The sequence below is a fragment of the Mytilus californianus genome, unplaced genomic scaffold, assembly GCF_021869535.1.
Source record: "Mytilus californianus isolate M0D057914Y unplaced genomic scaffold, xbMytCali1.0.p SCAF_9, whole genome shotgun sequence".
NCBI classification, from domain to species: Eukaryota; Metazoa; Mollusca; class Bivalvia; order Mytilida; family Mytilidae; genus Mytilus; species Mytilus californianus.
Genome location: NW_026262745.1, coordinates 11,475,423 through 11,547,511, shown reverse-complemented (window position 1 = coordinate 11,547,511; position 72,089 = coordinate 11,475,423). Strand labels below are relative to the sequence as shown.

Genomic DNA, 72,089 nt, shown 5'->3' with positions numbered 1-72,089 from the left:
AGGGGTATAGCCGTACAACGTAAGAACAAACTATAAAAATAAATTAGAAAAGGATTGACATCCGGATCAATGCTTGGAGGTAGGAAAAATCCTTTTGTCTTGCGACTTTTATATGATTGTAACTGAGTGTTGTGCACGTTTTGAAACATGTTTTCTTCGAGATCATGACATTTTCTATGCCCTTAATTTGTTCTACTGTAAGTCACTACTTGATAAAGAATATAAATTATATACTGTACTTGTAAATTATGTAAATCTACGGATTTAAGACTATAGTTGATATAGTTGTATCAGTTGCAATCACCTCTCCTTAATTTTTATAATGTAATGTTTGAATCTATTTCAACATTCATCATAAATAGATAGTGAAACAGTTTGACTTGTACATATTATATTATTGTGCAAGATTCTTTTAGCCAAGTAAATAATCATTTAATTTGAACGTACCAACATATTGCTCCAATATTTCGTGCATGCAAGTTTGTACTGTTATTATGATATAGTAATTATTTTATTACCTTTTAAACTTGCCCCTTGCAAGGTATTATCACATTAAATAGAATGATCACGATCTTAGGTTTTTAAAGATTAAGGTAAAATATTAGTCGAGTGACATTAACCATAAAATTTCCCTTTTAATTCACCCACCTAACATACTGTTAAATTATATACCATTCGAAAGCATATCATCTGTACGAATGTTTTTACCCAAATATTCGTACTGTGCAATTTCTGTCAAATCACGATGAAAGGTCAAGAACGGATAATTTACAAGGCGTCAGCATTTATGCGTATTTTTGTCTTATAGATAATGACAATTTGTATGAAAATATAAAAAAAAACTTTTAGAATAGAGACTTTTAATCAATTATTAAGCGTACTTTAAAATATAAAGGTTGCCTTTTTCTGAACGTCTAGTGAAAATGATGAAAATGAGTGAAAACCAAAATTTTTACTATGATTCAATTGTTAATCACCATAATACCAAATAAATGATGTCATTTAATTTTAAGGATGTTTTTGACATCATCAAATTACTGCAATCACGCTTCTTGCTAACTACAAACTTTAAGATAATCGACAAAATACTTTTTCAATTTGGAAAAGAAAAAATGGGCAGAACAAATTATGGCAACGTGTAAAAAAAAAAAAAAAGTAAAATCACAAAAATACTGAACTCCGAGGAAAATTCAAAAAGGAAAGTCCTTAATCAAATGGCAAAATCAAAAGCTCAAACACATCAAACGAATGGATACATGTAACAACTGTCATATTCCTGACTTGGTACAGGCATTTTCTTATGTAGAAAATGGTGGATTGAACCTGGTTTTATAGCTAGCTAAACCTCTCACTTGTATGACAGTCGCATCAAATTCCATTATATTGACAACGATACGTGAACAAAACAAACAGACACAATAGGTAAAAATGTCAAAAATAGGGGTACAGCAGTCAACATAGTGTTATCATCTTAATCACTATAAAAACAAACAAATGTAACGAAGAAACACAAAAAGGCATACATCAAATTAAACTGTGAGTATAAATTTGACATTGAGACGATCTTGAATGAACAAGTAAAATAGTATACTAAACATTTTGCCGCGGAAGGCTGGGACAAAACAGCCGGTGAAAAACTTTGTCGGTTCATAATGAATAAGGTAAGTATAGAAGACAAAGAAATGTTAGATAGTAGAAAAAGTACTTAAATTACTTAAACAGATCAAATCACCTGTCGAAGATGGTATTATGTCAGAATTTTATATTTTATACTGGGACATAATAAGAGACGGTTTCTTTACTTTACTACAATAAATCTTTAAATACACTTTATTGAGTAATTCTCAACATAAGGGGGTCTCACCCTTACTACATAAAGGAGGAGAAAGGGAAAATATAAAAGATTATAGACCGCTTACTTTATTTAATTATGATTATAAAATTATTGCAAAGGTTTTATCTGAAAGGCTACAAATAGTATTACACAAAATTATTCATACAGATTCAAAAGGGTTTGTTAAAGGTAGAAATATAATAGAGGCTAACCTAATGATTCAGGACCTTATAGAATATATTGACATTGACAGTGAAGATGAAAATGGAATTATTTTATTTTTGGATCAACAAAAAGCGTTTGATAGGGTAGGATGGGAATGGATTGATTGTGTATTGGAGTATTTCGAATTTTGAGTGAAATTTAGAGCGTGGATCAAAATGCTATTATATAATGCTACTTCGTGTATCAAAACCAATCGATTTATATCAAGATACTTTTCGATTTCTCGCTTAGCAAGGCAAGGATGTCTACATTAATAGCGCATCTTTTGTATATCATACAGACTGAACCCATGGCATATGCAATTAGGGGTAACATTGAAATAGAAGGTTTAAACTTACCAGAAGAGGGGGAAACTTTATAGAAATTGAACTATACATGTTTGCAGATGACACCAAGGTATTTAATAAGAGCGAAAAATCTATAGAAAATGTATTCAAATGTTTTCCTAATATGAAAAAGCTTCGGGCTCTAGAATAAATTATGACAAAACGAAAGACTTTCTTTAAGGGGCTCCTGAAAGAAAAAGACCTAAATTTGATAAAATCAAATGGATCACATATAATTTTTAAAACATTAGGTGTGTGCCATGATTATGAAATAGATGACGATGATATCTGAAGAAAAATAAGTGATAAAGTTAACAATTGTATACACATAAGGAAACGTAGGAAGCTTTACAGGTAAACACTTATAGTTAAAAATATGATACTCTCTGTCTGTTCTTACGAGATTGAAATATGATAAATTCTGGATAAATATACTAAACAGCTAAAGAATATAATTTGGAATTTTATATAGGACGGAAATGTTAACCAGGTAGACAGAAAGGTCGGCTGCTTGCATGAAATAGAATGAGGGATGGGTATGGTAAGTATAGATATGTTCATTAAAATTAAACAAATAACACTTTTATATCGCTTACTACAGGAACCATTGGAAAGCTGGAATGCGATTGATAAGTATTGGGTACGGAAATTTAATGAAAAATATAATGATACTTTCATTTTGTATGTAAATGTTCAAATTTGCATGGTTTAGATATGAACGAAATAATAAAATTTTATCAAAAAATTATAAATACTTAGTCCGGTTTCATAAAAAAATATTTATATTTCATTCCATAAAAGAGATGTTTCAAATACGAGAATATTTAGGAACATTTCTATTTTGTTCAGAAATAAATCATTTTCAATAAGCGATATCAAAATTATCAAGGATATTTGAAATTCAGAAACTACTGATTCTATTAGCTGCAATGAAATTTAAAGAAAACTGATAGTCTATTATGTGTGTAGTGTTGAATGCACATGTTGTGTGTAGGTATCTTATTAACTACTTACTTAAAATGTCCTGTACCAAGTCAGGAATATGGCAGTTGTTATCAGACAGTCCGTTTCTATGTATTTTGGCGTTTGCTTTTGTTGTAGTTCAGTGTTTCTGTTGTTCCGTTGTTTTCCTCTCGTTTTTTATATAGATTAGACCGTTGGTTTTCCTGTTTGAATGGTTAAACACTAGTCATGTTTGGGCCCTTTATAGCTTGCTGTTCGGTGTGAGCCAATGCTCCGTGTTGAAGGCCTACTTTGACCTACAATGCTTTACTTTTACAAATTGTGACTTGGATGGAGAGTTGTCTCATAGGCACTCATACCACGTCTTCTTATATCTATTAACTACCTTCAGCCGGTGATGATTCAAGTGGCTCAAGATGGGTAATCAATCTTCCACAGTGTCAATTTTCAGTTATATTTGATAAACCAACTAATATAGTAACTATGCCATAATGTGCTAACATAAAAAAAAGACGGATGTGTGGTTGTAAAGCGCGTTATGCAAACAGTATTCATTCGAATATGGAACGAGAATAAACTTCTTAACATGTCTTCTACTTTCAACATCGAAAATACATAAACATATTTTTTATTGTATATACCTTGTATATTCCTAAAGCACGTTTATCATTATCCAATTTTTTAAATATGGCAAATTATTTTCTCTTGATATTGACAACAATCGATGTGTTATCTAAACAATAAAAAGCAAAACAATCAGTATTTGCAGATGATGGTATTTTGGGCGTTTTCAAAAGCTTCATTAAAAGGCTGATTCCTGACTCATATCATATAAATCGCAGTTTATAATGACGAAAACAAAGTCCTTTCACCTATAAACGATAAATCTATTTTGGACATTGCGAATCAAAATCTACTTATATATTGGTCATTAATGGCTATACTTTTGTCGTTTTCGTTTATAAGGTTTTGGATTTTTTAAGTACTTTGTCCTCGATCATCACCGTAGAGTCAGACATTAATTGACGAAATACTCATTTGGTGCAGTAAAATTGGTACCAATAAATGTCATTATCTCAATTCGAGGTTAAATGTGAACGACGGCTTCCGGATTATTCTATACGTTAAAAGAAGCAAAAGGTTTTAATTCATCTAAATAAAAACATGATTGCATTAATTGGTTCGTTAGAAGGATACGCTCCAGTAGATGCAAACGTTGCAGACAGTAATAGTTTTATTTGATGGTTTAAAACATGTTTGATTACGATCGTAAACATACTTTTACAACACATGCACTTGCCCTCTTAAATTTCCAGTGAAATAGCGAATTAATCAAACTGAATTCTTACTTTTTTTTATTATATATTGCAAAACTGATTGATTGATATCTGAACAATACATATTTTACAGTTGTTTAAATAGTATTTAAATGTGACCAGTATTTATTGTTTTAATTGTCTGTAAAATGTATTTGATCTTCCTACAGGTTTCATGCTTTTCTAATTAAAATCGTGAGTGGTTGCATGTTTTATCCTACTTTGTTCTATTTGTGCAGTTGTAAATAATTCGCAACATTTTCAATAATTAGAACAGGAAATAGAACATGCACATTACACCCATACAAGTCACGTGTAGTATACTGGTATTAAAAATCACTGCAGTTATAAACGATTCACATATCAGCAGTTACAATGTAACGAATAATTGTAAAACGACTAAAATTGATAAATATGTTAGAATTAAAAGATTGGTTGATTTATTTATTAAATGACGGATACTTACATGTATGTCTTGTGTCACCAAGCGGCAAATTCAACATGCATATTGATGACGATACCATGTTAATATGAAGTGAATTTACACTGTCTTGTTCTCTATTGACAGGACTTGACAATCCACAAGACGACATTTTACTCTACTCTACTTCCAACTGACCAATCTGACACACAGTGCTCTTACTAAAAATATGCAGCATATTTTTATTTAAATCATTTGTTCCCCCCCCCCCCCCCCCCCCCCCCCCCCCACCACCACCACTAGATTTCCTCGACAGCATGGGTTGACCTCCCACACAGGAAGTGAGCACGTTACCACGAAGCGATTTAATATTGAAAAAGCACAAAATTCGGCTCTATAAATAACACCTTGGTTCGTATGGTTACATATAAGAACAACGTACTTTCAAAGTTAAATTATTGTATTGTTATAATTAAACGATACTTATTAATTAGAATTAACCCATTTCTCTAACGTCAGTCTATTGTTCTGACTGTAGATTATTTTTCAAGATTCCACTGACCACAGCATTAACTTAAGATAACTTATATTATAACTTTACACTTTTAACTTACGATCTTTTATCCTCTCAAAAACGAGTGGCATGTGTAGGATTCGAACCCGCGCGTATGTTCTTCGTAATCAATACAGTCTTCAGTCTATGCATGATACCACTAGATCACGATGGCTGACGTCAATCATCATATGAATAGTACTCTTAAAGCGCTTACTTGTCATTTAACTGTATATCTGTCTCATTGATAATTCGCTTTTGTAATCTAATGAAATATATATATCTTGGTGTGTTCATGTTTATTGAATTTGTTTTATTTTGGGTGTTATTTTTTTTTTTAAGAAATGGGTTAAAACTACTTCTTTGCCAATAAAAACAGAAACAAAATCATCGCCATTATATGAAAATGAAATATATGATACTTCTACATGTTCTAGAATTAAAAAAATCTTTTGGTCCAGAAAAAAAAATTACAATGAAAAAAATTCATTCCGGGTACAAGGTTCGAACTTTGCACTGTTAATATCACCGTTATGACATTCGTTACCAACGACTAGACGATCACGGCTATGAACAGCTTAATGGTAAATTTATGAAATCAACATAATTATTCATTGTACTTCCGTAGCAATTGTACTTCCGTAGCAAGAGCAATTCTGATGTGGATTCAGAATGCGTACCACAGATAAAACTATTTTACTGACCGGTGAACGATATATGCCAAATGTAATAACGTTAAAATAATCTTAACTTAATGAAACGGAAACAGTTTAAACAAAATTTAAATATAATTGTTCAATTTAAATCGTAAGCACATAATTGTGAATACTTTAAAAAGCAACATGAATTATGAAATGGCAGATTTATGGCATATACGCTAATAATATTTAATTGACTAAGAACGACATAACAGTGTTATGATTTCATTATACCAAATCACGTTGCTAAATATTATATATATAAATTTTGAAGATTCTAAATTTTGGTAATTAAAATTTTTTAACTTTTCAAAACAAGATGAATAAATTCTGTATATCAATATATGTCTTTTTAAATAAATTAAATATACCAAAATCTATTTAATTTAAATAATTTGTAATGATTAAACATTAAATGAAATATGTATATATAAAAATAAAATCTGGTGTTAAAAAGGGGAGCTAACACCCCATTTAAGTTATATTAAACTTATGTTAACTTGTCAAAAGTCTAAATATAGATGCAAACCGTGTGGATATAATCATTTCCAGCTATTATAGAATAAAAAAGACAAAATACAAAACTTTTTTTATGAAATATCGTTGATTCATTGTCAAAACGTAAAACAGACAGTCGTTTTACTAGAAATGGGTTAAGCTAGAGAATTGATAAAAAGTAGTGGATTCGGAAACGATAATCAACTTGCGACTAAAGTCGCTCGTTGATTATCGTTTATGAATCCACTACTTCTTATCAATTCTCTACTACTGAGTCGGACAACCACAACACAAAATAAACAAAAACAAATATCCCGAATTTACAAGTACAGTCTTCAACAAAGGACAAGCTCTCAAACGTTGTATAAATGAAAATAATATTTGATAAATTCGGTGTGTCCGGAACGTCTTTTAGTTTTTACCGTCATCTGCCACGCTTAATACCAAAAATTTGAAAACTTAAGATGTATAAATACTTGATGAGATGTTTGACCAAAAGGAGTATAAACTGAATAGGCTACACCATCTGAGACCAACTTGGCCTGAGATAGTTGGAACCTTAGTGTCTTAATAACTTCTTAATTTATCAAATTGAGCTCTAGTTTGGACACGTGTTGAATCCATAGAGATGTCCATTGATCTGGTATCAAATATCAAACTCGTAATTGAAGGAATAAGACGTTACAAATTATTAATCTAATATAAGAGAATGTCAAATTAAATGCATATAATGAAAATTATTGAAGGTCACCATCAGCGCCGAATACTGGTTTCATGGGAATTTATAAGGACGCATGCAGCTGGTAGGTCCAATCAACACCAGATGACATAATTGGGCTAACTGATGTACAAGACTATTTATAAGTCTGTACATGTACAAAACAAATTCATATCAATTTGATACTCAACGGATTGGCAAGATCTTTGTTCACGTTCGGAATACAGAATGTCGTTAAAAAAAAATAAGACATATATATATATGAAATACGTTTTTTAAAATGTAAGGTAAAAATTTAATATAGTCTATTCGCAAAGCATTATTTTGATCAAAAGTAATACAAAAATTGTATCACTCATGCTTTGTTGTAAAACAAAATTATATAACGATGTTAATATTGAACGGTCTATATTTTTAGTCACTTGTAACGTATTTGCGTATGTGATTTCAGAACGCTGTCGTCCGTCCGTGTGTTTCCTTCCGCAACTCAAATGTATGACTATTAAGTTCAACTACTAGATTCAATCTTCGTTAAACTTTACAAATTGCTTAGTTACAAATGTATTGTAAATTACCATTCAATTTTCCTTGAACAACATCTAATATTTAATCAAGAGACAGCTTGAATCAAACCAAATATTGCGAGGTCAGTTGCAGGTAACAATATGACCTAAACATTTATAGCACATAACTTGCAGGCGCCACAGAGCTTCAATATATTAACCAATCTTAATCAAAGATTGTCCATTATTTGGCTATTCTTTATCATTATAATACCAAAGATCAAATGTATAAGTCGTGGATAGCACAGCAAAATTTTAAAAAAATGAAAAGCAAATTATTTCGGATTTTAAATAACGGTTGTCATCACAAAACCCTTGTTGAATTAATTTTTAAAGAAATAGTTATATTTTACGTTCAACATCGCTCGGTAGCGAAGGTTTACAGCCTTATTAAATATCTATCCATTTTTTATATTATCTATTTCTCATTAACAAAGATAACAATAAGTGAAATGTTTCTGTGTGATCACCGACTGATGAACCTAAAACGTTACTTATTTTATTGATTTCATTAGATGCACTTATTATTAATAGTTTGAGGAATTAATAAAAGACGGCATACGTCATGTGTTATTATTTAGCAAAGCAGCCTTGTTAATCAAAGATATACTATAACATCCACACGTGAAGCAACTTAGTGTGCAGCAGTTATGCATTTTAAGTATATTTCATATATAAAGACGATATGAATGTAGCAGAAACGCTACCTTTTTGTGATCTTTAATTCAATTTAATAGTTGGCAAAATAAGGTCACATACAAAATATTAAAATAAGATACTCTTTCTTGGATACGTACATGTACTAACTGTTATATCATATGAGTTGTAAATAGAAATTGAGTGTAAGTAACAGGTTTTAACCGTAGCGTGTTTCTCATTCTCTTCAACAATTGTATTTTCTATAGATTAAACAATTACAGTTGTGGAATGAATATAATGTCAAGATGTGCAATTATAGCTACCAGTATCTTTTTTTTAAACCTGAACATGACTTCGTAACTCACTGTAGATTATATGCTCGACAATTGTTAGCGTGTAGATCAGGATTGCTGTATCCTTCACAAGGAATGTTTTTTTTATTTCATTGATTACAATATAAACGGTAACAATTTTACCGCACCAGATTCGACAATTAATATCTCTTCAGTTATGCTCGAGGCCAAAATACTTTAAACTTCAAAACCTAAATCAAACGTTGAAAAGCTGCTCAACCAAAAGGACCTAAAGTATAGCCAAAGTCGGACAAGGAGTCAGAGCTTTGCACGAGGGAGATATATTCCTTAATTTAAAATGATTTCTAAAATTTTATTACAGTAAATTTCAATCAAAACAATATTCATATTATCATGTCAGTACCGCAGTACTGTCTACTAGGCTCGGAACTAACAGTTTACCAGGACAGGTCTCGATCCATTGTTAGTAATAATATAAACGGTACTAATTTTACTGCACCAGATACGCATTTCGACAATCCATCTCTCTTCAGTGATGCTCGAAGCCAAACTATTTGAAAATCCAAAACCTAATACAAACGTTGAAGAGCTGAACAACCAAAAGGACATAAAGTATAGCCAAAACCGGACAAAGCATATCATGAGTATTGCATAAGGGAGATATATTCCGTGATTTCTAAAATGTTAAAACAGTAATTTTCAATCACAACAATAGCAGTTTACGTTTGAATTAACTGGTTATTGGTAGATATTGTAAAGTGTCCGTTTAATTGTTTCACAGAATTTAGTATTTTATCAAATGAAATGTAAAACGGTTTTCACGTTTACTGCTCAAAATTCTAAAGATATATTCACTCTTGAAACTTGTTTTCTCTATTGCAGTCATTATTTGTTTGCCTTTGGTTTTATAACAGTCAAGTTCTATTTCAAAGGGTAAGAGGTAGTTTGTTGTTTTTCCTCTTTTTATTCTTATTTAACGATGTTTATGTTAATGTTTTGTTGTATATGATTTTGTTAGTTGTCCGACTGTTTTTTATTATGAATGTTCAGAACTTTTGTCAGCAAGTCCGATAGGTTTAATGACGTTTATGCACAATAAGGGTGGAAGAACATTATACGAGTCTAGAGATTGTGCAACGATAGCAGAATCAGAACTGCAAATATTATAAACTTTTAATTTCTTGGGATATGATTAAATTGTTATATTCTTCTCTCTCAACATACATGTATTCCCTCGCCTGTGTTGAAGGTGCAATAGTGAACCGAGAAATAATAAATAAATTATACACCAAGACATCACATAGCATGTATATGCAGACATTAACATTTTGACACGATACAATGAATGCAATATAAATTTGAATGGCATTTGCTGTTCATCCTTGTATTTTATTCTGTTGCTTTTGCATGATAATATTTAGACTTTTTATTTTTGTATGTTCGAACTCATTTACAATATCATTTAAATCAAAGACTTTATTTTCACATTTAGTAGTACAAAGTTAATGTACAAATTATTATTTGTATAATGATTCACTATCATAGATCCACAATTTCAATTTTAAAGGGATCTGACCACACACATGTTATGGGAGTGTGATATAAAATGCATATATGCAGTTGCCTATAGTTACTAACTTCCAAGTCATTTGGTCTGTGGTGGAGATTTGTCTCATTGGCAATCATACCACACTTCCTTATTTTAATATTAGTTTAAAGTTTATATCTGAATCGAATTGTTTGTTAACCGACATTGGACACTTGTTATAATCTTGTTGAAAGTAATTACTGTACTAAAAATGGGGAGAAAACACTAAGAGAACAATCAAAAGCCATCAGTCTAGCAAATACAACGCAAGTGCCATAAGAAAAAGATAAACAGACAAAAAAAAAAAAACACAACAAAAAAGACAACACAGACACCCAAGTATTCAGAAACACAACCACACAAAAACTAGGGTATAGGTCATGCACTCCAAAAGAGAGAAACAGTTCTGATTTCACTCATGACATCCGTCTCGTTGTTTTTGTTAAAATCCTGATTGGTGTTTGTATTGATATGTGACATTGCAAAATTTATAAGTCATCAAGACAAGTGAATACTCTAAGATTTTAAACACTGCGGAAAGTGAAGGTTTGAAATAACTAACAGTTTCTTTGGGGGGAAAGGATAGAAAGAGCATAAAAATTGCAACGCAACATAAAAACTGAAAACAAACTATTAAAAAATATAACAGAAAAAAAGACAGAAAAGCAAGAAAGAAAAACATCATGTATCTTACATAAAAAAAACCTTGGGTTACTAGATTGAGTTGGTCAGTTGAAGTATAAGCAAAGCTTGCACCACTAATATGACCCTGTAGTTATGTTCATGGTATATAACAGTAAGGTGATACATTGCATTCAGTGGTGTCTCCCATATAACCAAAAAATATTAGAACGTATGTTTTGTGACTAAGAAAATTGGAACATAGCTGTGTTCATCTTTGACACGATTTTCCATAACACTGAACTAAATCTTAACTAGCGATAAACTTTCGATAAAAATATCAAACAATTTTTAATGAGACAGATATGTTATTTTATGTCTCACAGTCACTGTCATAATCTATTGCCAGCGTATATGACTTATTCGAATTCCCGGATTTTATCAACAGATAGGTGTAGAAAGTAAAATTACAAAAATACCGAACTCCAAGGAAAATTTAAAACGGGAAGTCCCTTATCAAATAGCAAAAACGAAAGCTCAAACACATCAAACGAATGGAAAACAACCGTCATATTCCTGACAGACATTTCCTTATGTAGAAAATGGTAGATTAAATCTGGTTTTATAGCTAGCTAAACCTCTCACTTGTATGACGGTTGCATAGAATTCCATTAGGTGGTAATTTGATTATACATACTTAAAAGTAAAATATACGAATATAGTAATATGTAGACCCAATTCAATTCGTACTACTACGACGCTACTGAAGAGATGCAGTTCTGCATTGCCGATAAACAACCAGAGGTATTAAATTAAACAAAACAAAACAAACGCTAGAAACATTTCAATTTGTTTCCAATTAAGATATTCAGAGTCACCAAATCTTTGGAACAGTCGAAGATTTATAAAACACTTTAAGCTACACATACATGCACAAAACTTATCTTTAATGTTACGCCACGTAAGTTCTGTTATTTTCAAATGTTAACAATTACCGTAAGTACAAATATTTAAGTTAAGCAAAAAAATGTTATGATAAATACAAATAAACACACACACATAACAGCTTTATTTCACGAAAAAATCCCGCATAAGATGTGACATCAATCATACAAAGTCACGGGTTTACCTAACAATACCAAGCTATAAAGGTTCATGTTTTATTAAAATAGTGTGTAATTAACTATGTAAATAACACATTATTACGATTACCCTATATAAAGACATTAGATTATTGAAAATGATTTCAAAGATAACACCATTTTCAAAGCTAAATTACGCATGACAATAGAAATGAGTAAACAGTAGTAAATTATAAGTTAAATGGATTGCTCCTGAACCCATACGGATCCAAAGAGGGTTAATAAAATCCATAGCGGGTGAAACCAAACGAATGCCTCACCCCTTATGGATTTTACTTACCCTCTATGGATCAGTAGTGAACCGTATAACGAATTTATCGTACACGGGACTTTTCATGCAAAGTCACTGTCGCAATGTTTTGCCAGCTTATACGAATAATTCAATTCCGGGATATGATCAGATAGACAGTTAATAGTTGCATAAATTAAACATACATAAAAGTAACTTATGCAAATAGAGCAATATGTTGATCCAATACAGCTAGTAGATTTTACCTTTTGATATAGTTTTTTTTCAAATACAAAATTGCAATGTACATTAATGGAAATCATTAAAACATGAATCGTACCTGTAATGTAAAGTATACTGAGATAATACTTATAACACATATTAAAACACACACACACACACACACAATACAAGCAATTCAAAAAACGGTTGCTTAAAAACTATGACCTTGATTTAAACAAAATTAACACTATTAATAAATAGACGAGCTGCAAAAATGTCAAATTATATTTAAGAGGCCATGACTTCCAAATTGTTGGCGCTGCTGAGGAGATAAAGTTCTACATCGGCGATTAACAGCAAGAGCTATGTACATGTACATGATTGTAGTAAATAAACAAAACAAATACAAGAATTGTTACAATTTTAGTCTACTTTAGTTAGACAAATTTTAATATCCAGAGCCAAACCTTTGGAAAAGTTAGAGATGTAAAAATACAAGTCATGAAAAGCTATATGCAAGTTACAAAAATTAGCTTTAATGAAACGGCACGTTAGTTCTTATTTTCGAAATATTACCAATGCTCGTAAATACAAAAGATCATGGTCAGATAAAAATATCTCACGAAAAACAAAGCACACACAAATACACATAGCAACATCTACTAATCAAGACAATATCAAAAAGCCCATATGATACCTATTATCATGAAACGCATGAATTTACAATAACTTTCATAAGTTCGTTCGATATCTGTTGTGTTGACAGACCTACATGTAGATAAATATATTTGACAGGACCAAACTCGCCATGACCGTCTTAACTGTCTAAAGATCATTTTTTGCAGAGGAATTGTAGCGACTGTCTCAGTTTTGTGTAGATCAATAGGCTATTTATGAATTGGAACTTTACAGGAAAAAATGTACCATCTAAATCGGAGACTGATTGTCCTTATGTAGTGGTCCCACACAGTGGTAGTAAGTAGCAGTTGTTTCCGCTTTAATTGAATTTTTGCCAATAAAAACATTCATGTAAGATAGCAAAATATCATATGTGTAATCAAATATATCGACTTATAAAGGCCTTTTTAATGAAATGCTTATACATGATATCCCCACATTCAAAACTAAATAAGAGGTGAAAGATACTCAATCGAAACTCATTAGTCAAACAGAGACCGACAAAACCAAGATACAAACAAAAAACGACGAAAAGAGGAACAACATTCGACAAACCACTACATAGGAAATTAAAGACTAAGCAACACAGACACAACCAATAACCGGTGTGATCTCAGGTACTCCGGAATGGTAAGCCGATCCTGTTCCCCGTGATAACCGTTTACAATAAAATTGATTAAAATTGAATATGAAAATTTATTGTTTCTACTATTAAATTTTATTATACAAATTCTGGAAATGCGACGTTAACGTCATTAAGGCTAGAACTTGACTTTTAACTGCGTACAGATGCAAAGAACGCATTTCCATCTCTAAATCGCCTTTTAAAAATATAGACAAGGTGTGTTACAAATCAAATTATTGAATCATAGTTTGATTAATATTCTAACAATATCTTAGTTACCTTAATTTATTAATTTATCATCATCTCGGATTAGACGTGATTTTTAGAAATTGTCTGCATTATTTTATTAATAATATAGTAAGAGATAATTTGATAGGATTATGACAGCCAATGCCTTGTTAAAGTTATTATTCCAGTGGGTGTATTTTATTGACTATTGCCTTTCTGGCTAAACTCCGCAACTAAAAACAGAAAACCAATAGAAATTTAGATGACCCGTGTTTGTAATTAACAAGTAGAAATGTACATCTGTATGTGACATAGACCATCATTTATAAATTGTTGGTATTTTACAGTCGATGTTTGAATCATATGTCAACAGTGATATGACAAGCCGAACTAGTTTGATTACATATCAGGAGAACTATTTGATAAATACATCATAACTGTTTATTAATTTTTAGAGATGAAACAAATTTATTGAATGCAGGTTTAATGCGCATTTGCGCCTCATTGACATTCAAAAGATTTGAAATGTTCTATGAATTTTACGATAGAGATATTATAAATACCTGATTGATTCTAATTTACAGTTACAATTAATCTGGATGATACTAGTCTTAATTGCGTACAGCTCATAATGGAGAGATATGATAGATTGTTTTGAGGAAAAATACTATAAAGAAAATAATCTTTTTCATTAAAATAGTAAAGTGGTATTGAAGATAAAAATGGATTTCAATAATTCTTCTATTCCAACTGATAATTTAACAGAAGTTCGAAACTTTCCCAAAAATGGAACAACGAGTTCCTTGAGTTATATATTAATTGTGATTTACATTTTTATTTTTATTGCTGCAGTCGTAGGGAATCTTTTAGTTATATTTACATTAGTACATAATAAACGGATGAGAACTGTTACAAATGTATTTTTATTGAACCTTGCCGTAAGTGATTTGTTGCTAGCAGTATTTTGCATGCCGTTTACTTTAATTCCAATGTTTTTGCAAAATTTCATTTTTGGAGCGACAATGTGTGTGTTGATTCGATACCTCCAAGGTAAGTTTATTTAACTTTTATATTTAAGAAAATAGACATCGTGTCTTCTTTGTAACCATAGTGGTATGGTTCTCTTGTAGGGTTGCAGCTTCATTTGTTTTTATATAAAAGTTGTCTCTAGTTATTTTCATATTGTTTTACAAAGCTTTTTGGAAAAAAAGGGGACTTGATTTGAAACGGTCTTGCACATATTTTGAAGTATAATTCATGCTTTCAAAAATAAATTTAATCATGGATGTTTTAAGAATGTAAACTTTAATGCATACCAACTCAATTTTAAAGAATAACACTAATATAAAAATGATGTTGTATTTGTAATTCTGATCGGATATTGTTAAATGTCTTATCGTTTGTAGTTGTAATTCTATCTTTTTTTATTTTCTATTCGTATGTAAAAGTAAAGATAATTAATCACCCAGTTCATTTATAAGATTTTAGTTTAAAGCAACTATATGTACACGATTTATTTGTTTTACAGTTTGATTTAGAAGAAATACCGACATAGCTAGATAATACAATTAATTATCTAATTACTAACACAATTCTATATTAATATTCATGTAATTGTTATATAATACATCAAATGACATAGTTACAAACCTGATTTTGAACTGTATAAATTTTTTTGAAATTTACCTGTTACGTCACTTTTGTGATGTTGATCCAGTCGTATGAAAGACAGTTCGTGGTTGTGTTATGCTGTTTTTGTGTGCTGTTCTATGTTGTTTTACGTGTTCGTTTTATTCTGTGGTTAGCATGTCGAAATGTACTATTGTATTGTTTATTTGTGTATTTCTCTGTCCTGAATGTTCTTGCATTTATTTGTACTGTATTCCTGTCATGTTATGTTGTCATTTTAGTGTTATATTTAACATTGCCATAAAAGCGCGAGGTTTGGCTAGCCACAAAACCAGGTTCAACCCACCATTGTTTTCTTAAAATGTCCTGTACCAAGTCAGGAAAATGGCAGTTGTTATCTTATAGTTCGTTTCTCTGTGTGTTGCATTGTCGTTAGTTTTTTGTTCACTTCAGTGTTTCTGTTGTTTCGTTGTTTTCTTCTTATAATTGATGTGCTTCCCTCGGTTTTAGTTTGTAACCCGGATTTGTTCTCTCAATCGATTTATGACTTTCGAACAGCGGTATACTACTGGTGCCTTTATTTAAGGCCTCCGTGGCAATATTGCAGCAAGGACTTGGAGTTCAAGGGGTGGGGAACACGGATGCGATCCCCGATCAGGTCAAACGAATAAAAATAAATTGGTATTTGTTGCATCTCTTCTTAGCACGGAATGTTGAAGATCGAATATAGACTAATCAACTCAGATAGTCAGGCAAGGTTCACATGTTAAAGTGCAGACTTTAAACATGTTAGCTACTATGCTACAATTTTGACTCAGCGTGCCAGGGCAAAACAGCATGTAAGTAACATGTAACGGTAATTTGTTATCGTGCTTAATATGCATGCAATAACTGCTGCTGGACGATTAGCGTTCATTAATTATTTATATTGAAATTTTTCTTCTTACATCACTGAAAATGTGAACACTTTTACAGGGAATTCTTTAGATAAGTTTGGATATAATATAGTGGTCGCATTGTTCAGTGACTTGCTTTACATGTTTATGACAACATCACATTTCATTATCAGTTTTACACTTAAATAGCCGGAGGTGTGAGGAAATTAATAGATGCAAAAAAGTATTATCAGTACGTTTTAATCGGAGTAAAATGTAAATGAAAATGCAACAATTTCAATAAGTACAGTGATAAACACCTGCAATATGCGCAAAACTGAAAAGTATTTATTTGTAATCGTCATATATCAATAGAATGCACGTGCTGAATGAGAAATAACCGATACGAAACCTATCTATAAGTTAAATGACAATAGTTTTACAATAACAGTCGCAGTTATATAAAATTTCTGTAAAAAGAGTTTTCATACAGATAGGAAATATTTTGTCCTTTAAGAAAATATGAACATGCATATGGACTATTAATGCGTTTGAACTATTTAATCATTTGCACAAGATAGTTTGTAAAAGAATTTGCAACAACACCCATGTAGATTTTAAGATGATTAACGTTAGACTTTTCGTCAGCCTTGCACTTTCTATCATTGATGTATAACGATATAACGATATAAACCAAAATAATTTATGACTTATAATCTAAATCATTGACAAAACTAAAGGCTTGTGCTATAAACCGTTTGCTTATCTTCTATTCAAAGAGTAACACCATGACTTGCTTTTGTTCAAACAAATATTTATTTTAAAATGCAATTTTAAACATTTTGACATTACTACATTTTTTAAGGTAAAAGAATGAGTAGCTAATAAACAAATATTTACAAATATTTTTTTCTGGATGATTAATTGCACATTTATTAACACTGAACTCTTTGCATCTTGGGTAAATATCTGTCTACCTTTTGTGGAGTTATTGGAGATAAAATTTATAGATGTACTGTTCTTTCTAAAAAAAAAAAAGTTATTAGGGTAACAATATATATACACTCAACATAAGTTTTATCAAAAGCACGAGGAAGAAGAAGCACATTATCACTTCACAAGTTCTTCCATCTTCAACATGAGTGGGTTGGTCTATGTTGTCCCGATTTATTTTTTATTCACTAAACGCTGTCATAGCGAGGTTTGGCACACCTTTATGGAAATTTGGGTTTTCAAAGCTATTGGACTTTGTAATTGATCTTGCCTTCCAATGGTTTTGTTTTGAGCGCAGCTGATCTGTCTAACTTCATAGCTGATCGATTGCGTCATATTCCAAATTTTGAAATTTACTGCGTATGGATTCACATGGGGGGTGATGCATGCATAGCAGGCTACGCTAGTCAAAACGAGGCACCATGTCACGCTCCGTTTGTAGTTCATACGATTTCCTCAGGTTTTGTTTTATCGTAGTTTTTATATTCTGAATGGATTTACGAGGATTGCACATCGATTAACTTCTGTTGTTGTTAATTTGATGTAATTTTTGAAATCTTTGGAATCATGTAATGAGTGCATGACGTATCACCGGCGGATACTCTGTTACTTATTTGATTTCCCTATGCATTTTGTTGTATATTTTTGTCATACACTTGCTTACCTCCTACCCAAAAGATTAAATTTGGGACGAAGCATGCACGAGTCTAAAATGATATAAGCATCTGCATTTTTAATAAAAATAGCTGTTCACATCATCCATTTTTTTTCTAAGATGCCCCTACTTAATTTGTCAATCAGTAAATCAATAACCGGAATGGTCAAGCAACAGTTATCTTGACAAAAGTAGACGACAAATATTGATTATTATATAAACTTAACTCTATGAAAAATAACTTGAAAACCATTATGTATAACTAAAAGGAATAATTGCCACTCTGCTAAGATAACGACAATATGATTGTATAGTTTACATAACTTGACTTTTTTCAGCATTAACTAAATTAAATACTTGATTATGTAAGAGGACATAGACCAGGATCGTAGAATTATTAGCCTGTTATTTTAACCAAACAAAGTTATCAATATGAAATACATAATGTTGATAATAACAAGAAATGAAAGCACTGATTCTATTACATTCATTATCGAATAGCGTTCACTTTAAATTTTGGCATCGTTGATAATCTAATCGCGTTAGCAGCTGAACGTTGAATAATTTTAATTTAGTTAAAACATTTCAAAGTTCATATTTTTCATGAATTGATTATTGGTAAACATGTATCTTTCCTTTAATAAGTATATACTAGTACTTTGCACTTCAATGGGATGTGGTCAATTTCCCGTTAATGAATTTTAAAAAACGTCGACATATTTAAAAGTCTTTCAATCTTTATCAAAAATCATACTATCACAGTTTCTTTTTTTTTGGTTCACATCTTTGTCCTACAAATTTGGTTTAATGGATATTTGTCTCATTGGCTATCATACTACATCTCCCTTATATTTACATAATCAAAGTTTAAATGACAAAATTTGTAATTCTTATCTTCAGTTTTGAATGATTTTCAAAAAATGTGATTAAGAAGTTAATTATTAAAGGTAAAATTGCGGAAAAATCCTTAAGAAAATTTGCATATACGAATGTGGCTGTTTATTGTTATATTTAACTTATATTAGGATTCCACAACTTTCTAATTTTACCCTTAAATATAACTTATACAGGGGACATAAACCATACAAGTACTTATTGATTAGTCTTTCTACAGTTTGTTCTTGCTACATAACAAGAATATTCACATTAGTAGTTTTTTTTTGTATGGATTGTTAACGACTTCTTAGTACACTACCCACAAAGACGTTCATGCTCTTACATGGAAAGTTTATTCTAAAATAGTCTTTTCCTTAAGTAATTGTTATTTATTCTCATATACATAGAGATATCCTTTAATCCAACGACATTCGAAAAGAAATAATGTTTATTTTATGTACATCAAATATCAATGACATGTGCTAATTTTCCATAAGTTAACTGTTAAATATTGATTTATTTGAATTCGAAACACTGAGGCTTTTTCTACCATCAAGTATAGATTACCTTAGCAGTACTTGGCAAAACTTTTCGTCAGAAAACGTCTGTTAAAATACACTTCAACTTTGTAAGATTTTGCTTTCACATTATTTTGATTCGAGCGCCGCTGATGTTTCTTATATATGTAGACAACACGCACGTCTGTCGTACCAAATTGTAAACTTGGTATCTTTGATGAGTTTTTATAAATCCGTCGAAGTTGTTTGTTATCTTGGTGCGTAAATCTATTTTGGATTTACGACGTTTTTGCACCCCTAGACATATATTACCTCAGCCGTATTTTGAACAGCTTTTCGGATTTTTCGTTTTTTAATGGTCTTTAACTTCGTATTTTATTCAACCTTCCAACTTTCTGGATTCAAGGTTTACTGATTAGTTTTTGTTTAAAACGGTACGAAACGCGCTAGATACCAAATTCTAAGCCTGGTATATTTGGTGAGGTTTTTTTTTTTATCTCGGTCAACCATTGTGAGAGTTGATAATGAAAGAAGTGGAATGTTTTGTCTTAATGATTTTAATAAAGCGGAAGATCTATTGAATTTGAATATTTGACAAAACCTACAGGACGAACATATTAACAACCGTTTTAATGTATGTTTACTTATATACCGCTCGTCATACCTAAAGTTTATGTCAACAGTATTTGAATTTTACTTTTTATATTGTTACCGAGGTCCGATTGGTTTTGGGAAGCAGTGAACGTCGTTGCAACGATGTAGAAATACATGTATTGCATTTTCCATATTTAAAATGATATACAAAAATGTTACAGTGTAATAGTGATCACAAAACAAAACTACTACTGGGACTTATCAACGCCCTTTGCTATCCAATAAAGGTCTTGCGAGTATGGTAAAAAACAGATAAAAAGAATTTATTAGACATCACAGTAAATGGTTCAACCATAAAAACAAAATCGACTTCGTTTATTGACAACAGGGAGAAAAAAGACAAATAATGAAGAGCAACAAGTGACAAACTTAACAGGACTTGTGTTAAAGTTTGTAATAACTTCCGTTTTATATTCATTTTCTATAGTTTGAAGATTCTATATATTTGTTGTTCAAAACAACCGAATACTTACATTTTAAGTCATGTAAATTGGATACGTTCATTTACAATGTGATACATTCAGTAATAAATAACCGTTTATCGTTCATTTGCATGAATACACATGTATAAAACAAGCTTCTACAACGATTTGTTTTAACCTAGCTGCAATCGCGAGAAAATTGTAAAATGTGCTTCAGAATGAATAATTCTTCAGACTTGCATACCATAATTTTGTCATAATTTACTATTTAGAGTCAAGGAACATGAAACATCAAAGAAGAGTGTTCAAACGATGTATGATTTGTGATGACAAATGACGTCATTATTGAATACAAATAATTGCTTCAAGGAAACATAAATTTTAAATTATAGAAAAAAACAAAGTGAAAGAAAGGAAATGCAGCATACTTGGTTGGTACTATATTAGGATAAAATATATAAAGGAAGTTATAGAAATCATCATGAAATAAACTCCATCAACCGCGCTAGCCGCAAACAACAACAAAAACATCCATACAGAGAAATCCGTGCTTCGATTAGTTCATTATTCACATCATCATGTCACGTGTTCTTACGTTTATCATAACAGCCTTTTTGCTCGCGATATCATAACATGTGAAAACTATGTTCTTTTTCATGTTCCTTTTATAACTTTGAAGTTTTTACACAATATCGCATTTTCCAAATATAAGTTCTCAAAACTGTTTGAAATAACATAAACAAAACCAAAAAGAAACAATTCTAGTTTTTATTAAGACCAGATACTTTTTGACTTTTGATAACTGTTGGATAAGTTGTTTCAGATTTATGGGAATTTAGAATAAACCAGGCAATTTTCCAATATGTCTGGTGATAACTCATATTTGCCTTCATTAAATCTCGTGGAATTTGTCAGCAATGTCAAAACTTATCCTAATAGTAAGCTCTTTTTTGATTTTTCGTTTTAGAGGATTAACCCTTTTTAACTGAAAAAATCAGGGATATCTTTACCACAAATTACTTAAACCGTTCACTAAATTCTTTCGTAGAATCAAAGATTTGGTTAAGACGTTTGACTGTAACTGTAGAATTCTTTTAAGAACCAGGATATCGCAGTCTAATCTTTTGTTTATAGAGCTCTAAGATTAATATAAACATATTGGTCCTTTGCATAGCATAATCTCATTCCTAAAGGTTATCTATTTAGTATTGGTTGTTATTTGATCTGTAATTCTATCCAACATGTACTGTCTAACCTTTATAAGTTAATGATATCTGGAAGTGTCTGCGTGTGCTGTCCATGTTCGATGTCTTTTTATAAACAGAGATACATGTGGTGAAAGGGGGGGGGGGGATATCATCCATTACTTTTTCCTAGTATTAGTTCTATGTAATTTATACCAGAGTAATAAAAGATGAGTATGATTATGTTAAGAACTATCATATATATATATATATAAGTAGCATATTGAACGTTTTGGTCTTTATAAGATAAAAGAAGAAGTCGTATGAATGCAAATGAGACCATTATCCAACAGAGACCGAAGTTAGAATCTATAGGTCACGGTACAGCCTTCAACAATTAAAAAAACCCAAACCACATATAGTAAGGTATAAAAAGCCCCGAAATGACAAATGTTAAACAAATCAAAAGAAAAAACCAACGGCCTGATTTATATACCAAATCATAAACGAAAAACAAATATGCTGTAATTAGATATTTGAATGTTGTTTTTATTGGTATTAATATTTATTTTGTTATCAGTAAAATAAAATTAATAATCAAACTAAATATTATTTTTATATACATATGCACATTCATGGCTCTACAATCTGTCGATATCTGTATCTTGGCATTGCACAAGGTCATGTTTTTCTCTGACTGTTAATGACGTCTTTATACTAAACCATTGGATGTTAGATGTGTACTGATTGATATTTTAGTCTTAAAAGCATGATTTTTTTATTAGTTGTTATTGGTTTTGAAATAGCTATCAGTAACTGCGAGTACTCTTAGATCTGTATTTAGTGTCTTTTTGTTGTGGGAATGTATAAGTATCCTGCCACGTCCACTCTGTGGTTTTGTTATATATATATATCTCTGTTTGTATCCAACTGATGAGTTAAGGCTTGTTTAACTGATTTTATAGTTTGTTCTTATGTTGTACTGTTATACCACCGACCGAGCTTATGGGGAGGGTTAGGCGCCCGCTAACATGTTTAACCCCGCCACATTCTGTATGTGCCTGTCTCAAGTCAGGAGCCTGTAATTCAATGGTTGTCGTTTGTTTCTGTGTATCATGTTTGTCTTTCGCTCATTATTTTGTACATAAATAAGGCCGTTAGTTTTCTTGTTTGAAATTTTTACATTTGTCGTTTCGGGGCCTTTAATAGCTGACTATGTGGTATGGGTTTTGCTCATTATTTAAGGCTGTGCGGTGACCTATGGGTATTGATTTCTGTGTCATTTGGTCTCTTGTGGAGAGTTGTCTCGTTGGAAAATATATACCACATTTTCTTATTTTTATATACACAGCGACAAAAGACAATCACTGAATTACAGGCTCCAGACTTGGGACAGGCACATACAGAGTGTGGCGGGATTAAACATGTTTGCGGGCATCCAACCCTCCCAAGATCTGGGATACACAGAACAAAAACAACTAACAAAAACAAAAAAGACACAAAGTACAGATCTGAGAGTACTCGTTGTTACTGAAAGCTAGATCAAAGCCAAAAACAAACAATAAAAAAATCATTTATATAAGACTAACATATCAATCAGTACACATCCAACTTCCAATGGATTTATTGTAAAGACATTAATTACAGTCATATAAAACAGGATCTTGTGCATTGACAAATATATGTATCGACAGATAGTAGGACCGTAAAAAATGAAAACAAAATGTTTGATAATTTTATGCGTTAGAAGCACTTTATGGATTTACCTTCATCAGGAACGCTAAAAGCCAAATATTTGAAAGTCGAGGAAAATGTATATATGTGTTTAAACTAATATTTAGTTGAGTTTTAATGTATGGATAACAAATCAATATTTATACCGATAAAACAATATTCAAAGATCTAATAGCTCTAATTACATTGTTGAATTGGTAAACTATATATTAGAATAAGTTTATTTAAAGGATCGATAAGTTTATACGGATTGTATCTAAATTTACAGGCTCGATAAACAACAACACCGTAACAAGTAGGATGTGTTATCCTGCTAAAACTGTTATAGACAATTTATATTGTAGTTTATGTTTATATATATGTATCTTAATGCCTGAATTTTTCAGATAAAAAAAACACCCAAAAAATAGTATTGTGTGTTACATTTGTGAATATTGTCTCCATTGAAAATGGTATTGATTTAATTTTTGATAGTTTACTTGATAACTAAACATGCATTGCTATCCATTCATTAACTTTTAACCTTATATCTACATCCTGTCATACTAATATTAAAGCATTGCAAATGGTCATTGTATTCTCGACTGCTTATGACGTCTTTACATTAATCCGTCGCTGATGTACTGATTGACTTCTCATTCTTAGGACACATGGTTTATTAATTAGTTGAAATTGATTTTCAGCAAGCTATCTGTATCTTTAAGTTGAACAGCTGTATACTACTGTTTCCTTTATTAAGTAGTCTAAGATAGATACTTGGTGTCTTTAGTCTTTTTGTTATTTTGTTTTCTTTAGTTTCCAATCTGGTGAGTCAAGCCATTTCTAACTGAATTTTAGTACATTATTTAAGTTGTGTTTTTACACCATTGTCCCATATAAGGGAATGATTGAACGCTCAAAAACATGTCTAACCTCGGCAGTTCTTTATGTACCTGTCCCAAGCCATGAGATCTGTAATACATTGGTTGCCGTTGATTGCTGTGTGCCATATTTGTTTTTGTATTTATTATTATGCCAAAAATTAGACCGTTGCTTTTCCTGTTTGTTTTTTTTTTACTCTTATTATGCCGGGTCCTTCTATTGGTTTTGCCAATATTTAAATGTGTCTTGTAACTAATATTTGTTCACATCTTTGTCCTTTGGTCTATATATACTTGTCACATTGGCAATTATACAACATCTCCTTATTTTCATATTAGTTGGGGATATTTTTAGTTTGCAAATACTTTAGTTGCAAAGTTACTTTATCCCAGTATTTGAATACAAAGTTCTGCCCTAACCAAGGGTTAAGATAAGATCCAATCCTCTCAAGGAGGGACCATATCGTTATTTTATCTGATGCTTGATACCAATTATTGTCACATGACCCATGTCTGTTTGGGTTGTTTAATCTAGTTTTGTCAATACAACGGGATAAAGAACAACTGTCATACAAGTGGGAGATGTAGCTAGGTATAAAACCAGGTTTAATCCACCATCTACTTTGGACATTGCATGTATCAAGTCAGGAGTATTGTTTTCCACTCGTTCTGTTGGTTGATATAGTTTAAGATTCACGTTTGATTTTGTCAGGTTTCATTTACTTCCCCCTATTTGAATTTACCTGGAGTTCAGTTGTTTTGTTGATACTTTTTTAATCTTTAACCTTGGCTAGCAAAGATCAGATGCAAGGGTCATGCACATTCAATCTTATCATGTTTGCTTCATAAACAAAATATATTACACTTTTTTATTTTTATTTTTCTTATTCACGCTTACCTGGATTTTAATGTACTAATACAGTCATGGACATACAGGGATGTAGATACAGTCATGGACATACAGGGATTTAGATACAGTGAACATTAGAATTACACATTTATAATAAACATATTTGGCATAAAAAGGTTTACTACATTTTTATCAGTTTACTTTTTAAATCATGATACGTTGTTTTTGAAGTGTTTGAATCAGGCATCTGAATATACCATGAATCGTTATTTGGTTAAAAAAAAGTATACTTGGTTAGTATCAATATAAGAAACTCTTGGTAAAAGTTCGTAGAAATTGTCATCTTTGTTTAAACCATTAAAAAGTTTCTATGAAAAGCTCCAAAACACAAAAAATAATTATATATAAACCACAGAAAAACAGAAAAACAAGTAAGATAACAACGTTGTAAGTTAACTTGATTTAAATTTATTACATCATGCCAACATAAATGTGACTATTCAAAGATAAAAGAATAAAAAAGAAGAGTTAAATGGGGTACAATATGTGTGACCCGCTATGACCTTTCCAGGCTTATGGAGGTATTACGTCAATGTGAGAAAAACGTCGTTACTCTCAACGTTACTTTAAATTCTTTATGGGAACCTACAAATATATTTCTGTGATAAATTTAGAGTGTCGATGCATTTTAGTATCAAATACAAAATTCAATTAAAAGTGTTTTGCTGAAACATGCGAATTCATCATATTCATCAATAAGAGGTCTCGTTTATTTATTCTGTATATTTCTTTTTACATCTGTCTCAAAAACGGGTATATGTAAGCATTGTTTTTCCCGTATTCTTTCCTTTAGTAAATTTAGTATTTGCACATCTTATTTTCGTATTAACATTTATTAAATACCAATAATGCCATACTAATAAAAATTCTCCCAATTGTGTTTCTTAACTGGTGTATCTTCCATTATGATTTGATACTAAATATTCAAGTGAAATTGTCGCTGGCATTTATAGGCAGTGAACTATTTTATTATACATGTATATCAGTTATATTGCAAAATGTTGAACTAATAATTTCACAAAATCTTATTTCGTTATGCGTTCTCTACTTTGGTGATCTTTCAGAATTGAAAAGAACATGTATGTTCTAAAATTTTAAAGGTTTGTCTAAATGTATCAAATTGAAACAATTATTCGAGTTTAGATAACTTTACATAATTAATACTAAAAAAAGTTCTACGTATTATGTCTTTGTAAAAAAAACGTTACACTAGTTTTTTTTATCAATGGTATAAACCTGGTGAAATAAGATGTACAGATACTTCTTAAGTTCAACGTAGTTATTTCTAATCGATCTAACCGTTTATCTGTAAGAGCAGTATAAGGACAGGAGTTGTATTTTGCTTTTAGTTTTAGTGTTATATAGTGAAAACGAATATGCCCTAATCAACAATGCAATTTGATTTCTATTTTTAACCAATTTGAATGCCCTTCATACTTTGAATTATTCATTTTTTTAAATTTTGAATATCACTGTAGATGTCATATATGTGGTAAAAAACAACATATTAATGGTTACAAGCGGTTCTTGCAATTATTATTTGACCTAAGGATCCACACTCTAAATGAATCATAGAAAAAGACTCGCATTTACACATAGTTGTTAATTTCTGTGTCATTTTGTCTCTTGTTGAGAGTTGTCTCATTGGCAATCATATCACATCTTCTTATTGTTTTATTGCATGTCCCCATACAGATTTACACGTAACCTTGAAAGTAAACGTTTTTCTCAAATTGACGTTATACCTCCAGAAACCTGGAAATGTCATGGCGGGTCATATATTTGTTTTGTTAGATGGTTCTGTAGTTTGAAAAGAAAGCTAAGATTTCCTGTCATGGAGGTAATTTTGCAGCAACTGAAATTCAAAGAAACAATGTTTCACAAATTAAGCATGCAAGGATTAATATAATGACGTAATTTATATTCAATATAATGCAATATACAACTATTTAAGAAAATTACCTAGTCAAATAGAATTCTGTTTCTGATTAAGGGATTATTCTGTGAAGGATTGACGACAATGTTATTTCTATATTAACATACAAAAGCCTTAATAATTACTATTCATCCAATAAAATGTTAATATGTTGCAGTTTTTGGCAGATATTGGACAGTCTGTATCGATAGATTATTTGTAAGAAAGTAAAGTACAAAATGTACATGTAAAAAGTAACTAACGACTTACTAGTTTCAAAGTCATCACAATGAAAAGAAAGGACTGTCGTGTGAGTTTAACATTATTTTCGGATTCAAACCAAAACGATATTCTATCATGTATTCTGAGAAATTCTATTACACAAACCTAGTAGTTGTTCATATTTTTACCTTCAACTTATAATAAAAAAAGTTCCACAGTAAAATCGGAAACAGCAAGTGAATATAAAACGAAATGAAAATCGGTCTTCGTTTTTATTTATATTCACTTGCTATTTCTGTTGAATGTTTCATTATGACGAACAGCAATAAGAGCGCTGCGTATTTCCTTGTATAATATTAGACATTTGTCTTATGTACTTTAGTCTATCTTTTTTTTTGAAAAAAAAATGACAACGTGATGGGATTTAATTATTCACTTTAAGTTAAGCTTTTTGTGTATCTTTTCACTCCGTATCAATTAGTTTCACATCTTTAACGAATTCAATAACATATTATTCCTTTTCTTTCCATCTTTTGATATTATTTGAATATTGTGTATTGTTTAATTTTCATCGTATATCATTCTTTTATAAATGTACTTTTACCTCCATTAGCAATAACATTAAATCAACCATTAGATAATACATTTCAATACACAACAAATACATAAAAGCAGGCCTACTTAGACTTGTTTTGCTATACGTTATTATGAGGCATGTGACAAATAGACCATACATCGCTCCGTTCGTGACTAATCCCTTTTCAAAACGATTATGAAATGTTACACTACAGGATTAATTATTGGATCAGGCTTTCCAATAGAAATGTGAAGTTCATTATTATAACCTTTGATGAAGATTGTTAATTTTTTTCTTACGTTTTGTTGTTTTAAGACTTATATTCAATCATGGCTTTTAATTTCTAATGACTTGATAACATATTGATGAACAATTACCGTTGAGTTGTATAATGAAATCGATATGTTATCGAGTTTTTCAAAATCTATAAAATAAAAATTGCAGAACAAATGCAGAACTGTCCTTTTTCCTTAATACCAGTGACAGGGCTTATTTTCTCTACAATTATTTTAGAACGTTTCGTATACTTCACTTGCTTTTAACTTATACATGTATATTTGCAGTCAGTCAATTTGATTATTTATAATGTGTTAATGTAGAAATGACAGTGTTAGGATTATCCACCTGTCGTCAACCGTGTGTCCGCTTAAATCTCTTTAAACAACTGAATTGATTTGAAAAAAAATTTAATTTAGTGAAGAAATGTTTTTAAAACCCTTTTTTTACGGATATTTTATTGCAAAGTTAACAAATTTTGGAAATCATTTTGAAATAAGGAATGTGTCTCCAGCACGCAAAGTTCTAATTCCCTGTTCGGTTTGGTATAATAGGGTCAAGTATTTTAAGCAAAACGTACATTTGTGGTTTTAATATACGCTCTAGTTGAAACTGTATGGCCCTGACTCTTAGAGTTTAATTAACAGAGGTCATGCTTTCTCACAAATGTCACTGTAGTGGTTACAAGCTCTTGATAATTGATTTTATATCACCAGAAGTCGATGATATAGTTTTCCTAATCTGAAAAGATATTCACTGTTTGAAAACATTAATCATCACGTTCATGACAAAGTGGTGTGTTCAAATTGCATTTTGTGTATATTAGTATACCTTAATTTCTACTGGTACACCAGTGTACGCATAAAAAACTTGATTTCTACAGGTAAATCAGTGTACGCATTAACATATTGTTGTCTACTGGTTCATTTGTGGTCACATAGACACCTTGATTTCTACTGGTACGTTAGTGTATGCATTCCACCTAGTTTCTACTGGCACATAACTATATGCATCATCACTTTATGCATCTATACCTTGATTTAAACTGGAACATCATGATACGCATCATCACCTTTATTTCTTTAGGCGCACCAGTGTACTCATTAACACCTTGATTTCTATTTGTAAATTAGTGTGTGTATACACACAATGAATCCTACTGGTACATCAGTTTACTCATATATATATCTTGATTTCTAATGGCACAATAGTGTATGCATTAAAAAAAATGACAAAAAGACATTTTAAAGAAGAAGAAGCGTTCACCATTTCATAACGTTTACCTTTTTAATAGCACATTCATCTACAAACATAACCCGTCCATGTTTTATAGATATGCTTGTACAATTTTGTAATTTTGATTGGAGAATTATACTGAATTGAAATATGATGGTCAATTGATAACAATTCTGTTCTACATTGGCAACAAAGAAGAAAATGAAGACTTCTGTTTGCCTCTAATGATCGTAACATTAAATGTTGTGATCATTAGAGCTTAAACTTTGGGTTTGGTTGCTATAAGAAAAGAATAAACTTTGAACAAAGGTTTTATAATTGTTTACTCAAATCAACTTCCTCTGTAAGATCATCTTAAATGTTAAAGGTTATAAAAATGCTTTTATAATTAAAGTGAAATCCAGTGAGAATACTTGCAATTAAGGAAATAGCAAACATTGTTTCTTCCGAAGGCAATGTTATACAACTAATCGCTTCTACGTAATGTAATAACAAACACAATTCTATAATAATGTATTATAAACTTCTTGGTTCAATTTCATTTTTCAAAAGACTTTTTAGAATAATATATTCCCAGTGTTTGCTGCTGTTTTAATCTCAAATAAAAGTGTGAAATTATAACTTATTCGGAAAAAAAAGTGTGCATGACACATACTAATGCAATAAACTGGAAATAAGTTAACTAACACTTCTTATTATTACTGTTGATATAACGGTAATGTGATCTAAGATATGTTTAATCACAATGTCACAGCCCTGAAACAAATCTGTAACGATAGCTTATTTATATCCCACCTTCTTTCAAAACATTCCAACTAGACCTCCAAATCAAAAATCAGTTTATAACAAATCGTATATCTACGTCCTTATCGCTTCATTGAAAGATCCTGCAATTGAGTAAAATATATTACCACAAAATGTAGTTTGAATGGCAGAACGAGACATGTGTCATTTTAAAGACGAGAGAGATGGAACAACACGTATACAATAACACATTAACTTGCTGGTTTAGTGGTTGACCGTAATGTAATATGTTTGAATTAATTCAATTCATCTTAAGGACCTAACCGGAATAATTCATATGTTTTTCAAAGTGATTTAAATCAGTTGATATTGGTGACTATTCCTTTTTCTCTTTAATTTTGTTGTGTTTGGGTGGTTTAGTTTGCTTTTTGTTTGATTGCGATTTTGTTGTGTTTTTAAAGGGGAAGGATGAGCAGTATTATTGAAGTATTTGTCTTATCTTATATTTGACTTTTTTTCATATGATTAGAACACTTAATCATAATATAGATAATACACAAAAAGCAGCTCAAATATAGAAAATAACATGTCCTTGAGTTAGTAATTTAACCCTAATGTTCAGTACTCGTTGAACATGCACAAGAACAAGCATTATTTTCATTATGAAATGCATTTTTATGAGTTAAGTCCTCCTCGTGGCTGATGCAAATGAATATTTTTTATAGTTTCAGGAGAACATTCAGGGCATTCACCAAAATAAACATATATATATATTATACATGATTAATTAATGACTTATACAACATCTAAACAACACAAATGTTCAATAATTTATTGTTAATTCCACCGCCTGGCTTATGTTCTTGGACAAGTATACAAAACAAAATAATCGGAATGCAACAAAAGTCAATTTTCTGGGGGTTTTTTTGTGCAAATTTAATTGTTATTTTTGTCTATGAATTAAAACAAGTTCAACTCATTTTTTCCTTTTAAAATAAGTAAAGGTTTTCAATAAACGCCATATGAACATCCTAACTTAAATTCGACGCGGGACGTTTGCGCTTTTAAATAGGACATTTGCGCTTTTTTTTTTGGTGGACACTTTGTGCTTTAATATTTAGAGCCTTTGTGCTTATTTAAAAAGAACATTTTTCGTTTTTTTCTGTAGGACATTTGCACTTTATCAACATAAAATTCTGAGTTATCATGGTTAAAGTTTAAGAAACACCTATATCCAAAAGAGGACATTCATACATCTATATACAGCTTAAAGCTGTCCTTTTATTTTGTTAGTTGTTGGGTTACTTCATTCACCACTGACCAATACCCCACATAATTCCTTTATATTTTAGGGGAGGTGTTAATTTCATTAAGTCCATGAGAATTTTTAAAATTTTATTTTATTTAGTAGATTAAAAGAATTTGTTTTTTTTATAAATCCAGTAACTCATGTAGGGTTACTTGTGAAATAAAAAAAAAGAATCTACATACAACCATGCATTGTACTGTACAATACACGAATGGTATAGAGCTGCTTGACGAATTTGGGGCAAAATTTCTATCGAAAAATCATTTCGTTTTATCTACCATTATGTGTTGACACCTTCCACTGACTTTGGTAAATTTGATTAAATTAACATGTAAACTTTCATATATAAAAAGCGCAAATGTCTAGTCAATGAAGTTCAGGTGAATCAAAGTTTAAAGCGCAAATGTCCATAATGTTAGGAGCGTAAATGTCCTTGCGATTTAACAAGTAAAAAACGCAAACACCCCTTAAATTATACATAATATGTAGAAAGATCAGAACAGAATGAGACGTTTCCCTAATAATAAGTTTCACTATTCTTGCTGTTTATCTCCTTAAGTTGTGAATACCAGGTGGGATACGTGATTTGCGATCGGCATAAGCGGTAAAAATTCTTACTATCATCTTATAAAGAAACGTGATACATGTATCTTTTAAATTTTAAACACTTTTATCACTCCAATGCTCAGAGTGAGTCTGAAGAATAATTTTCCAATGGAATTGATACACACTATACACAAAATATATTGTAAACAAATGTTTAATCATTTTTTTTTTAAATATCTGCTTTCTACTTCAATTTATTTTCATAAACACATTGACTTATACATTTAAATCGTGCTATAATTGAGTTTATTTTAATTTCATTTTTCCAAATCTTGAAATCGACTGATTAGATTTGTATGTATTATTAAACAAATCTTCTATATCTTTAAATTTTATGAATATTTGTGTTTGTTCTGCGGGATGACTACTAGTTTGAATAAAAATAAAGAACGGCGCTGATGTTTTTTAGAAATGCTTGGAAGGTATTGATTATTAAATTAGAAGTTGATAAATTTTACAGCCTTAACGTGTTCACTCATATTTTATTCCAAATGTTGTCTCAATATATTTGCAATGCTAGTTTGCTTTACGAACTGTACGTGTGTGTGTGTGTTTGTGCTACCTGAATAGATTAGATTTAAAATATCATAACATTTGCTATTATTAAAATAAATAATACCCTCTACATTTATAAAGCGGAAAGTAGAGGTAGATGAATATGCTAACAACTCTTCATTTTTGTGGAGAATATTCCAAGCTTCCTATGAGTAAATTCTGTTTTAACCCTAACGGAGCGGTGTTTACTGTGTGCTATTTTAAATGCCATATATATATATGTTATCATTTGAAATATTCAACATTCTAACAATATTTTCTTGTACACACTATTTATTTTCAACGATTAAACCAACCCAGTACCGGACAGTCACTTCCAACTCTGCGGTTTAGAAATTAAGTTGTCCCTAGGGCATATGTATGTGGAAGTATTTATATGCAGGAATGTCTGGTTGGAATGGGAACGTCAATGTCTCATGTAGACTAGGTGCAAAGTTCTCGGCTCCCTTATCTGTTTTCCGTGAATATGCATGACAAATGTGCCATTGGACGTCCAACAACCAGTTTTTCATTCCCTATCAGAGAATTTGTAAAGTTTTGCACAGGTAATAACGATAGCCACAAAACAATAGTTTTCAATGCAGAGCAAGAGAAGTTTCATAACAGCACGAAATAAACCGATATGTGAAAGACGAAGAACTTATCAATATTATGTCTTTCTTATAAAGGCTCTGATCAAATTAGTAACTTTAGTTTTGAAGTACTAGCGCAGGGAGAATGAAAACAATCCCTCAAATGTCGCCTCGTTTAAACTTATTCTCTGTTCCTGATAAGTTGGGAATTATCTCCCAAATGGGTCATAATCAGCCATTTGGGTTATATAGCCCAAACATTTGATAAACATTTTGATTATTTGTCAGTGCAAAATAAAATAAAATTTTTGAATTAAGCAAAAATATTGAAAAGTGCATTTGTTAAAGTCAGCAATAGCAACTTTTGGTTAGAGACTTTTCCAGAAAATGAATAAGTTGCTAGATTGGTCCCTCTTCCTAGGAATCAAACTCATGAATAATACGGTGTTCAGAATAGTTGCTAACCAAAAGTTGTTGCCTTGAAATTATTTGAACTTTGCAATACTTTCTCATGAATACAAAAACACGTTTTTTGCACAGTAAAATTATATCCCATTTTGGTATTATATCCATAACCCATTTAGGAGATAGTCCCCAACCTGCATAATGAAAGCAATGTTTCTGATAAAATACAAAAATCTATTTACTTAAAAATACCTAATCTGCATAGAATTAAAAACGTATGATAAATCTTAAATTCCACGCAGAGTCAATTTGTCAAATATGACAATCGTATTCTTATCTTCGTATAAAACAATATGATGATTCACTTCCAACTGTCACGAGAATTTTCACTTTTAACTGCTAATTTGTAAAATACAACTTGTTGTAGAATAAAAACTAGATAAGATTTTGTAATTATAGTAATTGATTTTTTTATCTAAAAATACAGCAGCTGAGTATGAAATTGATGAAATGGGTAGATTACTTTTGAGAAAAATAGATATTGTACTGCGGTCAATCCATAACGGTATATGATAAAGAGACAAAGAAGGGGGACGATGACAAATGTATCAGTACTAGTACTTAAGCTTGTATAATGTAAGATAAACTCGGGTCTAAAACACTCTCCGGGGAGATGATATGGTCACTGAGTAATCCAAATATTTTACCTATAATAAGTGACCCTCGACCTGCATGATTGTCTTTTAAAAGAGAATGTGCTTGTGATAACAATGACGGAAATATAAGCATGTTTCACCACTTCCTAAGCATTATCATATACACATGAAAACGTTTTTGTTGAAATCTAATTATAAACATAGAGAAATAAAAGAAATAAAACATATCTTCTTTGTATAAATGTCTTCAAATAAAGAGTTACTTAAGTTATCAATAATAGGTTATCATTATTAGGAATCCTAAAAAAAAAAACATAAAGTACATTCGTCCGATTAACACCATACTAAGTTTTCACACACAAAGCACAGAAGAACAATATCAGATTTGAGAAAAGACATCCAGCTTTAAAATGTTATTAAATGTGTGGATAGTTTTCATTTTTAAATATTTATAATTTTCGAAAGGACCTTGTTATTTATTTTGACCAAATCTGATGAAAACAAAATTTAAGTCTTTTTCAAAAAGGTACTTTCACTCTCACGGGTTGTGAATAGGATGCTTTTATCCTTTTCAGGACACATATAAAGTTTGGCTGCAGATACATTATTTCTAATATATTGATAGACACTTTCTTTTTTGTACAAACTTTAATTCTTAAATGCAAAGTAATTGCTGTTTACGTTACACAGTTATCTCTGCAAAACGAAAATATTTCATATCTCGTTCAACAAATCATATTTCTTCAAGATATATCAGTAATGGAATGTCATAAAAACGCTCCATCATGATTGACAGTAATTGAGGTAAAAATAAACTCTCGTGCATGTGGAAAATCGTTTCGAATTTATTACTTATGTGTGATATTAGTTATTAAATAATATTATTAATAACCATTGTAAAAGAAGCAAACCAGATTCAAAAAAATTCAACGAAGGCATCAAACGCAATGCCGGAATGTATATCTACATCTGAGACATGTTTTTCAATCTTCGTATCATTTTTTTGCGGTTTATGTATTTGAATGATTTATCTGATGAAATGCTGTTACAACTAATGATACATCAAACGAAGTATACTGCATAAATGATACTTAATAACCTTCATAGTTAAGAGTTAATATCAATTGCAGAACTTTTGGGCTAATTAGGGTTACCAATCATTCCTGACACATTGAATGTTTTACGGGTGAAAACCAATATTTCAACATTTAGGCATACAAAGGTTAACTGAAATCAGGCAATTCATATATGATTGATAGATCATTAAATTTTCTCAGTAATTTCGCTCCGATGTAGATGAATTAGCCGCCAATCAGACCGACATAAACCTGTTAAATAAACAAATTAATCTATCTAGTATAGCTAAGTTAATAACAAGTTGCAGTTTAAGACATGCTGTTCTATGCAATCTATGCAATAAAGAATGATTAGTTTTGATGTCTACGGTTTTTGACGGAGAAATATTGTTTTTTAACGACCACTGGCAATCTACGATGACTTCCCCCGGCCAAAATACATACACTAAATTATAATGTGCATATGGTGTTTAACGTATTGTCAGCCCTATGCAATCCATATTTTCTATAACCTTTTGGTTTGATTTCAGAACATCGGCATATAATTAAATTGAAAATGCTTGTGAAGCTCTTGTCTGCGATAAAAGACTTATCCACCACTTAAACTGACTGCAATACGATAACTTCAGAATAAATAAATAAACTCCCAATTTCCGAACCCAATACACCCTGACTAATATTTTCAAAAGTAAACAAAAAAAAGTTGTAATTGGCTAACAACGTAAAAAAATAATGCAAATTAATTCAACCAATGCCTCGGCGTTATTTTCATTTTCGGGTTCGCTGACAAGGTAAACGCTCCAGCTATGAATGAATTACCCGCCATGCTTATTCACACTCTGTCCAAATGTCATGATCGAGAATAAGACACAATTAGTTAAAGTATGACTGTTATCAATTCTAAGACCGCGAAAACATGTCGCTAGTGAGTTAAAACACCGACACATCGTATCCGTAAACTAATTCATGATAGTGACAAAAAACTTATATAGTGTTGATTTCAGTCATTCTTCCTCATACCTATGTTGCAGTTTTTGTGTACGAGGCAAATCCCAGTTCATGAAGTCCTTTTTAATGTGAACAAGTAAAAGCGTTAAAAACGTACATATACTTTTTAGGTTATTTTTTGTTTGTTTTTTGTGATCTATTTGAAAGTTTATTTACTTGGGAAATGGATAAAACTCCGTCTGCAAGTCTGCAAAAATACACAGTCTGTAACGGTGGGTGTTGAATTGTATGCTCGCTTTTGATTTTCTATTCTTACAATTTTTGAATTTTATCTCTTCGGTGCACTTATAAACATTTAGAAAAAAAAATACTATCTTATTTGTGATGGCAATGCAACTAATATGGATGAAAAACAAGATTCTTAGATTATCAAATCAATTAAAAAAAAATTATTAACAGTTTCTTACAATGTATTGAACTGGAAAACTAATATCATCGTATTGTTATACTTTCAGCTTCAAATTAATAAAGGTATGACGATTGAATGCTGTAAAAGTCTATAAAAAAACAATGTTTAATTCTTTTTTAGGAAACGTCAATCTCCTGCTGTCATATGAAGCTATTTTTATATTGTTTTGTGATTTTTAATCTTTCTATTTTTATATTTTTTTTGCGATTTTTAATCTTTATCAACCAAAGATTATTAGAACATATTTCATCTCTTTTCACCTCTTTTTCATTAAACGATTTGGTAAAAGGATGCGAGTTGAATGTAAATGCTACATTTTTCTAAGGATATACTGGGAAATAGTAACATTCAAAGGAACAGCACTTTAAATGATGTTTCTCATCTTGAAATTTTCTTAAGTACACTTCACAAAAGAAATTGAAGTTGTTATAGGCAATAGTTAAGTTAAATGATTTGTATAACCTTATATGTTCAAATCTGCCTAAAATTGATTTTAGAAGAATATATTATTGGGAAATATGCTATGATAGGTGGGTAAAATACTCCCTGATGAGGAAACCTACAATACTGACCAAATACGATTAGACTCTTCATAATGCAACATAATTGATGGTTACCAAATGTGGATAGCATAGAATGTCTTTTTATAGCTTCTCTTTTTCTATTTTAGTAACCAAATATATGGTTCACCATGATATCATTATTTTGGTTTAATTTAAATAATCCAGTTTTATAATATAAATGCTTAAAATAGAAATACTAAGCGCCATTCAAGTGCAGAGTAAAACTGCTGGTTTTTTTTTTTATTGGTAACATAAGACTAGAACTTAAATGTATCCAAATTTAAATTCAACGTCGTATACCATCCTAGAATGATGTAAACTTCTAACTAACCATTCAAGGACGCTTCTTCATTTGAATCATACAAGATTCGCACCATTCAAAATGATCTACAATGTAACGTATCAGAGGGTCTTTAAAACTGCAATACACTTTTGATGAAATGAATTAAAATGTTAACACCTTCCACATTTTTTCATACTCTATGCACTTATACTAATGCAAAACTACATAATGACACCATACATATTTTATTGGAAGTTAACAAAATTCAACGAATTAATTCAGTCGTTGCAATTTCGAATTATGCATTTTGAAGAAATTGAGTTTGAAAAACAGATTCTTTCATTTTGACAATAAACAATGGTACCAAGTAGACTTGCGCAAAAAATAGTAAATGTACAATCTTGATAAAATCACGCTGAAAAAGAAAAAATGTCCATACTTAACAATTTTCATGTGATATCAATTATGGAACAAAAACTGAAAATAAAAATGGTAAAATAATAAAAATTGGTTTTCCACTATTCACTATAATGTAGATCACATCACCTTCATTACATTATTCGTTATCCATGTCCAAATCATTTCAAAAGATAAAAATGTATGCAGACGCATAATGAAAACAAATCTTTCATTCCTTTAAAATATAATTTCGTTAGCTCAAAATAATTATTTTGTGCCAAAACCAAATGTTTGTTTGCATGCAATACTTATAATGTTTGTTCGAAATGTGTTTTTCTTTCGGTTGGATTTCTAATTATTTTTCCGTTATTGCATTATGTCCTCTAGATTTGATCAAATCCTAGAATGCATAGCACAGGTCGTTTGTCATTATGTTCATTAAAATTGGTTTGGCTTACATATACTTGAAAATTTTAATGAAGGCTTCAATACTAAATCTTGTTTCAGGTGTGTCAGTTGGTGTTAGCTGCTTCACATTGGTTTCCATATCCTTGGAACGCTATTTTGGTATATGCCGCCCATTACGTTCACGACGATGGCAGACGCTATCCCATGCATACAAAGTTATCATCTTCTGCTGGATTTTAGCTGCCATTGTGATGATCCCTATAGCAGTGCAAACCAAGTACACACGATTAAGACTTGGAAATCACAGATGTGATGAGATATGGGAAGACGAAGCACTTTTAAAAGCATACACGGTGTTTCTTGACTTGATTTTGCTCTTTTGTCCATTTCTTTTAATGGTTGTTGCATATGGTTGTATTATCTCTACATTATGGGATGGTATCCAAGCACAGGCACATCAGAAAGAGTTAAATGGTAAGTAGTACTTTAAGTGTTAAGGTATATTTATTTCCTGATCAGCATAGTATCTTGAATATTGAAATTCATACCATATATTTAGTTACTTTGATTCCAACAACAGCAAGAGGTACTGGCATGATCATTTCATCTACTGTCTAACATCTCCAATGAGCGACTCCGATCAGCTTGCAGAATGTATGAATGTACGGTCTATTCCAGCAAGTTAAATAACAAGGGTAGAAAGAATGTAATGGTCTTTGTCAATCTCGACAATAACACGTTCGAGGGTTTCGTAGATAAACTGTAGTGACACTTAATATCTGTCCTTATTTTCCAGTGTCAAAATTGACATGACACTTTTCACTATCATCTACTTTTCTGGTCCTTGTACATGTTGTAACAGAATATGTTTAGTATATATTTATCTATTATGAATGTGTCGGACATTTTTGCATTTGAACGTTTAGCGAAAACCAATCAAGAGATAATTATTATGGGTTTCAACTAACGACTTCAGTATGTACACTAAAGAGATTTATCCTGCCGAACTGACTTTAAATAAAGATAATACTAACAATGAACACTGCCCTTCCCTGGATCTTGATATCTTTAACGGGAAGCTTAATACCAAAATTTATGATAAAAGAGATGATTTTCCATTTCCTATTGTTAATTATCCATTTTTAGATGGTGACGTTCCCTTGTCGCCATCTTATGGTGTTTATATATCTCAACTTGTTCGATTCACTCGTGTATGTAGCAACGTATTTGATTTCAACGAAAGAAATCTCTGTATTACTGAAAAATTATTACACCAGGGTTTTCGATATCACAAACTAGTCAAAACATTTACTAAATTTTATCATCGGTACAAGGAAATCATTCGTAAATATAAATCAACATGCAGACATCTTATACGTTCAGGTATTTCACATCCAATATTTTATGGTAATATTCTTTACAAAGCACAAAAATGTCGGCATTCACCTCAAAAGCTAACCAAACCTTTAAACAGACTTAATCGGAAAGGATATAGTTACGATACTGTTGTCAAGTCATTAAGGATTGCATATTTTGATGGTATGATACTAAACCCCTAACGGAAGGGATTGTACTTGATTTTCATATGATGAAGACATAATCTTGAAAATCAGTTTAATTGAGGTCTGGAGTTGGCATGTCAGTAACTGCTAGTAATCCTTTGTTCATTTATGTTTCATTGTCATTTTGCTTAGTTTCTTTTGTTACCTATTCTGACATCGGACTCGGACTTTTTTTAAACTGAGTTTTACTGTGCGTATTGCTATGTGTTTCTTTATTCTACATTGGCTAGAAGTATAGGGGGAGGGTTGAGATTTCACAAAGCAAATTTTACCCCGCCGCATCTTTGCGCCTGTCCCAAGTCAGGAGCCTCTGGCCTTTGTTAGTCTAGTATGTGTTTTAATTTTAGTTCATTTATATGTTTTGGAGTTTAGTGTGACGTCCATTTTCACTGAACTAGCACACAATTTTAGTAAGGGGCCAGCTGAGGACCACCACCGGGTGCGGGATTTTCTCGCTGCATTGAATACCCATTGGTGGCCTTCGGCTATTGTCTGCTCTTTGGTCGGGTTGTTGTCTCTTTGACATATTCTCCATTTCCATTCTCAGTTTTATTTAATGCAGAATATCGTATATTTCTGTGGGTTTTTTTTCACAGCGTACACTGTAGTATTGGACCCTTTTCACATTCCACGAATGGGAGTTTCTAATTATGATTACAAGAACATGATTTAAGACAGCCACGCAATCCACGTGTTACATTTGTATCAATACTTTGACAATTATCAACGTCTTATTAATACAAGGCATTTCTATGTAATCAACCATCATATGAACGTAGTTTTGTAAGCTGACCAGGCCTTTGTAATCTATATCTATGATCATTTGGCATCCGTCGTCTGTCGTCGAACATCCGGTAACATTTACAACTATTGTCTCCTCTGAAAACACTTATGCAATTTAAACCAAACTTTGACAGAGGTCACCGACTTCGTTTTAACGGTATACATAATTCAAAATGGTGTTCTATGTGAAAAAAATACCAAAAATAGTCGAAATAATCGTAACGTCATCGCGTTACAGGCCGCAAAACGTTAACTTTTGACGCTTTTCACTACCAACTAGGTAACAAATTGATTATTAGACAAAAAACAAAGTCGGTGACCATATGATTATCTTATATCATTAAAACGGAAATTTATGTACCAACAACATATTGTGTTTTTTTTTAAGAAAAAGCTATAAATTCGTAATCAGAGATTTGATGATTTTAATACAAATTTAAGAAGGTTTTTTGCCGATTTATGTGATTTCTATACAAATGTTCACCTATTTTGAAAGAGTTCAATCAGTAACATTTCAGATATAATAAAAGATATAAATGGTTTTTTTTTTTCGATTTTCAGTTATAGTTCAACGAGCCAAGGTTGTATGCAAAATTTTAGCAAAATCTGTAACATAGCCTATTTCCTGTTCCTTGACCTTAAAACAGTTATTTCACTTAAATGACGATTCTGACCTATTTTTGAAGTTATTGTCAATTATCTCAAAAACCTTGATATGGAGAGAAACTTTAAAAAGCAAAAATTATCATCAAGAAAAGATTTATTGATAAGTTAAGGTGTTATTATTGTTAGTCGACTCCTTATAGACGTGTTTCCCCAAAACTGACAATTTTTACACATGTTTTGCCTTTTTGGCAGAAAGCTATAGTATGTAAACAGCAATAATTATTAGCAAGGCAAGATCCTCAAATAAGTAACCATAGCTCTAGTAGCCAATAAGCTACTTATTTAAGTTATTGTCCTTTATTGAGGATGTTTACTCCTCTATCATTTTTGGTAAAAACTATAACTAAAAGAGAGGCAAAAGATACCAAAGAGACATTCGAACTCATACGTCAAAAATAAGAACTAAAGTATATAAGCAAAAATGATCAGCAAGACAAGATCTATACACATAAGTCAACGTAGTCGAAATTTTCGATTTTAAAGAAGCTATTGCTCTATGACAATAAAAAGTACCCTTTTTGAGTTTTGGGAAAGTATTGGAAGAAAGAAAGAAACTGTAAACAGCAAAAATTGTATGATCAGCAATACAAACTCAACAAAAAAGGGATTTTCGTCTTGAATTACATTGTTTGAGAGTTGCCATTGTCGAAGATTAAAAGAGATCTAGCTGAACGACCCAGAGTCTTTCGAGCCTTTAGTTTAGTTATGAATTTTATTTTCAAATTCAACACAATCAAAGCTGCCAAAATAGTGCAAAAGGTTAACATCTTTACGATTAATTTTAACACTTGCATTAACCTGCCAAAATAGTGCAAAAGGTTACTAGTAACATCTTTACGATTAATTTTAACACTTGCATTAACCACCCAACGTATGTATGGAACATTGTGATAAGGAGATTAAATCTAAGCACTAAATGCAAAATAACATCTAAGTGCACTCTCTGTAATGTTATTGACAAAGTCAGCAAATATTTCTAAATATAGTATCAGTTTCGTTCAACAGAATTAAATTTAAATTTTACCAATAACACCTGCAATGAATTTCATTATAACACAAATGAGCCAAATGTATTTCCTAATATACTGTCAATATCGTTTTATAAAAGATTTATTCAGCTATTGTATGATATTGGTAAAACTGAATCTGCTGTTTTAATGAAGCATCATCACTGTTTTTAAAAAGTAAGAGATGGTATTTTTTTTATTTCACAACATTCCAGTTTGATTTGCAGATTGCAAAGTACTGTATTGTATGAATCTACACATCGGTTTATAAAAATGCATACATTTTATATGCAATTTTGATCGCAATTTATCTTTAACCTTTTCAATCTTCTGTTCTTTCGTATTTAAAATGGTTATCAAATAGATATGCGCAGTACACAATTTGGTGCAGTTTTCAGGTTGTCAATTGGACAACTATTGAGTCAATCATTTTATTCAGTTAGGTCTTTTGTTGTGCTGTTGAACGCAATCAAATATGTTTATTCAAACCAGCAGCCGGTAGTCAAGTGGTTGTCATAGATTGCTCTTTGCTTTGCTTGTTCTTTTAGCATAAATCATACTGTTGCATTTTGTTGTTTTCTGTTATGAATTGTTCCATTTCTTGTCAGCTTTGTGTCTTTTAAAGGAAAAGAGAGGAGGAAGTTATCAAAGGGATATTATAAATCATAGGTCAAAGACAAACTTACCATTCCATGGCAATAATCGAAAAATTTTAATGGTTACTATAGGTTAAAGTCAATGTTCATCGGTCTGTTGTGGAAAGTTGTCTCATTGTCATTTTTTTATCTATCCCTCTCATATAGTAAGTAATCTCAATGAAACTGTTTGCCTTTAAAACTGTAATGTCTCGTGTCTTGGAAATACCTTATTTGATATCACTACTTGTAACAAGTTTCAATTAAGGCTTAGCAATAAAATCGGGATAAAAATGAACTTTATTTATAAACATGTTTTTTCAATTGAAGACGTTAATTCCCTAGTCAATCGTTTTGCCTTAAATACTGAAAGGTTGAGTCTAAAACAAATACTCAATCTAATAAACATAGTGACATAACATAAAGTTTGAAAATTTTGTCCACGAGATAACAAATTAGGGCTTGCATTTTCAATCTCAAAATTTTTTCTGACAAGTTTCCTTACAAAAGATTATAGGTGCTGAAGTCATTTATCTTTTCGTTTTCTTTACAGTTTCCCTTTATTTGTCTTGAACTATTATCTTTCTTGTGGTCGTATGACTGTTGGCGTGACTCGGTATTTGTGCATCCAGCTATCAGGTTTGATTATTTTTTGGGCCTTCATGGTGTCCAGAGGTGCGTTTCGAACGCAAGAGGTTTTTACATACATTTGTAGTTGTTTTCATTATATTTACCATTGTATTTTTATTTTACTTAATTTGTACTTTATCGAGCAGGTGTATACTATATACTGTATCAACTACAAAAACTTTTTTGTGAGCGTCTTTTTCAAAATTACTATCAAATGCAACAACTTTTTGTTAGCGTCTTTGGTGTATGTTTGTTTGAATTGTTTAGTTTAATGTGTTGTATGTATGTGATGTATGTTTGCACAGTTCTTGCTGCTGGATCCCAATTATTAACAGTAACCTATTATGTCTGTTTGTGTTGCTCACCTATTAAATCTTGTCAATATAATGGAACTATAAACAACATGTAAAAGGTTTAAATAGCAATAAAATCAGATTTAACCCACCATTTTCTTCGGAAAATGTCTACACCAAGTCACAAACATGACAGTTGTTTTCAATTCGTTCCGTTGATTGATAGAGTCAAACGTTTGATTTTGTCAGTTTTAATGGACTGCCCCTTTTTGAATTTACCTTGGAGTTCGGTATTTTGATTGTAGTGTTTTTTTTTACATCTATTTGATTTTATAAAAAGTAACCTAACCTACATGATCTATTTTTCCTTTTTACGATAAACAATTTGTATTTGATATTTCCATGAGACTAGGGCTTGCACGCGTTGATTAATTGTGTATTGTTAATTTTTTCTTTGCGCCTACTTTGCGACATTTTAGTGACGATAGAAATTTAAGTCCGCGTCAGTTGAGTGATATCAGAATCCATATTCGTACAAAGAATAAAAGAATTCTGTCATTAAAATTACCACGAATAAAATTATGTTAGCTGCTTTATAAATTGTTTTACATGATACAATCAATAGGTATATCTTATCCTATATAATAAGAGTAAAACGATAAAATTTGTGCGTCCAATACGCTTTTTTGTAATAGTCTTGAGTTCATTAAAAAGGCTTAAATAAAACATTTGACAGTCGGGATGTATAATTCTTGATGAGCTATATGACCAAAAGGGTCCTAAACGGAGAAGACAAAACCATGCAAGGACGAGTGTGAAGATTTAGTTTCTTAATATTTCAATTATATTTAAGAAATACATTTCATAAGTCATGTCAGTACTTCCTGGCATGTGTTAAAATGATTTTGGATACTGAAGTTTTAATCGCTATTTTAATAAGCAATAGACCATTTTCATATTACCGACTTTTAACTCCGGAGTTTATATTTTTCGACAGGTTACATACTTTGTGGTAGGAAACCTGGTACTCGGTCAAGTAAGAGCAAAATTAAAGAAGTAAAATCAAGATTAGAATCTGTACAATTTGGGGAGGGGAGGGGGGGATAATTGTTATATGATTTCTGTACACAAAAAAAAATCATCAAAAACATTAAACTTACCCCCCAATTTGCACCGAGTATGTGTTTGATTTTACTTTTTTCTGTTGCTCTTATTTGACCGAGTACCAGGATGCCGTACCAAAGAGTAGATAACCTGTCGAAAATTGTATAATCCGGAGTCAAAAATCGGTAATATGAAAGTAATCTATTGCACTGGTTATATTGTTCGGTTTACCAATTTGGTCAGCCTTTTTTTATCAGATATGAGTCTGATCTGCTCAATTATTTCCTTTGTTATAATAAGTATCTCAGACAAACTAAAATCAATCAGAATATTGCTTTTCATTATATAAAAGACATGAATACAAAGTAATACTGTAGTAAAACATGATTTACAACATCAAGACTTCCTTCGATGTGTTTAATTTGTAAATGATAAACCGTATTTGTTATCAAACGTAAATCGTCTTTGCACATACTAAGAACAAATTATAAATTGACTTTCGTTTTTGATAATATTGATTATACGATTTTATAAATGATATTTTTATTTACAAAAAAATCCTCTGTTCTTTCCGTAGGTACGCGGCCAATATATGTACAAACAAATTTCAATCATTCTCTGTTATTTCCGTAGGTCCGCGACCAATATGTGTACAAACATTTCACTAACTATCTGTCCTTTCCGTTGGTCCGCGGCCAATAAATATACAAATATTTTACTAATACTCTGTTATTTCCGCATTTCCGCGGCCAATATATGTACAAACATTTCACTAATTCTATGTTCTTTCCGTAGGTCCGCGGTCAATATGTGTACAAACAGTTCACTAACTCTCTCTTATTTCCTTAGGTCCGCGGCCAATATATGTACAAACATTTCACTAATTCTCTGTTCTTTCCGTCGGTCAGCGGCCAATATATGTACAAACATTTTACTAATTCTATGTTCTTTACGTAGGTTCATGGCTAATATGCGTACAATTATTTCACTAATTCTCTGTTCTTTCCGACGGTCCGCCGCAAATATGTGTACAAACCACTAATTCTGTTCTTTCCGTAGGTACGCGACAAATATGTGTACAAACATTTCACTAACTATCTGTCCTTTCCGTTGGTCCGCGGCCAATAAATATACAAATATTTTACTAATACTCTGTTATTTCCGCATTTCCGCGGCCAATATATGTACAAACATTTCACTAATTCTATGTTCTTTCCGTAGGTCCGCGGTCAATATGTGTACAAACAGTTCACTAACTCTCTCTTATTTCCTTAGGTCCGCGGCCAATATATGTACAAACATTTCACTAATTCTCTGTTCTTTCCGTCGGTCAGCGGCCAATATATGTACAAACATTTTACTAATTCTATGTTCTTTACGTAGGTTCATGGCTAATATGCGTACAATTATTTCACTAATTCTCTGTTCTTTCCGACGGTCCGCCGCAAATATGTGTACAAACCACTAATTCTGTTCTTTCCGTAGGTACGCGGCCAATATGTGTACAAACATTTCACTAACTCTCTGTTCTTTCCGTAGGTCCGCGGCCAATACATATATACAAAAATTTTACTAATACTCTGTTATTTCCTCAGGTCCGCGGCCAATATATTTACAAACATTTCACTAAAACTCTGTTCTTTCCATAGGTCTGCAGCCAATATATCTACAAATATTTCACTAATTCTTTGTTCTTTCCGTAGGTCAACGGCCAATATGTGTACAAACATTTCACTAATTCTTTGTTCTTTCCGTAGGTCCGCGGCCAATATGTGTAGTCACTAATTCTCTGTTCTTTCCGTAGGTCCGCGGCCAATACATGTACAAAAATTTCACTAATACTCTGTTTTTTTCTAAGGTCCGTGGCCAATATCCATACAAACATTTCACTAATTCTTTGTTCTTTCCGACGGTCCGCCGCCAATACGTGTACAAACATTTCACTAATTCTGTTCTTTCCCTAGGTCTTCGGCCAATGTGTGTACAAAAAGTTTCAAAGTACAATAAATTATTCACTATTATGTTTATTAATAAAAGGAGGTGTGAGTTCTACATTTCATTGCAATAAGACAAGAACCCAACGACTGAAATTACCAAAAAGACATGTAGAAGGATACATTCAGTTTTTAACAATAGAAACGTGTCTTAACAATATGACAAGTTTAAAATCGTCAGGATAAAATTTGTCTGAAACAATTACATATCTGTCATTAATACATGTACCTGATTCCCCAAATAACGAAAAACATAACGTTGACAAACATGTTTAACCCCGCCACATTCTTTATTAGCCTGCCCTACGTCAGGAGCGTGTAGTTCAGTGGTTGCCGTTGGTTCATGTTTTTCATATTTTTTTTTACTTAAATTTTTGGTTATATATATTAGTCCGTAGGTTTTCTTTATTGAATTGTTTCACATTTTCATGTCGGGACCTTTTATAGTCGACTACACGGTATGGGTTTTTTCTCATTGTTGAAGGGCGTACCGTTGCCTAAAATTGTTTATATCCATGTCATTTAATCCTGGTAGATAGTTGTCTCATTTACATACATGCCACATCTCTTTATTTTTTTATATAGGAAACACTACTACAGGTTCGTGAATTGGGATAGAAAAGGGAAATGAGGCGGCCTAAACTATTTTTTAGACCTCAATCCACATTTTTAATATTAGATCAATATATAAGAAAACCGTACATAAAAAACAAGGACAGATAAAACATCAATTCTATACGGTATAATAGATAACAAGACATAGAATAAAAAAAAAAGATATGTATTATCAAATTTGATCTCAGTGACTGAAAAAGAATTAAAAAAACAATTTATAAATGTCATGCGTCCGAAGCACTTCTTTGGATTCTCCTTCATCAGGAACGCTCAAAACAGTATATCCGAAAGCCAAGGATATTTAGGAATTGAAACATTTGAAGATCTATATGACCAAAAAAGACCTAAAAATAGTCAAAACTATGTACGGTCAACTTTGCCTGAAGGAGTTGAAACCTTAGTTTCTATATAATTTATATAAACGGACAATTTTAGAAAGGTTTCTTTTAAATCATGTCAGTTCCGAAGTACTGACTACCGAGCTGATTATACCCTCGGGGACTGATAGTCCACCACCAGCAATATCTAACCAGCTTATTATATAATAGTAGAAATCCTGCTTTTACGCGTTTAATCTTTAGTGGTGAATGTTGAAAGTTCACAAAATGTGCATTTCCGCATTTTTTTACTACTGGAGCAACAAATGTCACTGATAGCAGACCGTGTTGTTTTATGATCCCAGTCAATCCGTTGTCAAAAATAATAATTTATTAATGAAAAAGTTCACGTGGATTACACTTCAATAAGATAACAATAAAGCAAATATAAGAATAAATGTCATTGATATGTACCCCATATTGCGTTATTTTAACATTGATTTAACCAAGTGAAATTTGAATATGAAAAGAAAAGAAAAAGGTCTCCATAATACACAAGAAAGACAATTTAAAATGTATCGATAGAAATCAAAATGTTAATAAGCACTTAACATTACTTTTGAAGACAATGTGCTTTGTTAAAACTTGTTTGCTATAATGACACTATTGATAATATAATGCTGATAATTTGTTTTTACAGGTATTGCTAATGGGAAATTTTCTGGATCATTTACACAAGGTACGGAAAGAAATTCCTTGAAATACTCAAATTATGGATCCCAACTGACATCTCCAGATAATGGATACTGCAGCGCAGAATCTACACCAAGACGTATGTTAGAATACCGAAGAGTAATACGTCATTCAAATCCAGAGCGGAATCGTGCTGCTAAATTGAAAGTGATACGAATGCTTGTAGCAGTATGTTTGGAATTTTTTGTATGTTGGACACCCTTATACGTTGTGTTAACTTGGAAAATATTTCACTTCGAAAGTTTAAAAGATCATTTTTCCAATGTAACATTTTCAATAATGTTTGTGTTGTCCTATATTTCTACCACGTGTAATCCGATAACATACTGTTTCATGAATCAGAAATTCAGACAATCATTTAAAATGGTACTTGGGTGTTGCCATTCTCGACATATTCGAAGATTTTCTAGCCATAGTACATCTCTCAAGCTTAATGGAACTAAATTGAGTATTATGAGATCGAAGCAGAACGGTAAATCATCACCAAATGACAAAAATGTTTCCCCCGATGATCATTCCATGTTAGTGGTTATTGGCAATTCTAGCGATGGGGTAGCGGTATAATAAAACCAAGGATATAATTTTTCCACTGTGAAATCTAATTATTGTATTTGTTATGACATTTTCTGGTAATAAAATGAAAAACGTAAACACATGAAACAACAATTTTGTCAAATTAATGTAGCAAACATACATTAGAGACGGAATAATGGTATTACTTTACATTAGTTATAAACAGATAAGTTTCTCCATAAAGACACAAAATAAGATCAGAAACACATAATGACAGAAAATTAAGTTGTTTTTTTTCCCCAATCTAGACTGTATCAAGTCAATTTATTTTTTAAAAGTACATATCAAAGTCTTTGGGTGTATAAACAAAATATCGGTGAAAAAGGTCATTGATAAATATGGTATAATTATACTGATGAACTGTATTGTTCAAAGTAATAAAGAATAGCAAATCATAAACTAACTGTTAACAAAACTTTGAATTCTTCAAAATACTATGGCTTTCCCACACCAGGAATAGATTACATTAGCTGTATTTGGCAAAAACTTTCGGAATTTTATTCGAGCGTCGCTGATGAGTCCTTCGAAGACAAAACACGCGTCTGGCGTACCCAATTTTAATCCTGGTATCTAGGATGAGTTTGTTCAAATATAAGTTTTACTAGAAAAAGAGGAATACTGTATAGGTATTTTTTTAAAACACGAAAGCCACAAAAGTGGCAAAATGCCAAAATAATACAAAAAAGGCTAACAGTATATACTATACAAAAATATTGAACAGTTGTAACATACCACACTAACCACTATCTGGCAGAGTAAAATTGGTACCGTTAATGTTGTTACAACCGATTTCGCCGAGAAAATAGACGTAAAAACAACATCAAATGGCCAAGATAGCCTCACTTGAAACAGGATCAGAAAGTACATGTGGTTGGGTATAACCAGTTTAACATGCACACTAACCTCTCATTTGAATATGTAAACAATATTTCATATAAGTAAAACACACATTGATACCAACATGATGATCACTTATTTGAACAAGGAAATAAAAGAAGACAAATAATTTAGAAGACAGGATAAAAATGTGCCCGGCACTAGAGTAAGCTAGCTTAGTTATCCACGTAGGTTGAAAACTTCTTGAAATTAATTATTGTCATTTTGCTTAGTTTCTTTGTTACCTATTCAAACAACGGAATTGGACTTCTTTTAAACTGAGTTTTACTGTGCGTATTGCTGTGTGTTATTACATGTACACATTTTCAATAGGTAGAGAGAGAGAGGGTAAAGATCAAGCAAAACATTGTTTAACCCCGCCGCAATTATTGTGCGTGTCCGAAGTGAGGATGCTCTAGCCTTTGTTAGTATTGTGTGGATTTTTAAATTTTTGGTTCGTTTGTATGTTTCGGAGATTAGTGTGGCGTCCATTTCGCTAAACCTGTATACACTATGGTGCTCTGTTGAAGACCATTAGGTGGCCTTGAGCTGTTTTCTGCTCTTAAATCGGGTTGTTGTCTCTTTGACACATTTCCGTTTTCCATTCTCAATTCTATTGTCAAGAAAACAAAACAAAACTCAGAAACAACACCGTTGTGTTTGTGTCATTCGTTTTCTGTCCCGTTTACGTATACCTTATATATCCTTTAGTGGTATAATGGTAATAGTATTGAAACTGAAATTTGATTTATTTCATAGTAACATATTGCAGGTGGTTGCAGTCAAAACAATTTTTTACATTGTCTAAATATAGTTAATATTTAATGCTTGTTCTAAATGTAGTTCTACATAAGTCAAATAAAGAACAATGAGAACATTCGAAGCTGACATGCACATCGATAATATTATATTTGTCAAGGTTAACTGTCGGCTTTTAACGCTCATTGATATGGGTTACATGACCATGGCCAATTTTAAGTTCTTGTTGTTATTGATTTATGTATAATACTATTCATTTATTTTTTGTTTATTTTTGGTTTGTTCTTTTTTTTTCACTATAAAACAAACTGAATACAGAAAAAAATAGAACAAGACTTATAAAATTACAACATTTGAAATTAAGGTTTCTTATAGTTAGTTCTTTATATATATATTTTTTAAAGTAAGATACTATTAATTTGTTCGCTACTATGTTTCAAAATAACAAGCTTTTTAAAAGACTGTTATAAATTGATAGTATACAAATGAAGGAACTGAAAAAGCAGAAAAAAATGAAGGGTCCGTGTGCTTGTTTTCTAGACATAAACTGTTTAAAATTTGGCGGGAAATGATTCTATCTAGATTTTGCATACACTTTACATTGGCACCTTTTTTCTTTCAAAAACAATGAAAAAATAACATGGATTTAATAAGATTTTCAAATATGGCTTTTTAAACTATATGTAATAAAATTATGAAAAGAAAAGTAGGGGTTAACAGGCAAAATGTTTAATGGCACTACATGGATAAAACCAGAGGATTCCGAATATCTGGCAAAAAATCAAAAACAAGAGGAGCGAACATCCTTAATGACAACCGTACATAACACTACTTTTATCACCTGTAAATTACTATTAGTAAATAATACATAACAAGAATAATAGGAATTACCAATCTGAGAACAAATCATTTTTATAATCATAATTTGACAAATACTTCTGAACACACTAACCACCAACACCGATTCATTGGAAAAGATAGACGCCAAAGACTAACAACAACTATAAACAGCACATTGTTTAGTTAGTTTAGACTTAGTACTGGTACAGCAGGTGTTGTGATTAATAAAAAGTAAAATAACAAAAATACCCAACTCCAAGCAAAATTCAAAACGGAAAGTCCTTTAACAAATGACAAAATCAAAGCTCAAATACATCAAACGAATGGAAAACAACTGTCACATTCCTCACTTGGTACAGGCATTTCCTTATGTAGAAACTGGTGGACTAAACTTGGTTTTATAGCTAGCTTAACCTCTCACTTGTATGACAGTCGCATAAAATTCCACTAATGAGTTATATCTGTGATTCTAATTAACAAGTAAATATTTTTTTTATGCAGAAAATTATAAGAGTATGTTTTTATGAAAAAGTTTTAATAATCACAAAATAAAGCGTAATGACCTGTTTCTCATAGTGATTTTTTGGTGGAGCTTTCAAAGCCGAATATTTGAAAGCCAAAGATGTACAAGAACCGACACAGTTGAAGAGCTATATAACCAAAACAGGACATAGAACAATTATAGCCAAAGCCATCTTAGGTCAACTTTGGAGCTGAAACCTTAGTTTCTTAATAATTTTTAAATGAAGGTTTATATGAATAGAATGTGGATTATACGCCTATGAGACAGCAACCCAACAACAAAATTAACAAAACATTCTATAAGTCAATATGCAGTCTTCAACAATAGGAAGATGTTTATACAATATGTCACCATTTAGAATTCAGAATGGAAACGGGGAATGTGTCAAAGAGACAACAATCCGACCAAAGAGCAGAAAATACACAAGGCCGACATTGGGTCTTCAACACAGCAAGAAAGTCCCGCACCCGGAGGCGGGCTTCGGCTGGCCCTGAGGTATGTCCAAGACAAGATGTAGTTTCGATATCGACGACATCGACGATGTCAAGTCGATATCGACAAATTATGATCCAAATGTCTGTCTGCTACAGTTATCTATATACTAGACAATTTAGTTTCTCCGGGTTCGTCTATTTAAGGTGTCGATATCGACAAATTATGTACCGATTATCAGGCTGTATTTGCGTATTTTGGAAGTGTTTTCTTTGTTTCATCAGCAAACCGTAAGATAACTTGATAAGTTTGGGTCAAACTTATCAACGTCGGTTCAAACATTATGACGTCGCTGATCAATAAGTCCGGGTCAAAGTAATTAAGGCCGGGTTAACGTATTTGACGTCACAAAGCCGTGATATGCTATTTTATTTAGAGCTGAGCAGAGTGATATAGACAGTGGGACGACCGATAAGTTACAAATATCTATTTACTACAGTTGTCTATAAGACAATTTAGTTTCTCCTGGTTCGTCCGTTGTAAAATGTCGAGTCGATATCGACAAATTATGATCCAAATATATATCTGCTACAATTATGCATAGAGGCATTTTAGTTTCTCCTGGTTCATCTATTTAGGATGTCGATATCGACAACATCGAGTCGATATCGACACGTTAAGTTATAATGTCTATGTTCTACAGTTATATATACAGACAAATTAGTTTCTCCTGAATTCTTATGTTTAAAGATGTCGATTTCGACGATATCGACGACATCATGTCGATACGACGAATTATTATCCAAATGTCTGACTGCTACAGTTATGCATATTGAACATATAGCTTTTCCTAGTCATTTCGATATCGACAATATCGACGACATATAGTCGACATCGACTAATTACGTTCCAAATGAACAGTCTTCAACAAAGATAAACTCTAATACCGGCATGACAAAATGTCAAATATTTCGAATTAGAAAACAAATATTCTGACTTATTTATAAATGATAAATAAAAATCAAATATGGCTGAGTAACCGACGACAACACTGAATCAAAGAGCTGTAGAGTAGGATCAGTCACGCTGGGTATATGGCGGGGTTAAGCATGTTTATGAGCGCAAACACATTTTCTTAAATCTAGGACGGTGGTATAGCATCAGTACATAAACACAAAATGTAAAAATCAGTTGGGTAAGGCTTGACTTATCAGATCGGTACGAAGAACAACAACAAATAGACAAAATCACAAAGTACCGATCTATGAATACTCGAAGCTATTCAAATTCAGTTAAAATCTAGATTTCACTTATAAATAAACCATGTTATTCCTCTGTGAAATAGGAACCAGCTCATATCCCATAGAATTGAATTTTACATAGTAAATTATGTTCGTACTGTATCTGCATGTTTACGATCTTTGTATGTTACCATAAATCACCTAAACTACAATGTCCACGTTATACAACCAAATAGTTTTTTTTTAAATAATACAAAAATTGGGTTTTTAAAAGTTACAGTAATATGGATGGGTGACCACTTGATAGTCTTTTAAAAAAATAAATTGATTACAATTCAGCCATCATCTCACCCTATATCAATCTTTGTATTCGGTATTAATTTAATCAGCTTGATATGTCCTTTTTTGTATCAGTATCTTAAGTCATCATCGATATCAAGTCGATATCGGCATCAAGTCTTGTGATTGGTGTCGTCATCAAAATAGACATCTTGTAATGCTATGAGTGTACAAGTTCATCGATATCGATTCGACATTGTCTATATCGACGATATCGATATCTGGATTAGTCTTGGACATATGACAGGTCGTTCACGTACCCTAGAGATACACGTAACACTTTGTTCACGTACCCTAGAGTTACGCATAACAAGTCATTCACGTACCCTAGAGGTACACGTAACACTTTGTTCACGTACCCTAGAGGTAAGGATGTGTATAAGATAAGGGAGATAACTCTGTAAAAACTGCATGAAATTTGGCAACAACCGACAACAAAATGAAGAATACTGTTTTCCATGTACACAATCTGTTGCCAAAATTAATGTTTAATATAAATAAAGGTTTAAATCAATAATTTTAACCGAGTTTTAAAACTTTAAATCAAGTAATAAATAATATTTTCCTAAGGTTATGAAAATAGAACTACATGTATTACTTCCAATAAATCTTTGAACCAAGTAGGAGTTATTGATAAAAATAAAAAGAGATAAACGCCGACAATTATATAAATTATTTTTTTTTGGAAAATTACCGAATGGTTTTAAGGCAGTTTTTCTACGATATTAAAATGTTAATAATATTTTAAAATAAGAATTTTAATTTACAGTTTCTTCTTTAACAAGCCGAGAAAGTACATTGTTGAAATTTGAAATGACAAAATCATTTTGACAGAGTTATCTCCCCTGTTCTATTGTGAATCCCATAGTAAATACTACCCCATAGTACGTGAACAAATAGCTACGTGTAACTCTAGGGTACGTGAACAAATAGTTACGCGTAACTCTAGGGTACGTGAACAAACAGTTACGCGTTACTTTAGGGTACGTGAACAAAGTGTCATGCGTACCTCTAGCGTACGTGAACGAAGTGTTACTTTTTCCCTGTAGGGTACGTGAACGACCTGTTACGTGTAACAAACTGAATTATGACCCGAACGGCCCTTAATATATCAATAACGTTTACTAAGACGCCACACTAAACTCCGAAACATATATTAAACGAACCAAAATTAAAAAAAAACACACAAGACTAAGATGTATTGTCGATCCTGTTTTTTTTTTATTCATGTGAAAATAAATTATTCATTTATTGATGCGAACGTCCTACATGAAGATATGTTTAAGATTGTCTTTGTAATCTTGATAATATCCAGGCAATCATAAAGACTTCATGTTATGTATATGAATATCTTTGTAATCGGAACTGTATCAAGGCAATCATAAAGACTTCATGTTATGTATACAATGTATGAATATCTTTGTAATCGGAACTGTGTACAGGTAATCATAAAGGCTTCATTTTATGTATATGAATAGCTTTGTAATCGGAACTGTATACAGGCAATCATAAATACGTGTCGTAATATTGGCAAGCACTTATTGCCATGCAATTTCGTTTGTATTTTGTCTTTCTATTTATTTAGCTCATGCCCTTGTAAGTATTGGGAGAAGGTTGAACGTGGGCTCGGCTGCCGATATTAAGTCATTTGAGAACGGAAATATTTGTAAGAAACGGAAGGAGGACGTAAAATTTGAATTGAATTTAATGAGAGGAAATATCGAAATATCGAAATGCGAGTAAAACATGTACAATCTAAACCATATATCTTTCAAATCAAACCATGCGTTTTCCTGAAAAATCGGCAAATTCGTCCGTTTAGTTTTATAGATAACACAGCAGCTCTATAGTTACAATATATGGAATTCAGAAAGTTATTATGAAAATAAGGAGATTTGGTATGATCGTCAATGAGACAACAATCCACCCAAGTTCAAGTTAAGTGGATGTAAGCAATCATAGGCAACCGTACGGCCTTCAACAATGAGAAAAACCCATACCGTATAGTCGGCTATAAAAGGCCCCGACATGAAAATTATGAAACAATTCAATTGAGAATACAAATGCGGACTTGTTTCTGTATTGTTATCAGTTACAATTTATGACTAAAATCAGCAAAGACCCATCGAAACAGCATCTGATTCAAAAATTTAATAACACTTTTAGATATTTAGATGATATATTGGCTATCAATAATGACGACTTCAGTATGTACACTAAAGAGATTTATCCTACTGAACTGACTTTAAATAAAGCTAATACTAACAATGAACACTGCCCTTTCCTGGATTTTGATATCTTTATCTTTAACGGGAAGCTTAATACCAAAATTTATGATAAAAGAGATGATTTTTCATTTCCTATTGTTAATTATCCATTTTTAGATGGTGACGTTCCCTTGTCGCCATCTTATGGTGTTTATATATCTCAACTTGTTCGATTCGCTCGTGTATGTAACAACTTATTTGATTTCAACGAAAGAAATCTCTGTATTACTGAAAAATTAATACACCAGGGTTTTCGATATCACAAACTAGTCAAAACATTTACTAAATTTCATCATCGATACAAGGACATCATTCGTAAATATAAATCAACATGCAGACATCTTATACGTTCAGGTATTTCACATCCAATTTTTTATGGTAATATTCTTTACAAAGCACAAAAATGTCGGCAATCACCTAAAAAGCTAACCAAACCTTTAAACAGACTTATTCGGAAAGGATATAGTTACGATACTGTTGTCAAGTCATTAAGGATTGCATATTTTGGTATTAATATTGATTCACTCGTAGGGTCTTTGCATCGGAAATAAACACATTTATTCTAAAACCAGTTGTTGGCATGATACGGGTTATGTTCTTCTCATATATTTTATGATGGTATGATACTAAACCCCTAACTGGAGGGATTGTACTTGATTTTCATATGATGAAGACATAATCTTTCAATTAGTTTAATTGAGTTCTGGAGCTGGCATGTCAGTAACTGCTAGTAGTCCTTTGTTCATTTATGTATCATCCTCATTTTGCTTAGTATCTTTTGTTACCTATTCTGAAATCGGACTCGGACTTCTTTTAAACTGAGTTTTACTGTGCGTATTGCTATGTGTTTCTTTATCATACATTGGCTAGAGGTATAGGAGGAGGGTTGAGATCTCACAAAACATGTTTAACCCCGCCGCATTTTTGCGCCTGTCCCAAGTCAGGAGCCTCTGGCCTTTGTTAGTCTAGTATGTTTTTATTTTTAGTTCATTTATATGTTTTGGAGTTTAGTGTGACGTCCATTTTCACTGAACTAGCTCACAATTTTATTTAGGGACCAGCTGAGGACCACCTCCGGGTGCGGAATTTTCTCGCTGCATTGAAGACCCATTGGTGGCCTTCGGCTGTTGTCTGCTCTTTGGTCGGTTTGTTGTCTCTTTGACATATTCTCCATTTCCATTCTCAATTTTAAACGTCCTAATTTATGAAAAACAAGTATGACAGAGATGATCAACGACAACTACTAAAATACAGGCTCCTTACCCGGGACAGGCACATAAAGAATGTCGCGTGGTTAAACATGGTTGTTAGTGCTCAACCACCCCACCCGCCCTTCCCCATCCTACATGGGACAGTGGTGTTACAGCAAAACATAAGACCAAACTGTAAAAATCAGTTGAAAATGGCTTAACTCATCAGATCATTGTTTTGTTTTGTTCAAATTTCGAGAGAAGAGCTACCAAAGAGAACCTTGGTTGAAAATCGTCTCATAGTTGAAATACCTTCAATATTTCAAAGACTTGATTAAGGTTTGAACATGTTACCTTAAGCATATGTTATAGAATATAGAGAATGGAAACGCGGAATGCGTCAAAGAGACCAAATAGCAGACAACAGCCAAGGCCACCAACGCAGTAATTGCAATACCTTGATTAGATTATATACGAACTGCAAACGTACGCTGTAGCGGATACATTAGATTAGGCATATGATTCTAGAATAGCTGGACTATATTAAATCTAAATCATCCAAACCAGATGTGTCAAAGTATCGAAATGTCGCTGTTCAAAACAGAAAGGTCACACTGAATAAAATGAGTCATCGCTGGAATATGCTTTATGAAATACCTCAATCGATCCAAGTTATGTTTATATTTGATAGAGTGGACATTTATTATTGTACTAAAACACCAAACCTGTGAACTACCTGTATGTAATTCAGCAATGTCGATGTATTTCACAACAAATTCAAATATGACAGAATGCGAACTCTGCATTCTATAAAACAAAACTAACCGTAAGCATGAACTGATTAGAACTATATTCTATGTTTATAACTTTGTGACAGCTTGATAGGTTAGTTTAATCCCAACTAGTGGACGCAAGGATATCTTTTCATTTTTTCTGCATATCTTTTGAACTCCTTACGAATATAAAAATAGGGAGATGTGGTATGATTGTCTATGAGACAACTATCCACCAGAGTTTAAATAAAGTTGATGTAAGCATTTTTTTAAAGATTTGTTTAAAAGAAAAAATCTTGGCTTAAACAAATTCCAGCTAAAACAAATTACTTTTTTATATTACAATGAAAGTATTACATATTTTAAATTGCATACCTTGTAAACTAATAAAAGGTGGATCCCTGTATTACTGGATTTTCAATATATCATCCTTTTCAATCTAATACAAAACCTCCTCCATCAGGGTTATAAGGAAGAACGACTGAACTCGACATTACCCCCGTTTAACGGTCATCAGCATGAATTGGTTGACCGATACGTCGTGTCTCTTTCTCAACTCACGAGATTCATGTTTTCCTGGTCTTAGATTTTAATGCTCTAAAATTGTCTTCAGGTCGATTGTGACATATTCCATACCGTAAGATTTTGACTGAGTTTGGATTCGCATAACGGGTGATGCATGCGCACAAGGAGACGCTTACCTTGTCGACACTCCGAGTCGTGCACTTTTTGGTGTACATGCAGCTCTTAAGGGGGGGGGGGGTCATGGTGGTAGGGGTGGGTGGGGTGAGGGGGGGTATGTTGTTTTTTTTATATCAAAAATGAAACTATGTGTTTTGTAAATCGCTCATACTATTATTGCCTCTTAATATGATAGATATAATATGAACGGATTCATTGAAAACCCGTTTTTAGTGCGAGATTCGAAATTTTTTCATCAAAGTTGCTCAATAAGTTTTAGAAGTCTATTAGATCAATTTGGTCTGATAGAATTGTAATAACTAAATAAACTGAAAATTTGTCACTAAAATTTGTATCATTCAACTTATACAACAAACCGTAACAGATCTGATTGTATTCTCGGGGAACGACAGCGCTTACCCGCAGCATTACACATCCAATGGTATCAAACGTAACAACTAGTATACCGATATCAATATGATCAATGCGTACGACATGTTACTGAAATAAATTAAATCCTCGTTAGCACGGTACGCTAAAAAACGAAACGTTTTGATATTCAAACACTGAAATAGCAAATAAAAATGTGCACTTAAACACTGTTAACAGCCATTCTAATACAAACCGCAATACAAAGTGAATATTACGTTCTTATAAGATCATTTGAATGGTGTAACATAGTAAGTGTTGATTTGTTGGTCATGTTGCATGACTTCACGATAGACATTGGAATACAAGTGGTGTGAATTTCATTATAAATTCTGTGATAAGATAGGATATTCTCCTAATGCTGGTAAAGTTAGTCTGTCTCATTTCCTCAAATATCTGTAAATGAAATAAGTAACCAATGTATCATCAATTGTTATATGAAAAACTACTGACGTGAGACTGGAAGTCATTATTTTCAAAAGACAAATGTGTCTTTTTTGTAAATGTAGACGACAAACCCTAATACACCGTGATATGATAAAATCGAATTTTGAGTGGAAATTATTTAAATGACTGAAATGGATGTGTGATTTCAAATAAAATATATATGCCATTGGGATAAACGTGTAGGATGCCAACATTACATTTTTACCAAAATAAACACATATTGTGTATATTTTGAACTTATATCTTGACCCACACTGTATGCTTATGAACTAAAGAAGATCAGATTTATGCGTCAATAAGACAGTTACATATCAACACAAAAATAAAATATATCAAGTGGTCTTCCACAACTAGAATCTAAGTGTCTTTACGTGTACAACGTGTTAAGCTTTAACCCCAACCATCGAGTCTAAAAAATTGGCAGCTGTTCTTTGGCACCATTTGTTTTTTTTAAGATGTACATGTAAACAAATTTACCATACATAATAATCATAAATAAATTTAGGTACCATTAATAGTATAATATATATAATAAATAAAAAACAAAAGTTAGTATACAATTGCATAGATTAAACATGAATAAATAATTTTTATCGATTTGCACTAACTAAAAGTATGTGCGTAGACTAACCGATGAACACTTATTTTGAAAGTGTTCACTGAAGATAAATACAAATATCAAAAAGTCTTTGTTCTTTGCACCATATGTATGGGTTGAAACTCCTCCCAACGCGAGATGCACTAATTATATCCTAGAGACAACTAATCAGCACTACAACTGTTTGATTCATCACATCCATCCATGTATGTATTTTGGGACATTATTGTAAAATTTCAAGCCACTGTTTACATTCTATTGCAAAGTACCATGTGCATTTATTTATATCATAAAAGGAAACTTTTGTCGTTCAAAAGTACAATGAATACGAGAGGAGAATTCTGAAATATAAAGATTATGATTGCGTCACGAGCCACAAATTCCAGCCATAAATACAATTATTTTGTCTGACTGTAAATAGTTTTATGTTTAAAATATGCTATATCAAATTACTTAGCATTGCTCTTGATCCGCCAGTGTGAACTACCGGTCCCAATTAGCCCGGATAAAGGACGAGGGAAGTCATTGTTTTTTCTTCATGCATGGCACAATCATATACTTTATTATTTGTGCAAATGATATTTTGTATTTTGAAAACTAGTAGCGCAAACGTAGCATTGGCCCAAGTGAGATGTAAGGCAGAAGGACGCATTTTTAGCGCAAACGAGTTTCTTCCGAAAAATTGCGATTTAATCATCAACATGCCAAAGCATTAACTTAGCATAAGGAACTAAATATTATTGCAAACCACGTATGATGTTCTATTCACATTGTTGTCAATATAATGGAATTCTATGCGACTTTCATACAAGTGAGAGGTTTGGCTAGCTATAAAACCAGATTTAATCCACCATTTTCTAATAAGGGAATGTCTGTACCAAGTCAGGAAAAATATGACAGTTGTTTTCCATTCGTTTGATGTGTTTGAGCTTTTGATTTTGCCATTTGGTAAAGGACTTTCCGTTTTGAATTTTCCTTGGGGTTCGGTAGTTTTGTTATTTTACTTTTAAAATAATTCCTAGCCCATACAACAGCATACGTTTTGCAACAGACTAAAATGAAATTTAATAACCAATGAATTCTTACAACGACTAATTACACTGTACAAGTCAATTGCTTGTTCCCAGTCAGTAATCACCATTCTTTGCTATCATTTTCAAATTTTTCTATGCTTTAATAAATGTTTCGTTTGAGCAAGAGATAAAATGTTTGTACTAAAACGCTAACAGTATGCGTAATTACATATTGGAATATTGGACGGTTCATGTTAGCGAGTGCGACATCACAGCTGAGGAAATAACATTATCTCTTCAGATATGCAGTGCTTTTAAATTATCGTTTGATGTTTGAAATCTGGTGTCGTTCTGTTTTATTTTAGGTGCATGTGCAGTTATACTTTTCAATAAAACGTGCAGTAAAATTACAAGGAAAATGGAAGTTATTAAATCTATTTTGAACAAAACATCTAATATAATAGGAAATAATAACTAAAAGCGACCAGCACTTATGGATGGTGATAATGTCGGATAATATAAATAAATAAAAACAAAGAAAGAAAGACATGAGAAAAAAAGTGTTCAATGGAAGTTTTATATTTTTTTTCTAACGAGAAAATGTTTTGTACTGAATTTTTCTATATGTATTCATCAGAATAAATCTAGTTACTATAGCATATATATGCATATACTGAATAAGTTTCAAATGAACATTAATTTAAATTGTTTAGTAATATGCATGCGATTTTAAGCACCAAAATGATAAAAGGTATTGAACTACAATCCTGGACACGTCAGTAAAAAACATACAAGAAAGTAGTACATATTTAAAACACAATTGTTCCCATGCAAAGCAGTAACTTTGTCAAAAAATTAAAATATTTAAGTAATGTTGGTATCACATGAAAGCTTTTAAGAACATGGGATCACCGTAAAAACCTTGTTGAAAGTTTCTTTTGAATAATACGTGAATAAATGAAATTTGAATAGGAGGGCATATTTGCCTTGTTGCTCAGATAAGAAGAACCTGTTTATGTACTACCAAAATTCCGATAACAAGTGCCCTATACTATGCAATCAAAGGTATGTTGATTTTTTTTAGCACAAGTCAGGATAATGTATAGTTTTGACATGAAATCGCTGTCACTATTTTTGAACTTCAGACAAAATAGCTATAAATGATTGAAATTGCAGAGTTTAACATAGAAAGCAATGCGGCTGTGCAATATATCGAGCAAAGAGTAACTCTATTGTATACAGGGGGGTCATGATATGAACTTTATACACAACACTTTAATCGCAGAAGAACCACTAAGGCGAATCAACAATGAATACTTGACATTAGATTGGCATGGAATGAAAATCTATGACAAGTTTTAATGAAACAATAACAATACAAGAACAAATTTTCTAAAACAAATAGTTTAAAGTCACTTGCGCCCAAACCATTTTCAATATCTACAGACAAATGTACAAAACAAGTATATCCGCCAGTTTTTAATCTAGATAAAAGGAAAGCAAATATATAGCAATACCAACATTACGATCCAAAGAAAGTTAAAAGCCGGAAGTACTTACTTTTTCCTTAATAATGAAAGCCATCTCCTGATTAAGATAAAGTATGACAAAAGAATAAATATAGCACCGATAGTCGAAAATTGGTTTCTAAGAAAAGTAACATTGTTCTTAGTCACACTTCAAATTAACAAACAATCATAACATTAAACGGTACAAATTTTACCATGATACTAGATACGAATTTCGACAATCGAATTTAATATATCTGCAGTGATGCTCGAGGTCAAAACATTTGAAAATACAACCCACAAGTTTGAGCTTTCTAATAAGCTGTGGACTGCTTCGCTCTATCCTAATTTAAGGTAATATGTGTGCATGTGATTGTCGAATTAGCATTCTGGAGGTTTGCCTCTCTGGAGGTGTGCCTAGATTGGCAGAAGTTATAAAATGCAGATAATGCATTTTTGTAAACATTGTATAGGAACATTGTTTAGCAAAACAAATCGTGCACGTATTAATAATTGCTATTTCAGTATTGGATTTCAGTGTGCAATATATGCAAAATAAAACGAACATGAATTAATGACAGTTGATTGTAACTGAAATACACATAGTTAATTTTCCGGCACTTGATGTCTTATCCTTAGACGAGAAAAGTCTGTAATTCTTTATCTCATTTAAGCCAATAGCTGTTGCTGTATCTCAGCCGCATCATAAAGCAACCAATCAGAATCTATACGTGATTAGTAATTATTTCAAGATGTATATCGACTGAAACTAAAAGTTCCGCACTGTGATGCGAAGTAATCATACATATCTTGACGATCTTTTAAAACAGAAAAGGACAATAAATATAGCAAAACCCGGAAAAGGAACTATGCACGAAGGAGATACCGTTTTAACTTAAAAATTACATGTTATTTTAAATGTTTTATATAAAAGAAAAACATTCAATAAAACAAGATCTGTATTTTCACAAAACAAATCTATATTTTAATATTCAGTACAAGGTCACTTTTAATTTGGTGTTAAAATTTAAATGACCCGATAGTTTTGTATTTCTATCATTTTTCGTAAAAGCACGTTACGGTACCTCGCAGCATATAATTACGAATTCCGTGTATCTTAATTATGCTGTTATGTGGCATTTGAAGTGACCCGAAATTAACAGAAAATGTCAAAAGAAGTGTTGAGAATCGATTTTAAGAATAAAATAAATAAATGGAAAACTATTCCATGAAACAACAATACAGGTTAAACAGTAAAGTACCAACTAAAGAATATAAGAGGCCAAAATTTTGATCTAAAACATGTTTGTCTTGGGTTGGACATGTAGTAAACAGGAAAAAATTAATACGTTCGAAATAACTGAGAACAGGACAAATTCTGGCCAAAAATGTTTTCCTGCCAAAACTACAAAATTATTTTTATTTACCTGTGTATGTTATTTTATTTGGCGGCATTTTGTCCAAGGTTATGGTTGTCTTTTTGAAATTGTTTTACATCTAACCCCCTTGTTTTATTAGTTTTCTATTTACATTGTGTCATATATCAAGTTTATTTGTTCAGTGTATAGATATAAGAAGATGTGATATGAGTGCCAATGAGACAACTCTCCATCCAAGTCCACAATTTGTTAAAGTAAACCATTATAGGTCAAAGTACGGCCTTCAACACGGAGTCTTGGCTCACACCAAACAGCAGGCTATAAAGGGCCCCAAAAATGACTGTGTAAAACCATACAAACAGGAAAACCAACGGCCTAATCTAATATAAAAAACGGGAAACGAGAACCACATCAACAAACGAAAACCACTGAACATCAGGTTCCTGACTTAGAACAGGTGCAAACAAATGCAGTGTATGTTCACCTGTTTTTGTTAATATGTCTTTTGATTGAGTGACACCATTTCAATTGATATTTTATGGTGTGTCTTTCTATGTTGTGATGTTACACTATTGTTTCAGGTAGGGTGAAGGTTTGCGCCTATTTAAACGTGTAAACCCGCTGCATTTGTTTGCACCTGTCCTAAGTCAGCAACCTGATGTTCAGTGGTTTTCGTTTGTTGATGTGGTTTCTCGTTTCTCGTTTTTTATATAGATTTGACCGTTAGGTTTCCTGTTTGAATGGTTTTACACTTATCATTTTTTGGGCCCTTTATAGCTTGCTGTTCGGTGTGAGCCAAGGCTCCTTGTTGAAGGCCGTACTTTGACCTATAATGGTTTACTTTTACAAATTGTGACTTGGATAGAGAGTTGTCTCATTGGCACTCATACAACATCTTCTGATATCTAATGTAACGGAGAAAAAAAAATTAATAAAGTTGAAACGTCCAAACTTTTTTCTTGATCTGCCCAAAGAAGAAGGTATTTGATAAAGTCACTTACAATGTATTTACAAATTTACAAAATAACGTCCTTCAGACAGATGTTCATGAGACATTATATGTTCATATTTCTGTCGGACATTTGTATATTCATTTTTGTCTTACATATTGGCATTAGGGCTTCTAACTCCTTAACAGCATTGGAGATATTGTCATTAATATAAAGATATGAGCAACAGCTTTTAATTAACCAAAACGATAGTTTGATACAAAATGTATTTTATAAAAATGTTTATGTATTTATAATTTTTTTTTTTTTAGTAATGCTGTTGTTCATACAAATTTAAACCAAAAACTATGCGTGAAGTGACAATTGTAGATCAACTACGCAAATTTAGTCATTTTTATGACATTATAGTAACATCACATGTTACTTTTCTACGCTAAAGTGTTCTGATTTTATTAAGTTGTTCATTTATCAATAAAATTAGAATAATTTTGAAAGGCTGGAAAATTTGACTATGTTTGCCAGTCGCCAAATATTAGCTCTTATCATATTAGCTCCTCTCTCCTTGATTAACGGAGAATTTAGTAAACTAACCTCAAACTAAACAATTATATGATCATTATAAGTAGTAAGCACATGCGCGAACTTGTAAGTACATGTATCAACCAAATCAGAACATTAACAAAGACATTTAAATTATTTGAAATATAAACAAACAGGAAGTAAAAAATAGTAAGTAAGTAGTTAGTTTTAGAATACAAATTACTAAATAGTGTCCCATTACCGACAAAGGTAGTCTTTTGTTTGATTACTTCTAAATAAAACAAATTATGTGTTTGAAAGTGGTGTCAAAAGAGAGAACAATGTAATGTCATCAAAATGCCACACACAAAAATATATGGCCCCATGGCTTTTCATGGTGAATTTTGGGGTTGTTAAGAACTCATGACAATCCCGCAGAAAAATGTCACTAATTTTCAGCACTTCAACTCAACTAAAAAAAAAATCTTCTGATTCATATGTAGATTATTTCACAATAAAACTATGCTTAACTGTAGTCTTACCAAAGAGTTCCCAAGAAAAAATATCCATCTGATATAACAATCAATCACAGAGATCCAGAATGTTTCTTCTCTCTGTCATGTTCCCTTCACCAAGACGACTACGTCCATAGATCTCCATTTGGTACATTGATAACTATACAATTTTCAAATAAAACCAGAATCTTGCAAATGTACTACTTTATAAACAGTAAACTTAGTGCGCAATATGGTGTGAAATGTTAGAGGTATCCGTCCATGTACATATATATCCAAGTTACAAACAAAATAAGATGCATACCCGGGCAAATTTATGCTATCTTTAGAAAGAAATAAGCATGGAAAAACGATCATTTTCATAAAATTTCTCGTTTTCTTAAAGTTACATATGTATTTAGGTGGAGGTAGGCCACTGATACTGTGTATGAAGTGGAATTTATCAGATATTCAATAAGGGTAGGTTCTACACGGAATTTGTAACCACAGGAAAATTTTCTATTTTTGACCTTTTTCCCCAAAATAAAAGTGAACTCTCAGTCTGGAAGGCATGAGTGTACTGAATAACCAGTTAAGCTGCCTTATCTTGTTGACTGATAACTAGTGATGATGTATAAAAATATAAGTCAGTTCTGTCATTGGTGACAACTTGCAGAAAAAAAGTGTCTGATATATCCTATTTATTTCTGTTTTTTTTTTTTTTTAAATATGAATGACCATGTTTCAGCTGTCAGTCTTCATTACTAAATGCACTAAAAACTAACAAAACAGTATAAAAGGACGTGTTGTTTTCATTTGTTATAAACTCCTAATTAACCACATGTCAACAAAATTCACATTTAAAATTGAAATTGATACAACTTTTCACTATATAACTAAAAAAATCTGCAATATACAATTGGAAAATTAAAAAAAATGACATAAAAGTGGTTTTAAAGCTGGACTTGTGCCACATAACAAAATGAGAAAATATGTTTCTTCCAAAGAAAGTGACATATAACAAACACGGTATGCTAGACTTACCCTTGAAATGACAAATCTTGTGAAAAATGTGCCATGTAACGAAGTACACCAAACACTGACATCAAACCTGCAACTTTGTTGCGACTAAATTCTAGTGACATAAAAAAGGGTAAACTAGTTAAATCTTCAAAAGAAAGGCAGAGGTAAGTATATATATGTTATACATAAATAATACCCATGCATTTAGTTAATTTACACACATATTTTAAGCAAAACTGAAAAAAGTAATGTACAAGGTTCACTTTTTACACCATATTACTGTCATGTCACCATTGTTTAAAAAAATCTTTTATGTTTTAATTTTTTGAAATTACCGCCCATTTTGATATTTAGTGAAGTGACCTTTTGAACTTAAACACGTTTCTGAAATACACGATGCTCTAGACAATGCATTCATCACTTATATTTCAATTACTTGCAATTAGACGTGCAAATTCTGGTTGACTACAGTGTGAGTAGAATTTTTATCTTATCATATGAGTTTGTTTGTCAATTTAAGTTTATTAGATTTATTATGTTCAGCTTTAGAAGATTTTTCCTTGTTCTTTGTTTCATACTAATTTGTCGATATATTTAGGCCATTTTTCACTTGATTTTATATTGAACATGACACTATTTTCCTTTATATAAATTGTTTACATATGATTTTAAACCGTTTTTAATGTATTTTGTGGTGCCTTACGCAATTTATAGAATTAATTAGTAGAATAAGATAACACATAGAAAAAAGCTGATTCGGATGAAAAACTATGGAAAGCCATTAGTGTCATTTTTGCAAATATTGTTTTATTTTTAATTTTTTGTTGACTATGAATCGCATAAGGCAATATCATCTTTAATTGTTTATTTAGTGAGATCTATACAAACACTTAAACTAGAGCAATTGTTCATAATAATTTCTTTGTCATAAGTACATTTTACAATTGAAAAGAATGGAGCACATTATCAAACAAATGTCAGCATGTTTACAAAATATTATTTTTAGTATAATATAATTCATATATCAATTTTTTATTTACATTTCAACTTATAGTGTAAATATTTTTCTTTGTAGCCTTTTACTATATATTATTATTATTTTTTTTTATTAAGCATTTAAAAGTATTCAAAAAAGTATATAAATATCATGAATATTGAAGTATAAATATTTATTAAGACAAAGGTAAATAAAACTTATATACAGAAGGATTGTTTAGAGCCAGTTATAAAATTAACAATTCCTAAGGGGAGGTAACTAGCAATTTACATTTCACCTACTATTTAAATATACACCAGAATGTATGAAAAATACATATTTACCTGTTTGGTTTTTTTTAACAGAATCGAGTCAGAAACCAATAGGACTGTCAACATAAAGTTAAATGCAGTCATGTGGAATGCTGTTTTTAATGAACATTTAGAACTACGTCCACATTGTAAGTGGTTCCATGAATGGGACATGTCAAAAGAAGAAAGATGGGGTCTTAACAACTCTGAATGTGCTATATTAGACACATGTGGTTACCAGTCTAAGAGATATAGACTGTATGAAGAGGTTCATACTGAAAAAATGGACAGAAAGCCTCCTAAAATGAACATAGGTGCACAGGCCGCATTAGCCTAAACTCCTATTTCGACTACAAGATTTTGACAAATCTTGTTAGGAACTAATTCTGTCGCTCCATCTGTTACGGGTCTTCAAAAGAGATCCAATGTTTGTGTTGCCCCAAATAAAAGCAATAAACGAAAGTGATATAAAAAGACTGCGTGAACGATTAATTGATATCAAAATGTTACGTGGTGCGGAGAATCCATCTGCCGTAAGTCTTCAAAGAGATGTTGCGTACAATAACCCTCTGTATTCTGGGGTTGGTCGTACACCATTCCAGCCTGCAACCCAAGTGGTGTACAACTTTTGCTGAAAATTAGACAGGACAAGAACATATTGACAGTTGTTGCTAAAAAACACTTGTTCCATACACCCAGTAAATCCAAAATGTGGACAATTTTATCAGTGCACTGAAAAATGCAGCTCAACTTTGACCTTCCTCAAAAGTATCGGGGGTGAATATTCCTGAGATAAGCAGGACCTTAATTTCACATCGAGGTCAAACATTTTACAGCTGAACCAGACAGGTCTGCATTTAAAGCTCTGGAAGATCTGTATCATGAAAATATCACACATACTGAGCCGGAATATTTCCTGGACACCCGAAACCTGGCAGGTATCACAGAAAAAATATAAAGAAAAATCCCCAAATTCTCAACTTGATGCCTGAAAGAACTAAAATTGAAAAAAGAAATTCTGCAAAACAATTTCGCTTTAGATTTGTCTGCAAGATGCAGTGCTGAATTAACAGAGGCAATGGGTTAACATGGTAGAAACTTCCAAAAAATCAAAACCAAAATTTCCTTTATATGCGATGCAATCCCAATGTGTTATACTGGAAATCATGAGCTATGTCGTCGTCATTCTTTTGTGTGTAAAGGTGGCAAGAAATTCTTGCTCAAAAACAGTAGCTTTTTGAATTCCACGTTTAAAATATTGAATACAATTGAAAATATCAGTGAAATAAGAACATATATACTCTACCGTCTTGTTCCAGATTCTTTAAATAAAACAAAACTCAATTGACCCGAATACGCAAAACGTTGAAGGATTTAACTGAAGCTTACGAAGTTCTCTTCCCAAAAATGTAACACGAAAATGGCTGGAAAAAAACAAGAACATGGTTACGCGAAGCTGAAAAGGTTACACATATCTAGCAAAAATAAAAATGTACAAAGTAAACAGTGTTGTTCATGGCTTTTAGAACAAAATCCTTATCCTTTTGCGTTGTTTTCGGTCTTGGTTGGTAGCAATCAACTGTATTGTTATTTTCATTATTGCTTTGGCATATCATTTCGACTGATTTTACGCCTAATCTTGCCATCCTGTGGGCTCTTTGTTTTTATTAAACCCTCAGTGGGTCATTTTACATTCTTCACCCCATAGCCATATTTGTCAACATAGTCCTCCCATACTACACAACCATATTCATCGACCAGTTTCCTTGTTTTCAATGCAAAAATTCTCTCTAGATGCTGGAAATAGTCACCCATGATGAGTTTATCAAAAAAACGCTTGCATAAGTAATCTGACTCCACAGACAATTTTGAAAAGTTAAAATGAAAGTGAAAGTACCCCCAGTTTAGAATACAAATTACTAAATAGTTTCCCATTACCGACAAAAGTAGCCTTTTGTTTGATTACTTCTAAATAACACAAATTCTGTGTTTGAAAGTGGTGTCAAAAGAAAGAACGATTTATTGTCATAAAAATGCCACACACAAAAAAACATATGGTCCCATGGCTTTTCCGGATGAATTTTGTGGTTGTCAAGAACGCATGAAAAATATCACTATAAATTGTCAGCGTTAACACTCAACTGATAAAAAAATTCTTCTGATTACTAGGTAGATTATTTCACAATAAAACTAGGCTTAACTGTAGTCTTACTAAAGAGGCTTTCCAGAAAAAAAAATATCCATCTGAAATAACAACCAGAGACCCACCATTTTTCCTCTCTTTGTCATGTTCCCATCACCAAGATGACCACTTCCATAGATCTCCATTTTGGTACATTGATACCTATTGATTATCTAACATCAGTGACACGGTATATATGAATATTCATCCATAATATGATAGGTCAGACTATGGCGTTTCATCAACATAAGACTCAACAGTGGCGCTTGAATCAAAATTAAATACGAAGTTGACGAGCGGAGCAAGCCAAAAATTCAAACAAACAAAAATTGTGCCAAATGCAGCTATGGCCATCTATGCCTGGTAGTAGAATACCCATTATGTCTTGAGTAATTCAAAATTTATAAGCAGAAAATGTATACCTCCAAATCTTTCCATAACAGACATATTGAACTTTATATTCCTAATATATGTTTT

General features: G+C 31.7%; 1 protein-coding gene across 1 annotated transcript; it reads left to right on the top strand.

The window, feature by feature from the left end:
• The first annotated feature begins 14,747 nt into the window (after nt 1-14,747).
• LOC127715336 (cholecystokinin receptor-like) lies at nt 14,748-49,940 on the top strand. Its single transcript, XM_052221369.1, has 3 exons — nt 14,748-15,451; nt 39,030-39,404; nt 49,237-49,940. Exons 1-3 carry the CDS (start codon nt 15,124-15,126, stop codon nt 49,851-49,853), a joined length of 1,320 nt encoding a protein of 439 aa, XP_052077329.1. The 5' UTR covers nt 14,748-15,123; the 3' UTR covers nt 49,854-49,940.
• The last annotated feature ends 22,149 nt before the right edge of the window (nt 49,941-72,089 follow it).

Coding starts and splice junctions, on each gene's coding strand:
- LOC127715336 (XM_052221369.1), top strand. CDS start 15,124: ATGGATTTCAATAATTCTTCTATTCCAACTGATAATTTAACAGAAGTT. Junction 15,452..39,029: donor GTTGATTCGATACCTCCAAG/GTAAGTTTATTT, acceptor ATCTTGTTTCAG/GTGTGTCAGTTGGTGTTAGC. Junction 39,405..49,236: donor ACATCAGAAAGAGTTAAATG/GTAAGTAGTACT, acceptor TTGTTTTTACAG/GTATTGCTAATGGGAAATTT.